The 72,089-nt window shown below is 37.0% G+C and overlaps 1 non-coding gene across 1 annotated transcript; it reads left to right on the forward strand.

Annotated features, from left to right (window-relative positions):
* Positions 1–36,988: 36,988 nt before the first annotated feature.
* On the forward strand, positions 36,989–37,095 carry LOC145038010 (small nucleolar RNA R71). The gene has a single exon (XR_013679114.1). It is a non-coding gene; the product is annotated as a small nucleolar RNA R71 (small nucleolar RNA).
* The last annotated feature ends 34,994 nt before the right edge of the window (positions 37,096–72,089 follow it).

A 72,089-nucleotide genomic window follows, 5' to 3' on the forward strand; every position in this document is an offset into this window, starting at 1 on the left:
CTTGAGAATGTTCTTTACCGCGGTCCAATGAGCCTTGCCAGGGTTCCCCTGAAACCTGCTGACCATGCTCAAAGAAAATGCCACATCAGGACGGGTACAAGTCATGGCATACATGATCGAGCCAACTGCGGAAGCAAATGGTAATTGGCTCATCTCAGCTATCTCTGCCTCTGTACTCGGACTCTGAGTCTTACTCAGTTTGGTATTGCTTTGGATCGGTAAATCTCCTTTCTTGGAATTCTCCATGTTGAACCTTTTCAACACCTTATCCAAGTAGATACTCTGACCAAGTCCAATTAGTCTTTTACTCCTTTCTCTTAATATCCTTATCCCTAGGATATAGGTAGCCTCCCCTAGGTCCTTCATAGCAAAGCACTTCCCAAGCCAGGACTTAACCTCCTGCAAGGTTGGGTTGTCATTTCCTATGAGTAGTATGTCATCCACATACAGTACCAAGAAGCTAACTATACTCCCACTAGCTCTGACATACACGCAAGACTCATCTTCGCTTCTCAAGAAGCCAAACTCTTTTACCTTCTCATCAAAACAAAGATTCCAGCTACGAGATGCTTGTTTTAATCCATAAATGGATTTCTCAAGCTTGCATACTCTATTAGGGTACTCTGCATTGACAAAACCCTCTGGCTGATTCATGTACACATCCTCAGCCAACTTTCCATTAAGGAAAGCGGTTTTGACATCCATTTGCCATATTTCATAATCATGAAATGCTGCAATGGCTAACATAACCCTAATAGACTTAATCTTTGCTACCGGCGAAAAGGTTTCATCATAATCAACACCTTGAGTTTGAGTAAAGCCCTTCGCAACCAGTCGAGCCTTATAAGTATGCACTTTTCCTTCCATGTTTGTCTTCTTCTTGAAGATCCATTTGCACCCGACTGTTTTACGGCCTGGTACATTGTCAACCAAGTTCCAAACTTGATTTTCATACATGGACTGTATCTCGCTGTCCATAGCCTCCTTCCATTTAGCAGACTCCGGGCCTGCCATGGCTTCCTTAACACTGCTGGGTTCATCCAAATTTACCAGTGTACTATCACTGATGAACGTATCACCTTCCGTAGTAATATGAAAACCATAATAAAATGAAGGTGTGTTCCTAACCCGTGTGGAATGCCTCGGAGGTACAGACTCGTCAGCTGGATCAACAGGAGTTTCCTCCTCAGGTTGATTGCTAGTGTCTGAGGTTCCTTCACCAATTGATTCTTGAATTTCTTCAAGATCAATCTACCTCCCACTGTCTCCTTGGCTTATAAATTCTTTCTCGCGAAAGATCCCTCTTCGTGCTACAAAGACCACATTCTCACTGGGTCTGTAGAAGAGGTAACCGAAGGATTTATGTGGGTAGTCGATGAAAATACACCTTTCACTTCGGGGTTCAAGCTTATCATGAGTTTCACGCCTCACGAAAGCAACCCCAAATTTTGATGTGGTCCAAATTGGGAACCTTCCCAGTCCACATCTCATGAGGTGTTTTGGTAACCTTCTTTGTAGGGACTAGATTAAGGATATGGGCGGCAGTCTCTAAGGCATACCCCCAAAAAGAGATTGGTAACGAAACTCGACTCATCATAGAGCGAACCATGTCCAACAAAGTTCGATTACGCCTCTCAGCTACACCATTGAGCTGTGGTGTCCTGGGAGGAGTCAATTGCGAGACAATCCCACACTCCTTAAGATAGTCAAGGAACTCGGTACTAAGATACTCACCACCTCGATCGGATTGAAGCATCTTAATGTTCCTGCCCAATTGATTTTCTACTTCCTGCTTGAATTCCTTAAACCTTTCAAAGGTTTCTGACTTATCTTTGATTAAGTAGACATACCCATATCTACTAAAATCATCAATAAAAGTCACATAATACCGATTAGCATCCCTTGTGGCGGTTTTGAATGGCCCACATACATCAGTATGTATTAGGTCTAACAAACCCTCACCCCTCTCACAAGTTCCAGTGAAGGGTGATTTTGTCATTTTTCCAAGTAGACAAGATTCACAATTATCATCCGATTTAAGGTCAAATGATTCCAAGACTCCACTCTTTTGGAGTTGGCCTATGCGTTTCTTGTTTACATGTCCAAGACGACAATGCCACAATGATGCTTTATCTAGGCTAGTAGAAGAATCAATATACAACACATTATTTCGTAAGTTGTCTACAATCGACACAGTTTCATACACACCATCACAAGGTAATGCTTTAAAATAAAACACATTATTAAAGAAAGCACTAATACCACCACATTCATTATCAAACGAAAAGGTAAAACCTTGTTTGTACAAAGCATGAAAAGAAATAATATTCCTCGCCATTTCAGACGAGTACACACATTTATTCAAATCTAATTTTAACCCATTATTAAGCAACAAAGTATAAACTCCAATTTTGGAAACAGGTGAAGCCTTCCTATTCCCCATGATTAAGTTTATCTTTCCGTGCTCCACATCCTCACTTCTTCTTAGGCCCTGCAAATCAGAACATATGTGAATACCACATCCTGTATCAAGCACCCAAGAGTTAGAATATGTTGAGTAATTAGACAATATAGTGTAAATACCTGCATGGGTGGGTTTCACTTTCCCATCCTTTAGATCCTGCAAGTACTTAGGGCAGTTTCGCTTCCAGTGTGCCTTTTCATGGCAATAAAAGCATTCAGCATCCTTGGGAATGGCAGAAGGAGTGGCAGAACCGCTCTTGGTCTTTGATAAGGAGCCTTCAAGAGACTTTCCCTTGGTACCCTTCGAAGGGTGCTTCCTCTTCTTCCCTTTGCCTTGCCCAATAGCTAAAACAGGGGTAGAAGTTGGAGTAGGAGTAGTAGAGGTAACAACCGCTTTACCCTTAAGACCGGTTTCAGCGGTCTTCAAGAGTCCTTGAAGCTTGTTGAGGGTAACTTCCTCCTTGTTCATATGATATGTCATTCGAAAATGATCATAACAAGAAGGCAAGGAGTGCAAAATGATGTCAATTGCTAACTCCTCGGGGATGTTAACATTCAGCTTCAGCAAACGGTCCACATACCTTTGCATCTTTTGCATGTGGCCCGTGACGGATTCACCATCCTTCATGCGGGTAGTTATTATGGAGGAGATTATTTCATACCGCTCCTGACGAGCACTCTGATGGTACCTTTCCATCAGGTCTTGGTGCATCTCAAAAGGGTAGAAATCTTCATACAACTTTTAGAGCTCGGCTGTCATCGTGGCCATCATGATACATACCACCTTAGTAGCATCTCTCTCATGAGTCCTGAATTCAGTAATCTCCTCAGGAGTAGCAGTAGACTCATCAAGTTCTTTTAACTCCTTATCGAGGACATATTCCTTGTCCTCATAACGAGTAACCATCCTGATGTTCCTAATCCAATCCATGAAGTTGGAACCATCAAAGATGACCCTCCCACAAAGATTCATGAGAGAGAAAGAACCAGTTGGGTTAGAGCCTGAAGCATTAGTGTTGGAAGACATCTGAAAGAAGAAAGTAAGTTTAGATTAGATATTTGTAGGATCCTTAATAAGACACCCAAATGTAATATTAAGGCAAGGATCCAATCACAATATATTACACTTAGAAGAGGGATGCCGTAATCTAAGTAATAATATATTTGAAAGGTAGGTGAATGACGATTCACCAATTTCCACCATGAAAACGAAATGATTTATTCGGTTTAATTGGATTTGAAATTCCTAGATTCTTTTGAGATTCATTGAACTTTTCAATGGCATGTTTCAATCTCGATTGTTCCCTTCATGTTTTGTGACTGGGATGCCGAGGATCACAAAACAAGGTGTGAATAACCTTGCTAATTCACTTGGTACTCTTAATATTATCACCTAATCAATGTGCCGGTTAACCACACATGCTCCATTGATCTATGACAAACATTAAGTCACCCTTCGTGATCCTTACTAGTCCTAGTTAGTGTGCCAGTTAACCACACACGCTCCACCAACGACTTGGTAAGGTACAAAGTGTGAATTCCATGGACTAGCACCATGTTCACATTTTCCTAAAATAACTAAGATTGGGAATTAAAAGAGTTTAGTTATTTTATAATATTCATTATACTTTTAATGAGGATTTAAAGTCATTGTTCTACCCGTTCGGCTAACGACCCTCCACCGATCAAGCAAGCGGTGGGTCAGAGTATACACCCATTAAGTCGCCATTTTATAGGCAACAACCTTATACCCACCTTATAGACCGGCTTCGTGAATGAGGCCTACTAACGGTATAACGACTTGTTCTTATACATATATATAATAATTAACCATTAATGTTATAAATAGTATAAGGGTTGAATTTTAACTATTAAAACTCTAAGGTTTGGAATTAAAGTTTATTAAAGTGTGTGAAACTTTACAAATTCCAAAACTTGAGGGCAAGTTTTGTAACTTTGCAAAACTCTTCATTTCATAACTTATGAATAAAGGTTCATAAAAAATGAAGACTCTTCATTTTCATGTAACTTATGTGTTTTAAGTGTGTGTTAAATGAAAGTGACCTTTGGTAATCCATAACTTGAGGACAAATTATGGACTCCATTAAAACACATAAATGATAAAGAATTAATCCTAAACAATTCAGCAAATAATTCCTATCATTTTCTAAATTCATAAGAACATGAACATGATCATCAAAATTTCAAGAATTATATGAACACATAAAATCATGGAATTTTGATATATGCTATTGTAAATGGATTAGAACAACCATTACACCAACTAAAATAAGTTTTATAACACCAAAACAATTTAGGATAATGTTTCTAGTCCATTTCTAGCAGCAAAAGTTGAGAGTCTGCACTCTTTCGATCCTACTCGTCGAGTGCATGAACTGACTCGTCGAGTAGGTTGAAGTTTGCCTTGGACTCGTCAAGTCCCCCAAATGGACTCGGCGAGTCCACCATGCAGACAGCAACGATTTTGACCTTTTTCACTATTTTGCATCAAGTATCAAACAAGCAAGCCTAGGCTCTGATACCACTGTTGGGTTTTGAGCAATCTAACACTTCCTAAGTGTGCATGCAACCCTAATAAACCTTGGATCTATGTTTGTCTAAATACATGCAAAATAATAATTTTCCAAGGTTTATAACCTATCTAACATGGCATGGGGAACATTTCAACATAAAAGAGTTAGAAGAGATTACATACCTTTTGGTGAGTTTGGTTCTAAGGAGTTTGAGGGCCAAGCACCAATAGTGTGAATGCCTCAAATGGAATCACAAACACCACAAACTCTTGGAAAACTTTGAGAGAGTATACACCTTGTATAAAATCGGCCACACACATGCACACACACACTAGTTCACTAGTTTTCTCTTAGGCTACATTTCATGCTCCATAAGCATGCTTATATAGTGTGCATGGTTAGGGTGAAACCCTAATAACCCATGTCTTTTCCTTTCCAAGGATCCATGGGTTAAAAGCTCCATGGATCATCCATGGACTTCCACATAAGCCTAGCCCATTAGCAAATGAGTATTAGCCCACACTATATAAAACAAATAGCCCATAATCTAATTAGTCTTCCTTTTAATCTCTAAATTAATTCATAATTAATTTAAGACTAAAACTAATTAAATAATGTAATTTCATATTAATATATTATAACCCATAATAATATTAATAAACATATGTGTATAACTCTCATAAAATTATCCATAATAGTTTGGATGAGATGCAACCAAAATGGACCATGCCGGTCGGGTCAAGTATATACCAAATAAGTTATGGACTTAGACACCTTATCCAACAGTACTCCCATACAGTTTCACGCTCCTTTTGCTTACAGCCTATGATTGAGTAAGAGTCTCCCTTGTATTTGCTCAGTTGCATGAAGTTGGTAAGGAAAAGATACATAAGCTGGGCAAAATTGGAGATGTTGCCTAGTCGTAGAGTCCTGAACCACATGTCGGCATTGTCGTCGAGTGTAGTTGGGAAGTATGTGCACCAAAACCTCTCATCGAGCTTTAATGATGTCATGGTCCATTCATATGTGTCGATGTGGCTATCTAGGTCAGTGGTTCCGTTATATGCCTTAAGTGTCGGTAGTTTGGCTGTGTTTGGTATTTCGTAGTCCAACAGTTCTTTGACAAATGGAGACGTCACACTACGGGAAAGGCATTTGTGGCCTGGGATGGTGGACGCTCCACTTGCTCGTATTGTGTATTTAAGCCATATGGTGGCAGCGTGTGATAGCCAGGGCTTGGTCCGTAAAAGGGGTACGGCTTGAATGGTAGCTGGAGGGAGTAAATGGAGGGGAAAGGGTGTATAGGGGTCATAGGGCTAACCGTTGTTGTCTGCTGTAAGTTATTGTTAACGGCGATGGTTGGTCTGGTCCATGTGCCATCCAGTGAATAGACAGGTGGCGTATGAGCTATCATGGTTTGCGCTAACAGCGGCACCGAAGGCATTGAACTCTATCCGCTCGTCACCTGGTACGACGGTGTAGCTGTAAACGTCAGTGGGTTGTTGAAAACGTGGCCTGGTGGAAGCATTGTTGAGTGAACCGGTTGTGTTTGTTGCAATGGCGGCATGAAGAACGGTGGCATCTAAAAAGATGTTGTTGGAAATGGCCCCACCGGAGTTGTTCTTGGCTGGTGAACTGGCGGTTGCGGGGCACCTTCAGTGGTTACGGTTAAGCTTCCTTTGCCTGTAGCGGCCGTGCTGACTACTGTAGACGGCGGTGTTTCGTCCAACGCTGCCATGGGACGTATGGGACTAGCCTATTCGACCTCACTACCATTAGACGCCATTCACTTGTCACTTTCGTGCTTTTAGTTTCTGTTCTTAATCTCACAAACGGATGGTGCAAATGATGCGACCTTAGCTTGGCTCAATCGGTACGGTTCGCTTGGATTCTCGACTGCCTCTACAAGATCACAAAGAAAGAAGGTCGTCAGCCGCTTGCCGGGAGGAGCTTCTGGAAGAACGCTCCGACGGTCAAGGTAGAGAGTGTTTAGGATCTTTGGTGTATGCTCTTAGAGAGTCCAGAGAGCTTACCTCATAGGTCTGAGAGCGTATCCTTTTATACCTAGCTCCCTTGCCTGATCCATACCAGACAAGATCGCTTTTTTGGGGAGACAGGATCACGGGCGCTGATTGGAGAGTCATGCGCCTTTAACCGTTAAGGCGCTCTTATTGGCTCTGGCGGTAATAGTCTAATCATCTTTCTTGTCTCCTAACCGTATCTTTTGTTTTGGAGCTAAGAGCGTCTCTTGGCGGGCGCGAGCCTTTTGCTTATGTGTTTTGCTCCCGAGGGTGCCAGCCGACGCTAAGCCTGCTGGGCTAGGCCCGGTTGTCGTGCGAGAGCCTTTCATTTGTGCCTTCCACTCCTGGGGGTTCCAACGGACGCTAAGCCTACTGGGTTAGGCCCGGTTGCTGTGTCCGGCTCGTGCTTCAGTCGTGCTGCCCTACGCACGCATCAGTTATCATTGCCATCAGGTTGGTCACGTAAAGACTAACTGTCCACAGCTCGCAGCCAAGCCGGTGTAGGCTCCAGCGCTGGCTACATTGAGGATTGTTGATGGGAGGCCAGTTAAGGTCGAGCCTCCGAAGGCTTAGGGGCGTGTCTTCCAGCTTACGCCAAAGGAGGCCAGGGTAGCACCGGATGTGGTTGCTGGTATGTTTCTATACTTTATCTCCTTTATTATATCTGTGTTTAGGTATGTTTTTAGTGAACCTGGCCTTCTTTGGTTTTATTTGACTCGGGGGCGAATCGGTCTTTCGTATCTCAGTTGTTTAGTAGGAGTTTGGTGTGCCAGAGGACAAGTTGGAGTGTTCGTTGCAAGTCTCTATCGCCAACAAACATGGAGTTTCCGCTTCTTCGGTCTACTAAGGGTGCGAGTTGGAGATTTTCGGAGTGTTCTTTCCGATAGATTTGATTTTGATTCCCATGGGGGAGGTGTGTTGAATAGCGAGCATGGATTGGCTCAGTCGGTTCGGTGCTATGATTAATTGTGAGGGCCAACGAGTGGTAGTTCAAACCCCAAGTGGGGGAGAACTGGTTGTATATGGTGATGGGTTTTATACAAACAATCCTATGTGTACATGCAACCCTAGCATTGGATCTATGTTTTCACTATTAGATACACAACATTATGAGCATATAATAAAACCCTAAATATGATTTCTATTTTCGAAATTAACCGAGAAGGTTAGATTACATACCTCTTGTTGTTATATTGTAATAACAACTTAAATCTTCAAACCCTAAGTCTTGAAAGCAAGCACCACAAGTGTAGTGCCTCTAATGGCTCACAAACACCAAGAGCAATTGGAGAGGCTATAGAGAAAGAAGGAGAGGTATAAAATTTGTCCCTAAGAAGCCTTGGGAAGGTATGGATGAAATCATGAGCCAAAGGGGTGTTTATATAGGTGTAGAGATAGGGTTTCAGTCCTTATCCTTATCTAGTTGTTTGCCCACCAAGCAACCCACAAGATAAGCCTTGAATCCTTATCATGAACAAATTCTAAGGCCTTATCACCTTAAATTCGTCCAACCTATCCTTAGGATAATCCTTACCCTATTTTGTAACTATCACATAATTACAATTCAGCCCCTCTAGTTTAATTAATTACATTTGATCACAAAATTAATTCTTAATTAATTATTAACCAACATTAATTAAACAAATATGATTTCTACTTTAATATATTATTCTTATAACATATTAATAAATCATAATAACCTCTTTCTCTATTATTTCTCCAGTCAAGTTGCTTTGGTGAAGGCAACCCAAAAGGACCATGCACAATCGGGTCAAGTACTTACCAATTATGGTTATAGGCTTAGACATTAATCCAACAGTCTCCCACTTGAATAAGTCTAGTAACTACAAATGTAAGTACACCTCGATTTGCAATTGTAGCTCTCAAAGACACTGTCAAACTATGATCTTATCAGTAACTTGTCCTTCACATAAAGGATCGTATATTCCTCCATTCTATATATCGTATAGACACGAGACATGGATTAAAATCATTCTATCAGTCTATGTGTTGTTTCTCGATTTCTGATTTACGATGACCGACTAATTGAATAAATCAAATCAGCCCTAGCCCGACCGAGCATTTACGTTTGTCATCACTAAATCATCGAGGGGCCCACTTTGGGTAAAAGGAATGGATAAACTTTGACTCAATGTTTTTTTGCACTCACTCACCAAATCACACACAACAATAAGTTTTATAACACCGAGTTACCGGTGCGTTTACATATTATCAATGTGCAACCGATTCGCAAGATACAACTCACACATCTCGGTTTCAAGAATACAAGATATTATCGTCTCACCAATCGCTCGTGATAAAATCCATGAAGCGATCCAAGTGAACGCGGGTTTAATCCAATGCTCAAAATCATATTCATAAGCACTCATGAACGTTGTAGCAAACCTTTGCTATGTCTAATACGCTCTAAACAATCTACAAACCAATTCATGACAGTATTTATAAATACTTACTTCCAACGTATGACTAACTGTGGTATGTTTGAATAATTCGATTATTCTTAATAAACTCAATGATTCTGGATGTCAAAACATGCAAAGTGAAACACAAAGGTAATACTAATCTTATATGGTCCGAACCCTTGAGTATAAAAAAAACACCTTTATTTAATCACCATATTGATTACTCATTATCTATTGTTTAACGTTTCAGATAATCAACTTTATAACTTGAATTATAACCACAATTATCCGATGCTCCAAGCATGCACATTTTGGTTTTCAATGATCTATTACTTTGTCAAATAGATCAAGTGAACACATTTTCAATCATTCTCATTTCACAAATCCCAATTCTTTATCATAAGCACAAGAATATCAAATTCTTTTCACTTATAGAATATGTCAAATTCTAATATTTTATGCAATGATCCTCTTGTGAAGTTACAACACAAAATCACAAAGACTCGGCCATCGAAATCACAAGGTACTCTATCAAAATAGTTACAGAACTATTCTATAGATGTGATGTCTCTTACTCAAAGTACATTCCTTGAACATCCTTTTGCATAAAAATTTTCTAATATAGACATAAATTCTTAATTTCCAACTCCCAATTTTGGAAACATTTCCATATTTACTTTATGACAACTCATTCTTAATAGAATCTTATCTATTTATAATGATGTTGATATGTTCCATTCAATGCCATACTTCCAACTACTCACAAGCAACCAATCCTCAGCGAGCTTTGGATTGTTCTTTGATAGTTGTTTAATTATCTTAGTCAAAACCGATTCTTGTCCTTTTTCCCTCTTAATGCACTAGACATTTGGAAAAATTTAGAATGGTGAAATATTATAGCATTTGCAATCGATCCTATACCCGAAGCGTGTGGGACACGATGCATAATGTCTTTCATGAAGATACGATACTCTATCAATCTTCTTCCATAACATTTTATGTGTAACGTTCTTACAATTTGAACTATGAAGAGGGATACCGTAATCATAATCAAAATTTTAAGAACACACTATGTATCATTTGACTAAATTTATTAAAAATTTCTCAATCTAAGCTTTAGATCTTGAAACGAAGTACAATATTCTCTCCCTTAATTATAGCAAAACAATTTTTCAACCCTTATGACATTGCAAACTTCAACACATGTTTTTCTATAATTAATATTGCTAACTTGCAATACTTACCATAATAATCATGATCCCACTTACATGATGATTATTTCTTTGCCAGCATAACACTTACGCTCCCACTAGCTTTGACATGTGTTCAGAAATCAGTTGAACTTTAAGAAAACAATTTTTCAAGTTCATATTTCTAATACTAGATGCTTCGATAAGACTCTATCTAAGCTTCTTAAACTCATACACCTTTCCTTGGACAGCTCATATGTATATGTCTAAACGATTCTAAGACTCATATCAATAAGTCTAAGATGTTCACACCTATTTTCCATTTCTCACAATTTCGAACTATGAAGAGGTATGCCGTAATCAAAGTTGAATTTGAGAAAACCAAATCACATGATACCATCTTCAAAATCTCTCTTGATGAAAGCGTTTCTTTACAATCATTCTTATGAATGAAAGAAACCTTATGACACTTAGATTTTTGTGGTGTGTTCATTCTCATCCATGTGAATTTTTCATAACCATAATCATAAGATAATGTCAGTGACAAATCCAAACTCTTATGGATAGAACTTGCTCTTCTTAATTTCTTGCCATCACGGGTCCCACCATTGCTTCCAAGTTATTTAGCAGCTCGCCCCTTCGTTTCAATGTACTTTCCATTGAACAAGGTGCCTTGCCCCTATACAATCCATTGAGAACTCGTAGAACTCACATGTATAATTAACTTTATTTGGAATGGCATAGAAACAAAACAATCCCAACACGATAGGTTGTGAACCTCAAGTCGTGTGCTAGTGTTGACCGATAAGGTTTATTCTTGATTTCTTCTTGAAACCTTTCAAGACAATTGAGACTCCCACTGACTCCTTGACATATAAGATTCCCTTGTTAAGAAACAAATATTCAAGAGTTAGTGCAGCCTTTATCAAGACAAAACTTTTCACATAATTGGTCCTAGTTGGTCTTTGTCTTATCCAAGACATCACAACTTACCAATTTCAAATGTGCGAGAACAAGAAAAACCTTTTCCAAGTTCCACATTTGATGAAAGTTATAAACCTTCTTAAGACTTGTCACCTAATTCACAATCTTGGAGTATAACTCTAACATTTGACATTGGAACGAAGTACGATTGACTTCTTGATTTAACCATTTTCACAATTCTCATTTTCTCTTCCTAGACATACAAATTGCACTAAGAATCACTAAGAGGATCAATTTGAGATATGTTTCTTAATCATTAAGTCATATCATAAAGCACAATAAAAGTTACTCTCCCTTCTTCTTAGAACAGAGAAACTTTTATCTTTCTGCCTACCTGATTCTTCTAATTCGTTCTGCTATTGATTGAAACTCTTTTAATCAATTATACTTAATCTTATAAGTGTAACCATATTTACTACACCTTTAGTAAATCATAATGAATATCTTGTCACTCTTGTGGTGGACTTGATCAACACACAACTTTGTGTACTTGATCTCATAGTCCTTCACTTGACACTTTGTCAATGACTAGTCTAAATTTCCCAAATGTGGTAGTTTTCATTCATCATGCAATACTTGTTGCACGATTCCAAGTTCCTATCCACTTGAACCTTGGGCGATGAGAAACTCTCACTATTTGGTAAACTTTTGACACTTCCACAAGTAACCTAATTAAGAATCAAATCCATATTGCTAATAGTAGAAGTACACAAACATCAATTTTTCATATATGTCATTGCAAGGGTAATCAAATAAGAAAAAATCCAAAATTTATTTTATTCATCAAAGTAGCGGAAAACATGTCCTTACAATTTAAAATTCAAATGAAAAACTATGTATTCAAATACTCTTAACAAATCTATCATGACTTCCTAAGCTCAAAATCTGATCTTCGAATCGATGCGATCGTAATCCATTTCTTCGTGATCAGACTCATCTTGCTATTCCATCAACCTTCCTTTATTTTCTTTGATCCTGCAAAACATGTAAATGTAATCTTATCACATCATATATAAAGAATAGGAATTTAATGGAGTTAGATAGTGGATTTTGTACCTGAAGTAGAGCCACACTTCTTGACTCTTCCATCTCTTAGATTCTTTAGTTCCTTTGGGCAGCTTCGTATCCATTTCCCTTTCCCTTGGAAGCAGAAACATGTGGCCTCTCCTAGAGCGTCCACGGAAGCATGGTTGTTTGAATTTCCCAACAAATATGCTTCGTTGCTTTGCCAAATCATTTCTGGTTCACCAGCAATGAGCATGTAAGTTAGGTCAATGAGGTTTTCGTCATGATCCATCATATAATACTTTCTTTTGAACTCATTATATGATTTAGGAAGTGACTGCAGAACCCAGTTCACAGCCAACTTATTCGGGAATGACAGACCCAACATTATCAACCTATCGATGTGTGATTTCATTCCTAGAACGTGAGCAAACATGGATTTAACATCTTCATGTTTCATTTCCAATATGGTTTAGTGACATTGAACCTTTCAATTCTTCGATCTTGTGGGTTAGGGAGAATAATTGGAGGAGGTGGAGGAAGTGAAGCATGATTTCTTGTTCCTCGATCGAATCGTGGAATATCTTCATGTAGAAAACTTGTTCCACGGGATTTGGGAAGACCATAGCTGTCGTACTTTGACATCTACAAAATGGGAGAAAACAAATTTAAGTTAGTTGATTGATTGAGTCCTTAATAAATCACCTAAATGAGATATTAAGGCTAGGACCCAACACAATACGCCACAACCTAGAAAAGGGATGCCGTAATCTAGTTGCAGAATATTTGAAGGTAAGTGAATGACGATTCACTAACTTTCCACCATGAAAAAAGAAATTTAAGTTTTAAATTTATGAAAACTCCTAGATTCTTTGAGATTCATTTAACATTTCAATGGCATGTTTAAATCTCGATATGCCCCTCTAGTTTGTGGCTGGGATGCCGAGGATCACAAAGCAGGTGTGAATAACCATGCAAACTTACATGGTGCCCCCCACATGTTACAGTCATCTATTCAATGTGCCGGTAAACCACACACGCTCCACCGAACTATGACAAACATTGAGTCACCCTTTGTTACCTTCGCTTAGAACTATTTAGTGTGGCGGTAAACCACACATGCTCCACTAACGTCTTCATAAGGGTACAAAGTGTAATTTCATGGAATGACATCAATTCACTTTTGCCTGAGTAACTAAGATTGGGAATTTGTAAAACATTTAGTTACTTTTGTACTTCGTTATACTTATAATGCAAGGTTTTTGTCCTATCCTACCCGTTCGGCTAATGACCCTCCACTAGTCAAGAGTGTCGTGGGTAAGAGTGGATACCTATTCAATCGCCATTTTATAGGCAGTTTCCTTAAACACCCCTTATATACGAGCTTCATGAATGAGGCCTACTAACGGTAAGACTGACTTTACTTATACATACATACATATATATATATATATATATATATATATATATATATATATATATATATATATATATATAATGTTAGACTTTTAATGTTACATATAGTATAGGGTGTGTTTTACACTTTAAAATTACTAGGTGGTCAAATATAACAATTATACTTTTAATTATAAACCAAAACATTTATGGATTTATTAAACTTCTTTTAATTATACACCTTAACTAATTAATAAAACCATAAGGGTGTGATTTGAATTTTTCAAGACAATACTAGGGTTTTAGAATTTAACATTCCTAAATTAAACTTTTAATCAACTTTTAAATTCCAAAACTTGAGGGCAAGTTTTGAAACATTTCAAAACATTAGGGTTTAGAATTTAAATATGCATCAAAATTAAACTTTTAATCAAAAATTGAAATTCCAAAACTTGAGGGTAAGTTTTGAAACTTTTCAGAACAATTTAGTTTTAATTTCTCTTAAATTTTTTCGAATTTATGACATGTAAATTAAAATTTTAAATATTAAAACTCTTGATTTAATAATTATCTTGAATTAGGCTATTAATTTAATTATTAAATCATAAGGGATAATCTAAATCATGACGATAATTACCATTTATACATTTAAGATATCCTAATCCCTTAATTATCTCTCTAGATTTTGAAATTAGGATTAGGATAATGCAAAATCTATAATTACCATATATAACAATTAGAAGATAATTATAAGATATGGGATAATCCAAATCCCTAAGATTTAGGATCTTATCTTGGGGAGGAGGCTAATTTCGAAAATCAAGGGATTAAAACAAACCGTAGATTTCGAAATTTAAGGGTTTAAGGAAAGGATTTGAAGATCTTATTCAAACTCTAGCAAATTAGGGTTTGCAAACCCTAATCTCGAAAACCCTATCCTCCTAAGGTTTATTGGCAATAAACCCTAAAATTTCAAGTTCATACAATTGAATGAACTAATTGAAAACAAGTTAACCAATGGCTCTGATACCACTGATGGGTTTTATACAAAAAATACTACGTGTACATGCAACCCTAGCGATGGATCTATGTTTTCCCTATTAGATACACAACATTATGAACACATAATAAAACCCTAAAGATGATTGCTATTTTCGAAATTAACCAAGAAGGTTAGATTACATACCTCTTGTTGTTATATTGTAATAACAACTTGAATCTTCAAACCCTAAGTCTTGAAAGCAAGCACCACAAGTGTAGTGCCTCTAATGGCTCACAAACACCAAGAGCAATTGGAGAGACTATAGAGAAAGAAGGAGAGGTATAAAATTCGTCCCTAAGAAGCCTTGGGAAGGTATGGACGAAATCATGAGCCAAAGGGGTGTTTATATAGGTGTAGAGATAAGGTTTCAGTCCTTATCCTTATCTAGTTGCTTGCCCACCAAGCAACCCACAAGATAAGCCTTGAATCCTTATCATGAACAAATTCTAAGGCCTTATCACCTTAAATTCGTCCAACCTATCCTTAGGATAATCCTTACCCTATTTTGTAACTATCACATAATTACAATTCAACCCCTCTAGTTTAATTAATTACATTTGATCAAAAAATTAATTCTTAATTAATTATTGACCAATATTAATTAAACAAATATGATTTCTACTTTAATATATTATTCTTATAACATATTAATAAATCATAATAACCTCTTTCTCTATTATTTCTCCAGTCAAGTTGCTTTGGTGAAGGCAACCCAAAATGACCATGCACAATCGGGTCAAGTAGTTACCAATTATGGTTACAGGCTTAAACACTAATCCAACATATGGTGAGGGCACAAGAATGGGCTCAAGGTTCTGTTCGTCCTCCATAGCTTGGCAGTATATTCAACATGGGTGTGCAGGCTACCTAGCGTACGTGGTGGATACATGGGTTGGAGACCAGACTTTATTTTCAGAGGTTCCAGTGGTTAGGGAGTTTGCCGACGTGTTTCCGGATGTGTTGCTAGGGATACCTCCGGAGTGACAGGTCGAGTTCTGGATTGACCTAGTTCCGGGTGCGGCTCCTATTGCCAAGGCATCATACCATTTGGCATCACCCAAGATGCAGGACTTGTGTTCATAGTTGCAGGATTTGTTGGGCAAGCAGTTCTCCATGGGGAGCACCGATCCTATTCGTTAGGAAGAAGGATGGATCGCACCGGATGTGAATTGACTATAGGGAGTTGAACAAGTTGATGGTGAAGAACCGCTATCCACTCCCAAGGATAGATGATCTCTTTGATCATTTGTAGGGTGCATCTTGGTTCTCCAAGATTGATTTGAGAGCGAGGTATCATTAGGTCCGGGTTAGAGAGGAGGACGTGGAGAAGACCGAGTTTCGGACTTGTTATGGTCACTACAAGTTCGTGCTGATGCCGTTTGGGTTCACCAATGTGCCGACAATATCCATGAACCTGATGAATTGGGTCTGCAGACCGATGCTTGATCGCTCGGTCATCGTGCTCATAGATGATATCTTGGTGTATTCCAAGACCTGAGAGCAGCACGAGGAGCACCTCAGGGAGCTGTTGGAAGTTATGAGATGAGAAAAACTATATGCCAAGTTCTCAAAGTGTGAGTTTTGGTTACGAGAGGTCCAGTTCCTCGGACATCACGTTAACCAAGAGGGGATTTTGGTCGATCCGACCAAAATCTAGGCAGTTATGCAGTGCGAGGTGTCGAGGTCTCCTTCGAATATCAGGAGTTTTCTAGGGCTAGCATGGTATTACCAAAGATTTATTTGAGACTTCTCCAAGATTGTAGTACACCTCACTCGTCTAACGAGGAAGGGGTTGATTTCCGGTGGGGCCCCAAGTAGCACAGGGCGTTTGAGACCCTCTGGCGAGGTTAGTGTGAGGCTCTAGTTTTGATACTCCCCGAGGGAGTAGAGGATTTTATAGTATTATGTGATGCATCCATCACAGGTTTGGGGGCGGTCCTCATGTAGAGAGGATGTGTGATAGCCTATGCATTGCGGTAGCTGAAGCCACATGAGACGAGATACCCTACACATGATATGGAGTTGGGAGAGGTGGTATTCGCTCTCAAGATTTGGAGGCATTACCTATATGGGGTCCGTTGTACCATATACACGGATCACAAAAGTTTGAGACACATCATGGATCAACCAAACCTGAATATGAGACAGCGCAAGTGGTTAGATGTGGTTGCGGACGCTTTGGGTCGCAAGTCAGCTGGGTTTTCCACCCCCAACAAGGTGTATGAGGATAGTGGTGGAATCTCAGCTGGAGAGTTTGATCAGAAATGCCCAGGTCGAAGGCGTACGACCAAATAACTGGAAGTTGGAAAGGATCAAGGGCGAAAGCGCTTGGTTGTTAAGGATAGTCGGGGGTTATTGACTCGATGCGGTCGAGTTTGGGTTCTAATGATTGGTGGAGTCAGACAGACAGTGATGGAGGAGGCTCATAAGTCTCATATTTTTCATACACCCGGGGCCACCAAGATGTACCAAGACTTGAGTTTGAGTTACTGATGGCCATGTATGAAGCGAGAAATCGTTTGGTATGTTGAGAGGTGCTTGAACTGTAGGATGGTCAAGGTCGAGCATCAGAGGTCGCATGGTAAGCTACAACCTCTGGAGATTCCCATGTGGAAATGGGAGTAGATCACGATGGACTTCATTATGAAGCTACCAAGGATGACGAAAGTGTTTGACGCTATATCGGTCACCGTGGATCGATTGACCAAGAGTGCTCATTTCTTAGCGGCACGGGAGTGTTCTTCACCCAAGAGGTTAACCGAAATATATGTCCATGAGATTGTTGCTTCCCACGGAATTCCGGTCTCCATTATCTCAGACCAAGATGTAAGGTTTACCTCCCGTTTCTGGCAGAAGTTCCACGAGGAACTGGGCACACGGTTGCATTTTAGTACAACGTTTCACCCTCGGACCGATGGTCAGAGCGAGCGAACCATTCAGACCCTCGAGGATATGTTGTGGGCATGCATTATTGATTTTGGTGGGAGTTGGGATTCCCACCTACCACTTGCAGAGTTTGCCTACAACAACAGCTATCATTCCAGCATCGGCGCTCCGCCTTTCGAGCTGTTTTATAGATGGAAATGTTGCACCCCGGTTTGTTAGGGAGAGATTGGACGGAAATGTTGCACCCCGGTTTGTTACCGAGAAAATTCTTTAGATTAGGCAGCGATTGCAGACCGCTCAGAGTTGACATAAGAGTTACGTCGACAGACGTCGATCTGAGTTAGAGTTTCAGGTGGATGATATGGTACTCCTAAAGGTCTCGCCCTGGAAGGGTGTGATTCGCTTCAGGAAGAGGGGGAAATTGGGTCCCCGATACATTGGGTCGTTCAGGGTCATTGCCAGGGTTAACATGGTGGTGTACAGACTACAGCTCCAGGAGGATGTTGGTCAGATCCACAACACTTTCCATGTTTCTCAATTGAGAAAGTGAATTGTGTATCAGGAGGCAATGGTGCCATTAGATGATATTCAGGTTGATGGAAGACCGAATTACATGGAGAGGCCTGTGGCCATACTTGAAAGGAGGATGAAATTTTTGCGGAAGTGGGAACATCGGAGGGGATCCAAGTGGATGTTGGAGCCATATGCAGAGATGCGAGAGCATTACCCAACGTTGTTTACCCCAACAGACTTCAAGGACGAAGTCTAGTTAAAGTGGGGTAGAATTGTAACGCCCCGATTCTCAAGTATTGATTTATGTATGAATCCTTTTTGTTCTTTGGGTCTACTTGACGAGTTGGTCTCCCTACTCGTCGAGTAGTAGCGGGATGGTCCATGCGTTTTAGTGACCTACTCGCCGAGTCCAAGAAGGGACTCGGCGAGTAGGAGCTGGCAGATGAAACCCTTAATTTCGGGGGATTTCACCCTATTTAAAGGATCATTGGCCTCCCCTAGCCTCCCCTTTACAGCCTCTTGTCCCTCTTTAACCCTAATTCGAGTGTGTGTGTTCTTTTGGAGAGTTTAAGCTTGGATGAAGGATTTTGGTGAAGGAAACACTTGGGGAAAACAAGCTAGTTGAAGCAAGAATTCATGGGATTCAAGATCTGCATCAGTAACCACTCTCTTGAAGGTACTAGGCCGTTTTCCTTAGCTCATTTTCACCTAAACCCTCTTTTTCATGAGTTTTAATAAAGGTTTCTTGCGCTTAAGCCAAGATCTGAAGTTGTAACTTCAGGATCTGGACTCCCCTTGGCCTCTAGATTCATAAAGTCATTAGTTTTGCCTAGTATAAGCCTTTCCTCAAGTGTGTGACTTCATTGCAAGCTTCGTTTTGTCATTTTAGGGTCTTAAAAGCCTTACATGTACGTAAAGTTTGCAAATTTATGTGATAAGCATGCCTAAGGAAGTTGGATTATCAATTTGGAGCCTTGGCATGGCTTAAAAATTGTTTGTATGGTTAAAGGACTGAAGGGACTCGGCGAGTCGCATGGTCGACTCGGCGAGTTCTATGAAGATGGGCGTGAACCCGACGAGTTGGAAGAACAACTCGGCGAGTCGAATGAAGATTATGTTGGATAAGGTGTCTAAGTCCATAACTATTCCTGGTAAATACGTGACCCGACCCGGCATGGTCCATTTAGGTTGCATGGCATCATGCAATTGAATAAACTAAATGAGAGAAATAACACTTATGGTTATTAATATATTATAAGTTCTAATATATTAATAATATTATTTAATTAGTTTTGATCAAGAATTAATTTAGAATTAATTAAGTGATCAAAAGATAACTAATTAGATATGTGGGTAGATGAAGTAAATCTTCCATATCTTATATAGTTGGCTAAAAGGCTCCATGGATTGTCAAGTTGGGTTCCACCCATAGGATGATCCATGGAGGCTCCATGGATTTAACCTATGGATCAAGAAATCAAGAATCATGGAACATTAGGGTTTACCTAATGCAACACACTATATAAGCAATGTAACTCTCCCCAAAATCGGCTACACTAAGAAACAAGAGGGCTTGGCCGATTTTGCATGTGTTAGAGTATTCTCTCAAGTTTATTCTTTGCATTTGGTATTGTGTGAAGCATTTGAGGCATCATACTTGAGGTTCTAGGCTCACAAGGTTTAAAGGAACACTTTCAATATCAAGGTATGTAGTTCTATCTTTTATACTAAGAAAATTGTACAACTTTGCATGATTATTAGACAAACATAGATCCAAGGTTATTAGGGTTGCATGTACACTTAGGAAGTGTTAGAATTATCAATACCCATCAGTGGTATCAAAGCCTAGGCTTGTTTGTTGATTTTTGTGCAAACTGCATGAAAAAAATCGATTTTCTGTTTTCCGCTTGTATGAACTCGCGGAGTCCATGGGGGGACTCGACGAGCCCATGAACAAATGAAAGCTACTCGTCGAGTCTGTTCGTGCACTCGACGAGTAGAGGCTGCTGTGTTCAGAATTTCAATTTTAGTTGCTGGAAATGGACTAAAAACATTACCCTAAATTGTTTTGGTACTTGAAAACATGTTTTAGATGGTGTAATGTTTATGCTAAGCCATTTACAATGACAATTATCAAAATTACAAGTTTTAAGTGTAATTTTTGAGTCTTGAAAGTGTTCATATTCATGTTCTTGTTCTTATGATGTTAGATGATCATAGGAATTATTTGTAACCTATGTGGTAGATTAATTCATGATCATAATGTGTTTTAATGGAGTCCATAAATTGTCCTCAAGTTATGGAAAACCAAAAAGTCACTTTGTTTTAAAACCATTAAAATAACACATGAGTTATAAAAATGAAGAGTCTTCATTTTTAATACTCTATTAACTCATAAGTTACAAGAAATGAAAAGTTTTGAAAGTTTAAAAAACTTTCCCTCAAGTTTTGGAACAAGTAAAGTCTTCACTAAAAGTTTAGGTGCAACCCTTAGAATTTTTAAAGTTAAAATTCAACCCTTATACTGATAATATTATAAGTTTATATATATATATATATATATATATATATATATATATATATATATATATATATATATATATATATATATATATATATATATATATATATATATATATATATATATATATATAAGATCAAAGTCATCTTACCGCTAGTACGCCTCATTCACGAAGCCAATCTATAAGGTGGGTATAAGGTTGTTGCCTATAGAATGGCAACTTAGTGGCTGTACACTCTCACCCACCACTTGCTTGACTGGTGGAGGGTCGTTAGCCGAACGGGTAGGACAAGGACTTATAAATTCTCATTAAAAGTATAATGATAATTATAAAGTAACTAAATATTTTATTAAATTCCTAATCTTAGTTACTTCAGGAAAAATGTGAATAAGGTGCTAATCCATGAAATTACACTTTACACTTTGTCTAAGTCGTTAGTGGAGCATGTGTGGTTAACCGGCACACTAACTTGAACTTAACAAGGTACGTAAAGGGTGACTTAATGTTTATCATAGTATCGATGGACGTGTGTGGTTAACCGGCACATCGATTGAGGGGTAATACATTAAGGGTACCAAGTAATTTTGCATGGTTACTTCACACCTCGTTTGGTGATCCTCGGCATCCCAGTCACAAAACTTGGAAGGCACACTCGAGATTGAAACATGCCTTTGAAAAGTTCATTGAATCTCAAAAGAACCTAGGAGTTGCTAAGAACCAAATTAAATATTTTTAATATTTCGGCTTTGGTGGAAATTGGTGAATCATCATTCACCTACCTTTCAAATATGTTATTACTTAGATTACGGCATACCTTTTCTAAGTATAATAGATTGTGATTGGGTCCTAGCCTTAATACTACATTTGGGTGTTTTATTAAGGACTATCTCTATTTCTAAACTAAACTTTTCTTCTTTTCAGATGTCTGCAAACACTGCTGCTTCTGGCGCTAATCCTAATGGCTCCTTTTCTCTAATGAACTTGTGTGGGAAAGTCACTTTTGATGGATCCAACTTTAATGAATGGATCAGAAACATCCGAATGATTACCCGCTACGAGGACAAAGAATATGTCCTCGATAAGGAGCTTAAGGACATTGATGAGGCAGCTGCTACTCCTCAAGAGATCGCTGACTTTAGGGCACATGAAAGGGATGCCACCAAGGTGGCATGCATCATGATGGCCACTATGACAGCCAACCTCCAAAAGTCCTACGAGGACTTCTACCCTTTGGAAATGCACCAAGATTTGATGGAAAGATACCATCAAAGTGCAAGACAAGAGAGGTATGAAATCATCTCCTCCATGATAACAACCCGAATGAAGGATGGTGAACCCATCACGGGCCACATGTAGAAAATGCAAAGATTTGTGGACCGTTTGCTGAAGCTTAATGTGACCTTCCTCGAGGAGCTAGCAATAAATATCATTTTTCACTCCTTACCTTCATGTTATGATCAATTCCGCATGACATACCACATGAACAAGGAAGAGGTCACTCTCAGCAAACTTCAAGCAATCTTAAAGACCGCGGAAAGTGGTCTTAAAGGTAAGGCGGTTGTTACTACTCCTACTCCTATCAACTCCACTCCTGTCTTGGCAATCAGGAAAGGACGAGTGAAGAAGAGAAACAGTTCTTCGAAGGGTACCAAGGCTAGGACCCTTGATGGCTCTTCTTCAAGTGGAACCAAGAAAGGTTTCGTCACTCCTTCTGCTGACCCAAAAGAGGCTGAATGCTTCTATTACCATGAAAATGCACATTGGAAGTGGAACTGCCCAAAGTACCAGCAAGATGTGAAGGATGGGAAAGTCAAACCCAACCATGCAGGTATTTACACTATCTTATCTAATAACTCACCCCATTCTAACTCTTGGGTCCTTGATACCGGTTGTGGTATTCATATCTGTTCTGATCTGCAGGGACTAAGAAGAAGTGAGAATGTGGACCAAGGAAGAATAAACTTGATCATGGGAAACATGAAAGCTTCACCTGTCACCAAGATTGGAGTTTATACTTTATCGCTAAGTAGTAGGTTTAGTTTAGATTTGAATAGATTTTGTTATTCGCCAGAAATGGCAAGAAATATTATTTCCTTTCATGCATTGTATATAAACAAGGTTTTACCTTTTCATTTGATAATGAAGTTGGTTCGATTAATGCTTTCTTTAATAATATTCTTTATTTTAAAGCATTACCTCGTGATGGTGTGTATGAAATTGTATATGTGGTTGATAACTTAGGAAATAATGTTTTGTGTATTGATTCTCTTAATAATAATAACTTGGATAAAGCATCATTATGGCATTGTCGTCTTGGACATATAAGCAAGAAACGCATAGGCCAACTCCAAAAAGATGGAATCTTGGAGTCATTTGACCTAAAGTTAGATGATAGTTGCGAATCATGCTTACTTGGAAAAATGACAAAGTCGCCCTTCACAGGTTCTTGTGAGAGGGGTGAAGGTTTGTTAGATCTTGTACACACGGATGTGTGTGGACCATTCAAACATGCCACAAGGGATGTTAATCGTTATTATTTGACTTTTGCTGATGATTACAGAAGATATGGATATGTATACTTAATCAAGTATAAGACAGAGACTTTCGAGAGGTTTAAGGAATTTAAACAGGAGGTCGAGAATCAATTGGGCAGGAACATTAAGATGCTTCGATCCGATCGAGGTGTTGAGTATCTTAGCTCAGAGTTCCTCAAATATCTTAGGTAATGTGGGATTATCTCAAAATTGAAACCTCCGAGGACACCGCAGTTGAATGGTGTGGCTGAGAGGCGTAATCGAACCTTGCTGGATATGGTTCGTTCCATGATGAGTCGAGCCTTGCTACCAATCTCATTCTAGGGGTATGCCTTAAAGACTGCCGCCCATATTCTTAATCTAGTCCCTACAAAGAAAGTTGCCAAAACTCCTCACGAGATATGGACTGGTAAAGTACCCAAACTAGACCACATCAAGATTTGGGGTTGCGAGGCTTTTGTGAGGCGCGAGTCTCATGATAAGCTAGAACCCCGAAGCAAGAGGTGTATTTTCATCGGCTACCCACAAAGATCCTTTGGTTACCTCTTCTATGGACCTAGTGATAATGTGGTCTTTGTAGCAAGATGAGGAATCTTTCGAGAGAGAGAGTTTATAAGCCAAAGAAATAGTGGGAGACAAATTGACCTTGAAGAACTTCAAGAGTCAATTGGTGAAGGAACTTCAAACCCTAGCCCTCAACTTCAGAAGGAAACTACTGTTGAGCCAATTGACGAGTCTGTACCTATGAGGCATTCCACGAAATTTAGGAATGCACCTGAGCATTACTATGGTTTCCATATCACTGCGGAAGGTGAGATGCTTATTAGTGATAAGACACTAGTAGGTCTGGATGAACCTAACAGCTACACGGAAGCCATGGCAGGCCCTGAGTCTGCTAAATGTAAAGAGGCTATGGATAGCGAGATGCAATCCATGTGTGACAATCAAGTTTGGAACTTGGTTGAGAATGTACCAGGTCGTAAGACTGTAGGGTGCAAATGGATCTTCAAGAAGAAGACCGACATGGATGGTAATGTACACACTTGTAAGGCTCAATTAGTTGCAAAGGGCTTATCTCAAACTCCTGGTGTGGATTATGATGAGATTTTTTCTCCAGTAGCCAAGATTAAGTCTATTAGGGTTATGTTAGCCATAGCCGCATTTCATGACTATGAAATATGGAAAATGGATGTCAAAACCGCTTTCCTTAATGGAAAGTTGACTGAAGATGTTTACATGAATCAGCCAGAATTTTTTGTCGGTAACGAGTACCCTAATAGAGTGTGTAAGCTTGAGAAATCCATATATGGATTAAAGCAAGCACCTCGCATATGGAATCTTTGATTTGATGAGAAAGTCAAGGAATTTGGCTTTTCTAGGAGTGAAGATGAATCTTGTGTGTATGTTAAGGCTAGTGGGAGTATAGTTAGCTTTTTAGTATTGTATGTGGATGACATACTACTCATAGGAAATGACATCCCAACTCTGCAGGAAGTTAAGTCCTGGCTTGGGAAGTGTTTCTCTATGAAGGACCTAGGAGAAGCTGCCTATATTCTAGGGATAAGGATTTTGAGAAACCGTAGTAAAAGACTAATTGGACTTAGTCAAAGTACCTACTTGGACAAGTTGTTGAAGAGATTCAGCATGCAGAACTCCAAGAAAGGAGAGTTACCTATCCAGAGTAATTCCAGATTGAGTAAAGCTCAGAGCCCAAATACTGAAGCTGAGATAGCATAAATGAGTCAAGTACCTTATGCTTCGGCTGTAGGATTGATCATGTATGCTATGACGTGTACTCAACCTGATGTAGCCTTTGCCTTGAGCATGGTTAGTAGGTATCAGGGGAACCCTGGCAAGGCACACTGGACTGCAGTAAATAATATCCTCCAGTACCTACGAAGGACTAAGGACTGGGTCCTTACCCTCGGTGGGAGTGATGACTTGAGAGTTGTAGGGTATTGTGATGTTGGTTTCCAGACAGATAGGGATAATTTCTGCTCTCAGTCGGGCTGGGTCTTCACCCTAAACGAAGGAGCAATCACTTGGAAGAGTTCCAGGCAGGAGACAGTGGCTGATACCACTTGTGAATCAGAGTATATAGCAGCAAGCGAGGCAGCAAAGGAGGCTATATGGCTGAAGAACTTCATAGGAGACCATGGAGTAGTACCAGCTATAAAGGAGCCCATGGAAATTTTCTGTGATAGTGAAAGTGTTGTTGCCTTAGCCAAGGAACCAAGGGATCACATGAGATCTAGACACATCGAAAGAAAATATCATTTTATCAGACATCGCATAGAAGAAGGAATCATCGTGGCAAAGAGGGTATCATCGGATGAGAACCCAGCAGATCCCCTCACGAAGGGACTGAGTAGGGTTAAGCATCTCCAGCATGCTCGGAGCATAGGGCGGAAGGATGATATAAGTTTTAGTAGTTAGATAAATTATGAAATTTGTAAAGTGTAATTGACATTTGATGATGAATAAAAGTTGTGTATATTTATGAGTACAGTGTTACTATCTTTTGTCAATCATATACTATAATTTCTTTTGCATCTTTTGACTTCCAGAAAAGTATGTTGTGGTTTCACATATTATTCAAACTTTCCACAGACAGTAATATGTTGGAAGTAGATATGAAGTAAGACTATCATGAAGTTGGTTGTAGGTGTCACGATATAAGACAACACTTCATGAGTGCTCATAAGTTCTGAGTATTGGAATCAACCCACGCTTACTGGAATCACTTCATGAAATTTTATCTCGAGTGATCGTGAGACGGTAATATCATATAAGCCTTCAAACCTAGAGATATGATTTGTTGCCTATGAATTGATTATGCATTGATTGTACGAAAACGCATTGGTAAATCGATATTATAAAATGTGCTTTTGTGTATAATTCAACTAGTAGTAGAACAAACTGTTGGGTTTTGAGCAATCTAAAACTTCCTAAGTGTGCATGCAACCCTAATAAACCTTGGATCTATGTTTGTCTAAATACATGCAAAATAATAATTTTTCCAAGGTTCATAACCTATCTAACATGGCATGGGGTACTTTTAAACATAAAAGAATTAGATGAGATTACATACCTTTTGATGATGAGTTTGATTCCTAAGGAGTTTGAGGGCCAAGAACCAATAGTGTGAATGCCTCAAATGGAATCACAAATCACCACAAACTCTTGGAAAACTTTGACAGAGAGTATACACACTTATAAAATCGGCCACACATAAACACACACACTAGTTACACTAGTGGCTATTTCATGCAACATAAGCATGCTTATATAGTGTACATGATTAGAGTGAAACCCTAATAACCCATGACCTTTCCTTTTCCAAGGATCCATGGGTTAAAAGCTCCATGGATCATCCATGGACTTCCATACAAGCCTAGCCCATTAACAAATGAGTGTTAGCCCACACCATATAAAACCAATAGCCCACAATCTAATTAGTCTTCCTTTTAATCTCTAAATTAATTCATAATTAATTTAAGACTAAGACTAATTAAATAACATGACTTCATATTAATATATTATAACTTAAAATATATTAATAAACATATGTGTATAACTCTCATAAAATTATCCATAAATAGTTTGGATGAAATGCAACCCAAATCGACCATGCCGGGTCGGGTTAAGTATATACCAAATAAGTTATGGACTTAGACACCTTATCCAACAGACTCCCACTTGGATAAGTCTAATAACTATATTTGCGTATGTTACTTCAGGAACCAACCAGCAATCGTAGCTCTCTAAAACTCTATTGAACTATGAAGCGCCATTTTAGATAAGTGATCATATAATCCTCTGTTCTCATGATATCAGCCGGACAAATACATGGAACAACGTCGTACTTATTGTCCAGCAGTTTGTTTCCCGATTTTCAATTTGTTTGACAAAAAAATTAATCGAACACATCAATTTAGTTCTAACCGGCTGGTACATAGGTCACAACAAAATCATCGAGGGGCCCAGATATCGCTTCTATTTCTAGAAGGAACAGATAAACTTCGAATCATATACTTGTTCTACTACTTGTTGAATTGTACACAAAGGCACGTTTTATAACATCAAGTTACTGATGCATTTACGTGCAATCAATGCACAACCAACTCATAGGTAACAACTCATATCTCTAGGTTTGAAGATTTATATGATATTACCGTCTCACGATCACTCGAGATAAACTCCATGAAGTGATACAAGTGAGCGTGGGTTTATTACAATACTCATAACTTATGAGCACTCATGAATGTTGTAGCAACCATTGCTATGACTAAACCCATTTAGCCATCTACAAACTCGATTCATGACAGTCTTGATTCATACCTACTTCCAACATATGAACGACTGTGGAGTTTTTAAATAACTTAGTCATTCGGAAAGAATAACCTAGCTATTTTGGAAGTCAAAACATGCAAAGTGAAACACAATAATAATCGAATCTAATATGGTCTCAGAGCCCTTTTGAATATAAATAAAACCACCTTTTATTTATTACCATATTGATTACACATTATTCATTGTATAATGTTTCAAACAATCAACTTAAGACTTGAATAAAAACAACAATCGTCCCATGCTCCTAGCATGTACACTTTGTTTTTCTAAACAATAGTTATGCCATACTCCAAGTATGCACACAATGTTTGTCTATGATCCTTACATTGTGATGTAGATCAATTGAACATGATTCCAGTGATACTCATTTCACAATCCCAAATCCTTATTGTAAACGTGAGAATCCCCCATTCCAATCATTTACCAAAAAGAACTGTTAGATTTTAAACTTTTATGCAATGTTCCTCTTGTAATGATTATTCACAAAGTCACCAAAACCTCGTCGCCAGTCATTACAGAGTATTCCAAAGAAGGTCAACTTCTATGGAATGGAAGTCTCATATTCAAAGTACATTGCTTTGAACATCCTTCTTGCTTCGAATAACTTCCACCTATGGAGACATTTCCATAGTCCCATTTTGACTATCACTTCCGAATAAGAGTTACTTTTTTTCAGAACATGTCAATATGGTCCTTTCCGACAACTTACATCATACTTCCAACTTTCCCTGAGCAACCAATCTTTGGCGAACCTCAGATTGTCCTCGACAATTGCTTAATCACTTTAGTCATATCCAGTTCTAGACTTTTCCCTTCTCAATGCCTTAAGCATTTGGAAAATTTAGAAAAGATGAATATTATAGCACATGCAATCGATCCTATATCCGAAGCATATGGGACACGATTCATGATGTTTGACATAAAGACATGATACTAGACCAGTCTTTTGCTACAATATTTTTTTTATTTGCCAAGTTTTCAAAATTTGACTATGAAGAGGGATGCCGTAGTCATAATTGAATTTTGAGAACGCAATATATATATAATTTCCTTAAGTCGAACCATTCAGACATAAAATTCATATATATGTCCTTGACTAAAGATGATTAAAATCTCAATCTATGCTTCTAGAATAGAAATGAAGTATAATTTCCTCTCCCTTCATTATAGCAAAACAACTTTTCAACCCCTGAAACTTCACGAATTGAAACTTTTTTTTAATAATTAACATTGCTAACTTGCAACACTAAACATAATAATCATGCTCCCACTAAATGATGATTATCAGCATAACATTTATGCTCCCACTAGCTTTGACATGTATTCAGAAATCGGTTGGGCTTCTAAAATTTAGATTCATACACCTTTCTGTAGATAGCTCACCTGTGTGTCTAAACAATTTCAAGAACTATGAAAAGGGATGTCGTAATCATAGTCTCAATTTCTTAGACCTTTGCCATTTCTCACAAGTCCATGTTAGTTTGCCGGTTAACCACACACGCTCCACTAACGACTTTTGAAAATGCAAATAACACAATTGCTATCTACTTAAAATCTACTTAGTGAAAGCGTTTCCTCACCATCATTCTCATGAATCGGAGAGAAACCTTATGACACTTAGATTTTATAGTGTATGAGTTCCTATCCATGTGAATTTGTCAAAACCATAATCACAAGATAAGGTTAGTGACAAATTCAGCCTTACATGGATTAAACTTGTTCAATCTTAGTTTCTTGTAACCTTGGTAGCACAATGCCCACCAATGCTTCCAAGTTGAACTCTGATAACTCACATGCAAATTCAACTTACTTGAAGTAGGTACAGAAATAAGAATTATGTCAACACGATAGGTTGCAAACCTTAAGTCGTGTGCTAGTGATAAGTTACAGGTTTTACTCTTGATTAAATTTTGAAACTCTTTCAGTATCTTTAAGGATCCCACTGTCCCCTTGACATATAAGTTTCCCCAGTCAAGAACCATTCCTTGACAAAACAAATATTCAAGGGATAGTACGGATTCTTATCAAGACTAACACTTCACACAATTGGTCTTAGTTGGTCTTTGTCTCATCCAAGACATCATAACTTACCAATCTCAAATGTACAAGAGTAGAAAACATTTTACTCTTACATTTGACTAGTGTTAATAAATCTTCCTTTATGTCCCTCAAGGTTACAATCTTCGAGTATGACTTTAAGAATTGTTTTGGAACAAAGTATGACTCATCTTCTTGATTTTAACCAATGCAACAATTCATGATCTCTTTTCTTAGCCATAACAATGCGCTAAGACGTCCTTAGAGTATGAATTTGTGATATGGTTTCATAATCATTAAGATGATCATGAAATATGATACTAAAGTACTCTCCCATCCTTTCAGATTTGAGAAACTTTTATCTTTCTACCTAAGTTGATTCTTCTCATTTGTTTTGTCATACATTGTAATCTTTCCAATGTTACAGAATTATACTTAACCTTATAAGTATAATCATATTTACTAATCTTTAGTAAATCATGACAAATCAATCTTTGTGGTGGACCTTGACCAGCGCACACCCAGTGTACCTAATTCCTTTGTCGACTTCTAGGGTTCTTCTGGCTTCTTAATCGCAGCAAAACACTTCTAAATCGTCCCAGAACTCCCCCTAATCGATCTGTGGAGTTATCTTTAAATAAGTGAATCGACTCGTCAAGTCAAGTGCTGACTCGTCGAGTCCCTCTCACATTCCCCGTATTGCGATAACTATCTGGAATTCCAAGTCATTATCTTTCTGATTCCTCAACCGGACTCGTCAAGTAGGCTATCTGACTCGACGAGTAGGTGCCTTTTTTAGTGTTTTTCTTCTTCATTCCATTCTCGAGCTCCTAACCGCTTCTCCTGCTTCCTTTTGCTTCCGAGCTTCATCTTTGGACTGAAAAACATAATTTAACACTTTTAAGTACCTTTTGTCCATAATATGCGATAATTTAGCTAATATATGAATAAAAAACTATACTTAATACACACTAAATATGCACATATCAAAATACCCCACACTTGACTTTTGCTTGCCCCCAAGCAAAACTGAATTTTAACACATTAGAATTATGTATGACAACTCCAATCTAACCCAGCCATTATGCCAAGACCGCAACGCATGCATTTGTGTCTAAAATTTTTCCTAAAGAACCCCCATACTCCAAATACTCACAATCCTCATAAACACTCGCCCACTCATCCCGAACTATGCTCATTTTATGCAACCCTCTGAATCCATCCTCAGAAAACCTCTTTACCCTCAAGATATTTTTAATTGAGCAACCCTAGCATACATACTAGAATTACAACTCTTCGATACCACTATGGAGCTCTTTGAATTCTTCACTTCCTTGACATTTGATCTTTAATTTCTTTAAATTCACCACCTTCGTTGTTTGATTTTTGGTATCTTCAATTTTTTGAATTTCTTTGGAATTTTCAATCTTTAGATCTTCACTTCATTTGCTTCAAAATTCTTATAGCTTTTTCGTAATTCTCTCTTTTTTTTTTACATGTATACCTCACTTTTTTTTTCTTCACTCAAAACCTACATGCTTAAGCAGGGGCGCTCAATCTCAACCTTTATTGGCTAACGATAAAAATTTTCCTGGATACATTTCATGTTTAGGCTGCTAAACATATTGCATCCCTCAGGCTGAGCAAGGTTGTGTTTTTGTCGCATGATTTCACTGGAATAAGGAGGCCACAAATGCACTAGAACGTATATAGGCTCAACTAAACATTTGGGTCTTCATGCAATCATCAAATATAATACCAGCATGATCCCTAATTTTTTTTACCAAAATTTTCTAATTAAGTCCTAAATAATACTTTTGGTATGCAAAATTTTTTTAAATTGACTATTATGTAACCAACCCCCTACCCCACACTTATGTGATGCAATGCCCTCATTGCATATTATGCATAAAAAAAAATAAAAAAAATAAAAAAAATAAAAAGAGGGAATTGGAACAAACTCCCCTGGGATAGCAGCGGATAGGTTGATCACTTTCATTTAAGCTCCAACTTCAATTAACTTTAGACATGGTAACATCTCATCCATGCCTTGGGTGTCTCGTGTCGTGTGGGTCGCTCCAAATACGCGGAAATCAGTGTAAGATCTTCAAGAATGGATATGGAAGGATAAGTGAGCAAGTGGTACACTTAGCAGCATCAAATCAGCAGTCTGTCGGTATAAAAAATGAATGACTCGTCGAGTCATATGGTCGACTCGTCGAGTACCAGCGCGCCATCTCAGAATATGTGGAAATACAAGGCGACTCGTCGAGTCAGTTAAGTGCACTCGACGAGTTGGCCACTGAACGAAAAAATTGGCATTTTGCAACTGTCTCAGCCTCTAAGAACTTCTCTAACTCTTCCTCACGTATAGACTCAATTGCTCATACCCCTAGGGACCGGACTCGACACTTTGACGTTAACGTTCCGCTTCCTTGACTTGCTTTCACTTGTTATAACACCCGTTCGCTATAACTCTAAACGCTTCCTAAGCAAGCAATCCTAATCCAATCCTGAAAAATAACTAATGCATACAATCATTAAACACAATAAAGTCTTGAACAAGTCATACACACCAAATAAAAAAAAACAGAAAATAAAAATTGTTTGATTAAAACACAAATCAATCTTCTTCCTCATCATCATCATCGGCGGCTCCACTTCCCCCTGCACCACTTCTTCGCGTACCAATCACCTCATCCCATGACAGAATAAATGGGTAATTTCCACCATCAATATGTGGGATATTGAAGTGGTCAAAAAGTCGGATATGAGATTGGTTGCTAAAATTCAACCCCCGCGCCATTTGATCCTGTAGCCGCCTCATCTCCACATTGTACCAATCCATTGGTACGTCTTCATTCTCAACCGGAATCACCGGCGGCTCGTCCTCCACATCCCGCTCTCTTCTTGATCTTACCCTCCTTCCCGGTGCTTCGGGACCAACAACGGGGTCATCATTCGGGATGGCATAATGGCCACCTCCATAGTCTTCAATAATCCTCGCTCTTCGGAAAAGAATGGGATTGAACGGAGGTGTAGGGATCAATGTCATGAAGTTCCATGCACCGCGGTTCATCAACCCGAATGAGTTAGCCAACCGGGTGACAAACATCCCACTATTAATTTGGGAGGTTATGTGATCTTTGACCGCACCCTCCGAAAGATATGAAGCTAGACACCAAGGAATGTTGCAAAAGACGTCGGGTGTAATTATGCTCCATAAATAGAAGACGTCGAGGTTGGAAACCTTGTCATCATCTTTTCTTTGATTGATGGTGGATGAAATAAGGCGGTGTATGAGGCGGTGTGTTGGGGATCGGATGCTCCCTTCCTGTGCAGACTTTGGGATATAAACTTTGTTACCAATAGTATTCCACCATCCCGTACTAGTAACTCCCTCGGGAAACACCATATGGGTTTGTGCCAAAAAGGCCCGAAAGATGGGTGTTGAAACCAAGGGCTGATCGTAGATCCCTAATCGACAGGCAAGATCCACCACAGAGCATTAACGAAGACAAAAACTAAAGTTGGCCGGGTGATAAACATCCACTCCCCCGGTGAAAGATACCGTGGAGAAAAACTCCAAACGAAGCTCCAAATAAACCGGCTCTTGAATACGGAAGACCCGGCTCCACCCGTCACAGACCATTGTTTCGCCTTCATGGTGAAACTCCTTCAAAAGGCAAGGAGCTAATTCCTCCTCATATCGAACATTTTGCTGCCACTCCTAATCTATCCTGTTTGGCACATAAACCTCCTTCTTTTGGATATCAGCCAGCTTCTTCTTCCATTTCTGCATTGTCGAAGCGGACTCAATTTGTGGGAAGTTTAGCCATGGAAAATCCCCTTGGTTGCCCCTGGAACTTTGTCCCCTTCTGAACATGATTTCTGCAAAACAAAGACACAAAACCCAGAAAACACAGAATATAATTAAAAAAAATTTCTGCTATATGTCACTCGACTGGACTCGTCGAGTCCTGGTCCGACTCGGCGAGTCGCGCAAACTGCACGAGTCAGTCGACAGGTCGATGCAGATTAGAGCATAAAACCTGTAAATTATGTCAAGGGTTTTGTCTAAGCACTTAGTATTAATGTATTAAGGCCAAAATAAGCATTTAAAACAACATAATTCATGAAAACTCAAACCCTAGAAATTTAGTGCTTTTCAAAAACGGGTTTTTCATGCAATTGCTACCATAGATGGCCTTATAATCATGTTCTTAACAGAAAACAAGAAGAAATTTGTTACCTTTTGAGATTGGGCTTGAGAAATTTGAAAGAAACTTGAAGAAGAATGATGAATGCTTGAGAGAGAGAGAGAGAGAGAGAGAGAGAGAGAGAATGATGGCACCCGACGAGTATGGTTGTGAAAACTGATTCTTAGGGTTAAAACCCTAGTTACCCTTTGTAAAAGTAATTTCAAAATTATTATTTTTTCTGTAAATAATACCGACTCGTCGAGTCGTGGTCAGACTCGGCAAGTCTGGTCGCGAATTCATGTTTTTTTCTGAAATCCATATGGACTCGTCGAGTAGTGGTCAACTCGGCGAGTTGCTTAAAAAAATGCATAATTTTCAAAAAATTTGCTATTTATTGTAAATCATTTCACCCCACACTTAGCCTATGCACACTCTCAAGCAGACATGTCCGATGATTTGGAAGATTAAGATTCAAAAAACGAAGGGAAAATAAATAAATAAAAACTAAAAAGTAAAAGAAAGCAAACTCTATATAACGGGTTGCCTCCCGCCAAGCGCTTCTTTTTAAGGAGTCATTAGCTAGACTCCTTCCCATCTACGTTTCGTCATCTCCGAGCATCGGGAACGTACGCCTAATTTTTTTTGATTTGTACTTGGTCTTGTAAGCGTGGATCTTTTTTTTTTGTAAGCCCTTTTCAATGCATCTCTTTTCCTTTTCACAGCCTCATCCTTAGCTGCTTGGGCTTCCCTTTTCCTCTTTTTCTTCTTTACCCCCTTCTTTTTCACCTTCTCTTGAACCTCCTTCTCTTTAAATTTAATTACTTCACATTTCATGATGGTCCGTGCTTTAGGTTTAGTAGTGAATAGGTGATCAGCTTCCTCCCTCCTTTCCTTTATCTCTTCGTCCTTTCCAGTGCTTAATCCATCCTCGAAATGAACCGTATCAAGACATGCTACATCGGCGTATTGAAATTTCCTTCCCTTTCCTCCTTCTGCTGTTTGTTCTTCTAAAGAATCATGTATATTATCGAAATCCAAGGTATGTGAAGAACTAGTAACAAGCATATCTAAGTCGGGCAAGTTTTTGCCCAAGTCAACTGGACTCGTCGAGTCCATTAAAGTGACTCGGTGAGTCGGAACGAATTCCATAAATTCTTGGGTTTTTTCTGAGTGGGTTCCTTCCAGTAGCTTTTCTAATTCATCCAAGTCCTTGTTAACATCTCCTTCCTCTTCAGAGTGTATCACAAACTTGCTTGGATCCTCTTTTAGCAAACGTGCAAGCTCTTTTTCTAATATCTCATCATCCAATTGGATCATAGAGACTTCTTCAATCTTTTCCTCTTCTTGCTTGATTTCTGGAATAGCTTTAAACGTCACGGCCTCATCACCCACTCTTAATGTCAATGTAGACTCACATATATCAATTAAAGCACACGCGGTGTTCAAGAAGGATCTCCCCAAAATAATTGGAATTTCGGGGTCTTCTTCCATATCAACAACCACGAAGTCTACTGGGAAAATAAACTTGTCAACTTCTATAAGGAGATCTTCACAAACGCCTTGTGGATGAATTATTGTCTTGTCCACCAAATGGATCTTCATATTCACCGGTTTTGGTTCTGGTAAATTCAACTTCTTAAAGAATGAAAAAGGCATCATATTGATGCTTGCCCCCGAGTCAGCTAATGCTCGGGTGAAGACCTTATTACCAAATTGGCACGGAAGCACAATATTTCCTGGATCACCCTTCTTTTCAGGTAGCTCACTCATCAATACTTCTGCGACTTCATCCAAATCCTTCCTAGCAGCAAAAAGGCATTTAAGCAAGTTGAAGTATTTAGGTGTTTGAAGTATTGTTTCCACAAATGGCACATTAACTTGTAGAGTGTTAACATGATTCATGAAGGTTCCGTATGCTTCTACTTTTTCTGCAGGCATGGCTTTGATTAGGTATGGCAGCGGAGGCTTATAAGGTTTCGAAGAACTAATAGGTGTTTCAATTTCGCATGGACTCGTCGAGTCCAATGGAGTGACTCGGCGAGTCGGGTCGGGTTTTGCTGGCTCCAATTCTTCTACCTTTTCTTCCTTCTTCTTGGAGATCCTTAGTGCTTCTGTAAATTTTCCTTCACTGCTGGAGGTTATTACGTTTACGTTCTCCATTCTTGGATTGGGTTCGGTGTTGCTCGGAAGTTGGCCCGGTCTTCTTTCATTCACTTGATGTGCAACCTGTCCCAGTTGTTTCTCAATGTTGAGAATGGATGCTTGCTAATTCATCAACATGTTTCTGGTTTCTTGCATTGCTACATCATGATCATTGTGTCTTTTCTCGGATGCGGTTATGAATCTTGTGAGCATATCTTCTAAATTGGCCTTCTTTTCCGTCACAGGCTCTTCCTTTTGATAGAATCCCCTCTCCCTCTGCTTGTATTTCTCCTCCTTAGCCTTTTTATATTCTTCGTATGGGAGCCATTCCTTCTTCGGTTTCCTCCAGTCTTCATCGTATATATTGCCACTGGAATAGAATACTTGAGCCTTTTTATTTCCGTTTTCTTCTCGATCACAATCCTTGGTGAGGTGGGGGCCGCCACAATTTTCGCATCCTACCCTAATAGCATGGATTGTTTGATCCATTTTCGTCATTCTTCGGTCTAGGCTATCGAGTTTAGCTATTACCGCCGCCATGCTATCGTTCACCGAGTTCACTGCTCCACGACTCAATTCGTTCCTCGGATTGTGGTATTCTCTAGAATGCTTGGAGAATTCTTCAATTAATTCCTTTATTTCCGGAGGCGGCTTTCGAGTGAGTGAGCCTTGTGAATCGAGTAGTTGCCTTGTGGTGACATTAACTCCATCATAAAAGATGGAGACCTCTTGTTGGCTATTAAGGTCATGGTGTGGGCAATTTCTAAGTAGGCTCTTGTACCTTTCCCAAGCTTCATAAAGAGATTCCCCGGGTTGTTGCTCGAAGTTGGCAATGGCTTTCTTTAGCTTGGCTATCTTGGAGGGTGGGCAAAAATGGTCTATGAACTCTTCTTTCATCTTGGCCCATCTGGTGACTGATCTGGGAGGAAGTGACTTTAACCAATCTTTTGCAGCTCCTTTAAATGTGACAGGAAGCATGCGTAGTAGCTGGATCTCGCGAGGCACATTGGGTACATTGAAGTAATCTGCCACATCATTTACTTCATCCAAGTGCTTATAGGCATCTTCGTGATCTCTCCCATGAAAAGGATCTCCTTGAGTTGAGCGAGAATATGGCCCTTTAGCTCAAACGTAGCGGTTGCGGGAATTGCGGGTTGCACAAGTCCCGGGCCGGTGTCATCACGCATCCTCTTCTTCCATTTCCCCATGGGGATTTCGTCAATATTAGCCATAGCGGTGGCTAAATCGTCTTCAAACTCGGATGTGTGCTCGTATGTGGGCTCGTTTTCTTCCTCGATCTCGTACTCGGTGTCTTTTTGAATCGGGTCTTCGGTTGTCAACGATGCACTGGATGCTCCTGATTTGCTGCCCCTTTTCTTGCTAAAAACGGATTTGAGGTTTTTAAGTGGTGAGTTCTTTGAAGAAGCGGATTCTCCAACGGTTTTGCCTTTGTTTCTTCTTAATGCGGTTTTCGGATCTTCAAGAGGGGGAACCAGAGGCGTATCAGATCCTCAGGTCATGAAACAACTGCAAACAAAACAGAAAACGCGTAAAAAGAACAAAAAAATTAAATCTGATTCAGCGTCGTACTCGTCGAGTCTGGGCGAATGCATTCGGCGAGTCCAAGGTAAAATCAGGTTTTTTTTTTTTTACCTAAAAACTTAAACAGAAATAAACTTTTTGTAAGATGAATCTTACACAAAGGATCGATTGAATTAGAATTTTAATGCTAATTTTAGAACCGTTCCCCAGCAACGGCGCCAAAAACTTGATGTGTGTAAAACTCACTTAGTTTTAAACCTACTTTAATTATCAAATAACACACAAAAGGCAGTGAACCTATCAATTGTGGTATAGCTAAATAAGCAGGGTATCGAACACAGGGAACGGCAAATTAAATTAAAAACTAATTCTATCTAAATTAATTAAGAAATAGGGGTTTTTCTCTAGTTTTACAAGACTAGAAACTTACTAACTATAACTAATTTAAGACTAGAAAATAACGATTTAACTAGATTCAATAATTGGAAAGGAACTTCTGTTTAGCTCAACTTGGTTAACTTTATGGTTGATTTCAAGGTAATAGTGCAATGGATTAATTCTTTCGTTGGTTACCGATTCAAGTGATTAGGTTCATGTTCACTACCCTAATCCTTAGCAAATAAACTAACTCAAACAGTGGCCAATTGTTTAATTTAATTATATTTACTAGATTAATTATTCGGGTTAAGTTAGACTTGCAATAGCTAATTAATTTATTATTTTAATTAACCTCTTGTTTGATGGTCATCTTACAAGCTTGCACATGAATTTACTCAATTTTCTTATTAATTCTAGTTTCATATTCATTAATCCTAGACATATAGTATAGTGGTCACATATCATATGAGGTTGATAATCAATAGATGTTCATGCTAATCAATTATCTTCCTGTTAACAGAAAATTAATTATTATTCACACACAAGGTTCTTTAGCAAGCAAAAATAACAAAAATTCACCAACTTGGAATTAATCCTACCAATCAATCAAACCATATTGTCAACTTTGTATCCCCAAACAGAAGTCTAAAGATTTTAGTTCATAATTAAAGTAATTAACAACAAACAAACAAAGTCAAGTTGCTTAATCATACTAATAAAACAAAAGAATAAGTAGAATGATGAAATTGTGCCTTAATTACTCCCTGGAATTGAATTCTAGCTTTCTTTGTCGACTTCTAGGGTTCTTCTGATTTCTTAATCGCAGAAAAACACTTCTGAATCGTCCCAAAACTCCCCCTAATCGATTTGTGGAGTTATCTTTAAATAAGCGAATCGACTCGTCGAGTCAAGTGCTGACTCGTCGAGTCCCTCTCACATTCCCCGTATTGCGATAACTATCTAGAATTCCGAGTCATTATCTTTCTGATTCCTCGACCGGACTCGTCGAGTAGGCTATCTGACTCGACGAGTAGGTGCCTTTTTTAGTGTTTTTCTTCTTCATTCCATTCTCGAGCTCCTAACCGCTTCTCCTGCTATCTTTTGCTTCCGAGCTTCATCTTTGGACTGAAAAACATAATTTAACACTTTTAAGTACCTTTTGTCCATAATATGCGATAATTTAGCTAATATATGAATAAAAAGCTATACTTAATACACACTAAATATGCACATATCAACTCACATATACATGTGATCAAAGAAATAGTCTTAATTTTCAAAGATGAAAATTCTCATTCATCATAGAATACAACTTGTATGATTCCAAGTTTCTGTCCAATTGAAACTTGGGTGATGAAAAACTTTCTTCATTTGGTAAATTCAGACACTACCACAAATGAAAGAATCAAATCCACTTTCCAATATTGCTATTACTGGAAACATATAAGCAACAATTTTCCACAGATGCCATTGTAAGGATATTTTTAAAATAAATAAAATTAAAACCTTTTTTTCTTTTATTTTAAAACTTTGCGGAAAAACTTATCCTTACAATCCACATGAAAACCTTGTTGTTATCTATTCATAAGCAATATATTATAACTCTTAAGCAACAGCTCAAAATTCTGATTACCGAACCATGCGATCGAAACCCACCTTCGCAATCAGAATCAACATATACTTACTTTAAGCTTCCTATCTTTTCTTTTGATTCTTAAAAACATCAACATCTGACCCATTCACATTATGTAATAAGAATCTCCAAATAGGAACTTAATAGAGTTAGTCAGTGGACTTTAACTGAAGTAGAGTCAAACTTTTTGACTTGATCAATCTTATGATCTTTCAGGTAAATATGGCAGCTTCGCAATCAGTGTCCCTCCCTTTGGCAATAAAACATATGGACCCTTTGATAATGGCACATGAGACCATCTCAGACTTAGCCTTTCTCTTTACCATTTGGTCAACCGAGTTGACTATGGCCAACCCCTTTCCATTGGGAAGAGAAATGCTTTTCTAGATATCCAATGCTACCATTGCCAATGTCCATTTAAGGTTTGGGAAGTTGTTATTTAAATCAATTTTGCTTTACTGGTGTTCCAAATCATTGCTGATTCCACAACACCAAGCAAATAGATAACATCATTAAGGGTCATGTCATAGTCTGTCTCATAGTAGTCCCAAGGAAACTCACTATGTTACTAAGAAAGTGATTGAACATCCAACTTTCACGAGACTTTGACACCCAACTCTCCTTTCTTGTCAATATGTGACTTTATCTCAAAGATGTGAGCACACATAGACTATGCTTGCCAATAGGGATTGAGTGACTTTAAACTTTTCAAGAACTTGTGGGTGAGGGAGAATAATTGGAGGAGGTGGAGGAAGTGAAGCATGGTGTTGAGGGACACCATATTCAAGAGATTTGGGAAGATCATAGTTGTCTGAACCAGACATCTATAATGGGAGAAAATCAAGTTAGTTGATTCAAAGTCCTTAATATAACACCCAATATGAAATATTAAGGCTAGGACCTAACACAATATTTTATAACTTGGAAGAGGGATGCCGTAATCCAAGCTATAGAATATTTGAAGGTAGGCGAATGACGATTCACCAATTTCCACCATGAAAAACGAAATAATTTATTAGGTTTTAATTGGATTTGAAATTCCTATATCTTTTGAGATTCATTGAACTTTTCAATGGCATGTTTCAATCTCGAGTGTGCCCTCTCAAATTTTGTGACTGGGATGCCGAGGATCACAAAACAAGGTGTGAATAACCATACCAATTCACTTGGTACCCTTAATATTATCACCTAATCAATGTGCCGGTTAACCACACACTCTCCATTGATCTATGACAAACATTAAGTTACCCTTCGTGGTCCTTACTAGTCCAAGTTAGTGTGTCGGTTAACCACACACGCTCCACCAACGACTTGGTAAGGTACAAAGTGTGAATTCCATAGGCTAGCACCAAATTCACATTTTTCCTAAAGTAACTAAGATTGGGAATTAAATAAAAATATTTAGTTACTTTATAATAATCATTATACTTTTAATGAGAATTTAAAGTCATTGTCCTACCCGTTCGGCTAACGACCCTCCAACGACCAAGCAAGCGGTGGGTGAGAGTGGACACCCATTAAGTCGCCATTTTATAGGCAACAACCTTATACCCACCTTATAGACCGGCTTCGTGAATGAGGCCTACTAACAGTAAAACGACTTGTTCTTATACATATATATAATAATTAACCATTAATGTTATAAATAGTATAAGTGTTGAATTTTAACTTTTAAAATTCTAAGTGTTTGAATTAAAGTTTATTAAAGTGTGTGAAACTTTTCCAAATTCCAAAACTTGAGGGCAAGTTTTGTAACTCTTCAAAACTTTTCATTTCATAACTTATGAATTAAAGGTTCATAAAATGAAGACTCTTCATTTTATGTAACTTATGTGTTTTTAATGTGTGTTAAAGAAAAGTGACCTTTGGATATCCATAACTTGAGGAAAAATTATGGACTCCATTAAAACACATAAATGATCAAGAATTAATGCTAAACCATTCAGCAAATAATTCTTATCATCTTCTAAATTCATAAGAACATGAACATGATTATCAAAGTTTCAAGAATTATATGAACACATACAAAGCATGAAATTTTGATATATGCTATTGTAAATGGATTAGAACAACCATTACACCAATTAAAATAAGTTTTAAAGCATCAAAATAGTTTAGGGTAAAGTTTCTAGTCCATTTCCAGCAGCAAAAGTCGAAAATCTGCATTCTGAACCTTCTACTCACCGAGTACACGAACCTACTCGGCGAGTAGGTTGAATTTTGCCTTGGACTCGGCGAGTCCATCATGCAGACAACAAAGATTTCGACTTTTTTCACTATTTTGCATCAAGTATCAAACAAGCAAGCCTAGGCTCTGATACCACTGTTGGGTTTTGAGCAATCTAACACTTCCTAAGTGTGCATGCAACCCTAATAAACCTTGGATCTATGTTTGTCTAAATACATGCAAAATAATAATTATTCCAAGGTCCATAACCTATCTAACATGGCATGGGGTACTTTTAAACATAAAAGAATTAGATGAGATTACATACCTTTTGATGATGAGTTTGATTCCTAAGGAGTTTGAGGGTCAAGCACCAATAGTGTGAATGCCTCAAATGGAATCACAAATCACCACAAACTCTTGGAAAACTTTGACAGGGAGTATACACACTTATAAAATCGGCCACACACAAACATACACACTAGTTACACTAGTGGCTATTTCATGCAACATAAGCATGCTTATATAGTGTACATGATTAGGGTGAAACCCTAATAACCCATGACCTTTCCTTTTCCAAGGATCCATGGGTTAAAAGCTCCATAAATCATCCATGGACTTCCATACAAGCCTAGCCCATTAACAAATGAGTGTTAGCACGCACCATATAAAACCAATAGCCCACAATCTAATTAGTCTTCCTTTTAATCTCTAAATTAATTCATAATTAATTTAAGACTAAGACTAATTAAATAACATGACTTCATATTAATATATTATAACTTACAATATATTAATAAACATATGTGTATAACTCTCATAAAATTATCCATAAATAGTTTGGATGAAATGCAACCCAAATGGACCATGCCGGGTCGGGTCAAGTATATACCAAATAAGTTATGGACTTAGACACCTTATCCAACACAAACATATGAGTCGAAGTTTATCTGTTCCTTCTTGAATTAGAAGCTGATATTTGGGCCCCTCGATGATTTTGTTTTGACCTATGTACCCGGACCAGTCAGAACTAAGTTGATGTGTTCAATTAAGTTCTTTGTCAAACAAATCGGGAATCGGGAAACAAACTGTTGGACAATAAGTAAGACATTGTTCCATGTAATTGTCCGGATGATATCTAGAACAAAGGATTATATGATCACTTATCCTAAATGGCGTATCAACATCTTCTCAGTTCCGAGAGACCTTGAAAGATCTACGATTGCCGATCGGTTCCTGAAGTATTACAATGATAGTTATTAGACTTATCGAAGTGGGACACTGTTGGATAAGGTGTCTAAGTCCATAACTATTTCTGGTAAATACTTGACCCGACCTGGCATGGTCTATTTGGGTTGCATGGCATCATGCAATTGAATAAACTAAATGAGAGAAATAACACTTATGGTTATTAATATATAAGTTCTAATATACTAATAATATTATTTAATTAGTTTTGATCAAGAATTAATTTAGAATTAATTAAGTGATCAAAAGATAACTAATTAGATATATGGGTAGATTAAGTAAATCTTCTGTAACGCCTGTGTTTCTGGGCTTGCCATTTTTAGCAATGTGATAGTCTAGGTTAACCTTTGTAACCCGTTTTGAAATAATAGAAATGTATTATTTGAGTATTATGTGTTTTGTGCTTAATTGCTTAATTATGTGGTTTGATTAATTAAGAATAAAAATAAGCGTCAAAATTTAAGTGTAAAATAAACTTGATATCTTTAGATAATGTTGTAGTAGTTGACACAAGGTTTCCGAAGATATAAAGAATGCCGGAATCCGAGTTATAACAAGGAAGTTATGACCTGTCGAAGTTTCGCGACAGAACCGGCAACGCTGAATGACGTAAAAAGTGAAATTTACGTTAGAGCGATAGTTAGCCTTAGTGATCTAAACGAGAATCGAAGATCTCGTTGTTAGTATCAAAGCGATAAAAAGTTAGGCGAGAACGGACGTCAAACGAAGAAGTTATGAATTTATAACAAAATTTTCTGTACCGGCCTATTAAAATAAATAATAAAAATAAAGCCAAAATTAGCCGACGGAGTCTAAACGAAAGTTGTAGAGCGTAGTCTCACCTTCGCGTGGATATAAAGAACGTTGAAAACGGAATTCGTATGAAAAAGAAATGAATTTCCGAAGTTTATTAAATAATTTGTATTTAATTTTAATTGGAAAATCCGGCCTTATCCGAAGGCGAGTCACCGGACTCATCCGGAGTACGCCCTGCGTACAGCAAAGATGTCGACACTCGCACTCGAGGACTTCGGATGACGAACGCAGTGACGATTTCGGACCAGTACGCCCCGCGTACTCCGAGGCTCCAGCCTCCTATAAATAAGATGCGAGGTTGCCGAGTTTCTTTGCTATTTTTCTCCATTCTCTCTCCCGTTTTGCCTCGATTTGCATGCCAGAAATACCACGAAGCCCCGGTAATATTCCCGAGCCCCGAAGCAAGTCCCGAGATCCCGAAGATCCCGAGAAGTGCGGTTTCCGAGCCGAAGCTCTGCCCGCGAGAAGTTCTATTTTTGCAGAGATCTTTCAGATCTGTTGAGGATTACTACTTCTACAAGCCGTAGTGTTGTCTGATCATCTTCTGATCAAGTGATTGTGTAGTTAATTTCTTCTAACGCATAATTATGAAGTATTTTATACGAAATACGTGTTATGTGTATAATTTTGTTGTTATGTGTGTGAATGTATATTCACTCTTTTCAATCTCATAGATCTGAATTGTTTTCTATGAAATACGTGTTATGTGGGTATGCCTCATCTGTTATGTGAAATATGTATCGGATGAAAATGCTATACAGGTTTTAAACTATGTATAAAAATATATACTTTTATCTACTAATATGTTGGGTAGAACATGGGTAGATAGTTGGTGTGTAATAAACAGATGAGAGGCCTCGATGTTGTTGTTGTTGACCTAGTTATTCAGCGGAGTATGGATAACGACCACAGACTCCTTCTAGACAGTCTCGTGGGACGCTAGCAGGTTCATAACCTGTAGGTGTTGTGAACGATGTGTTCACCGGTGTACTCTATCCCCCTCATGGTTGCCTTTAGGATATCTATTGTTGAGGAAACCCCTTAGCAGTAATGTTCGTCCCGATGAAAATCCTAGATTATGTCCCTTGAGATAGATGTTGTTTTAGGGACGTAAAGTGAGGATAACGGGAATGGGTAATCGGGATAGTGATTGGTTGGTGAAATTAAATATAATTTATTTATTGTGGGTTGAAAACCCTATATGCTCACCAGGCTCCCAAGCCTGACCCACTCAGTTTTATTTGTATTACAGGAAGTGGCGCAAGGGCATAAGATGGATGAACCATCAAGTTGTTTTGTTTACAAGTCTGCATATGTATATATTTGTTGAACGACTTGTAATGTTATCGTTTGTGCTTATTGGTCTGTATCGGAACATGACACCCAGAGTTTTGATTATATAATGAAAAATACATTTCTTTTATGAAATGCTTTGGTAAACATTGTTTTATCATGTTTTGTTTTTGGGAACAAATTTCGCAACTCTTTCAAATCAAAAGGATTTACTATGAAATTATTTTAAAAGCATAAATGAAAATCGGTCTTTTCTGGCCGTGATTTTGGGGATGTCACATCTTCCATATCTTATATAGTGGGCTAAGAGGCTCCATGGTTTGTCAAGTTGGGTTCCACCCATAGGATGCTCCATGGAGTTAACCCATGGATCAAGAAATGAAGAGTCATGGAACATTAGGGTTTACCTAATGCAACACACTATATAAGCAATGTAACTCTCCCCAAAATCGGCTACACTAAGAAACAAGAGGGCTTGGCCGATTTTGCATGTGTTAGAGTATTCTCTCAAGTTTATTCTTTGCATTTGGTGTTGTGTGAAGCATTTGAGGCATCACACTTGAGGTGCTAGGCTCACAAGGCTTCAAGGAACACTTTCAATATCAAGGTATGTAGTTCTATCTTTTATACTAAGAAAATTGTACCCCATGTATGCTAGATAGGTTCATAACCTTGGAAAACAACTTTGCATGATTATTAGACAAACATAGATCCAAGGTTATTAGGGTTTCATGTACACTTAGGAAGTGTTAGAATGCTCAAAACCCATCAGATTGTCGTAGACTCGACGAGTTGGATGAACAACTCGGTGAGTCAGTTAATGTTTCCCAATTGATGGATACTTGTGAACTTGTCGCATTGCAAGAAGGAAAACTCGATGAGTGGCCTTAGAGCTTCGATTGTGAGCCTTAGGAACTCAACGAGTCACTCTGGTGACTCGGCGAGGGGTCGAGTATCCCAAGGAACTTAGTGAGTAGCTGAGGATACTCGACGAGTTAGGGTCAACATGGACTGTTGACTTTGACTTTGACCAGGGGTTGACTAGTTGACTTATGAGGTACCTTGGAAGCTTGGGAACTTACGAGTATGGTTCTATTATGATAATAGGTGGTCGATTTTGTGGCAGTGATCCGAGAGTTGGAGTTTATCTACTGAGCCAAATTTTGCGAGGTGAGTTATCCTCACTATATTAACAAGGTCTAAGGCACCAAAGCCGACCCTTTATGGATTTTATTTGATTATGGCTTGATATGTTTATTAACTACATCCTGGTAGTTAGGATGGTGATATGCTTATGTGTAGTGACCTAGTTTGGTCAATGTGATGGTTATAGGATGATGCTATGTTAGTGACCAGTTAGGTCTATACCCTGGTTAGTGGGGTGTTGCTATGATTAGTGATCTGATAGGTCGATTTAACTGTTATGTGATATGAGCTAGCGTATGAAATTTATGTGCACATGTTTGTTTGTTGATTGGGGTTGGGTTGAGGCGGTCCTACGTTGTGATGTAGGCCAATATACCCGGTGAGCGGTCCAGATAGGTTGTAGGCCCTACAAGGCGGTCCAGTCATGCCGAAGGCTCGAGAGCGGTCCAGATAGGCTGTAGCCCTTACAAATATGTATTTTTCAAAATATAACACTAACGTTGTTGTTAATTTGATATAATAATTTGATATAATATATTGATTATTTTGAATTATATGATAATATATAAATATATTATAACGTCATAATCTTAATCGTTAATGACTTCTACTCGCAAGTTACACATCAATAAAATAAATATTATATATGGTTTAATATTATTTATAGTTATTTTTAACTAATTTTTTAAAATTTATTTGCTTAATGTTTTAATTTCTATCGTTATAATTATTTAAAATATCAAACATTATTTTTTGATTTTAAAGGTAACAATATAATAATTTATATAGAGCTATTTTTAACTATTGTCATTATAAGTTATTTAAAGCTACTTATTTGAAAATTTTTAACGATTATATAAATATATTTAGGTAATATTTTAGTTAAACTGATATTACAATTTAGTTTTTGCATTTATTACTATAATTTAACACTTTTAACTATTTACAAAATATTATTTGGTTTTTTTAGTGGAACTGAAATTTATATTTAAGTTGACACTGTAATGTTATATTTAAATTAACAATTTAAGTATTTTGTCCAAACTGTTCAAAAATTATAGTTTTAAACTGATAATGGTTTACATACAACTACATTTTAAATCTAATAAATTAAGTATAATATGTTAAAATTTAAAGACATAAATTTATAAATAGAAGTAAATATATTATTTTAAAATTGAAATTTAGTCTATTTATGATTACACTTTATGTTTGATATTTATTTTACCTTATTAACTAACTTACAATCATTATTAGAAAGACACTACAATTTATCACTTTTAATTATTTATAAAATAATCTTTAGGTTGTTTAAGTTAGGGAAAATGACTTATTAAGGTAACTAACTATTTCAATTGTCCATATATAGGTAATGTTCTTTTTTTTGTACACATTAAGGTAACTAACTTGTTTTGTTTGTTCACATTTAGGTAATATGACCGGCTATCACCTGTTTTTGCTTATGTGGCATCCACCTGGCATTACGTGGCATGGTGCATATATGGGAAAATGACTTATTAAGGTAACTAACTATTTAAATTGTCCATATATAGGTAATGTTCTTTTTTTTATACACATTAAGGTAACTAACTTGTTTTGTTTGTTCACATTTAGGTAATATGACCGACTATCACATGTTTTTGCTTATGTGACATCCACCTGGCATATGACTTGAATACGTTACACCTACATGGCATGGTGCATATTTTGTCTTCATTCGATTACACTATAACTGTGTCATACGATTCCACCCCTAATTCTAAACCCTAGATCGATCGATGATGGCTTCTTCTTCCTCATCTTATTCTTCAAAATGACAAGATGAATTTCAAGCTGATTATCGATTGCGGTTTACCATCTCGTGTGAAGATTTCAAGAACTCCTGCAACATATTCAACAATATTGATTTACCATCGAGTTTTAACGAACTCTAAATTTTCTTCCATGGTTGTCAGGAGTTCTTGAAATCTTCACACGAGATGGTAAACCGCAATCACATGGATGATCAGCTTGAAATTCATCTTGTTGTTTTGAAGAATAAGATGAGGAAGAAGAAACAAAACAAGTCATATGTCAGGTGGATGCCACGTAGGTGTAACGTATTCAAGTCATATGCCAGGTGGATGTCACATAAGCAAAAACATGTGATAGTCGGTCATATTACCTAAATGTGAACAAACAAAACAAGTTACTTACCTTAATGTGTATAAAAAAAAGAACATTACCTATATATGGACAATTGAAATAGTTAGTTACCTTAATAAGTCATTTTCCCATATATGCACCATGCCACGTAATGCCAGGTGGATGCCATATAAGCAAAAACAGGTGATAGCCGATCATATTACCTAAATGTGAACAAACAAAACAAGTTAGTTACCTTAATATGTACAAAAAAAAGAACATTACCTATATATGGACAATTGAAATAGTTAGTTACCTTAATAAGTCATTTTCCCTTTAAGTTAAATAAAATTTATATTTAAGTTGAGTCTATAATGTTATATTTTAATTAATAAATTAAGTATTTTATACAAATTGTTCAAAAATTATACCTTTAAAATGATAATGGTTTACATCCAATAATATATTAAAACTAATAAATTAAGTATAATATGTTAAAAGTCAAATAACATAATTTTATAAATAGAATTAAAGATATTATTTTAATATTGAAATTTAGTTTATATATGAATACACTTTAGATTTGATATTTCTTTAAACTAATTACCAAATTATCATTATTATTATAAAGAAATTGAAAAGTCATGAGAGTTTCAAATGAATGTGGTGAAAGGAAAAAAGAATGGAGGTTTCAAATGCATGAGATTCAAGAAAAAAATGTTAGCTTTATAAGTATGTATGAAGATAAAATATATTTAATAATTATTTATTAGATAATATGTACATTAAAAATTATAAAACTTATATTAAAATTTATGGTTTTTAATTTTTAATAAATATAATATTGATATACTCTTATATAAAATGTGTTATTGATTATTTTAAATAACTGATAAAAGTTAAATTTAATTGGTTGTAATGTGGATAAAAGAGAAATTATGTTTTTAATAAGGAATGAATGATGATCGGTTGCTAAGGCTAAGGTGAGTGGTAACACTCCTGGTCCCTTGTCACATCAGCTTTTTGGATGTCACCTCATTTTTTTTTTCATTTAACACCTAAGGTTAGCATTTGGTAAGGAGTGGTAACACTTCAAATACTTTATTTTTTATTTTCTTTTTCTAATTTAATTAAATTACTTTATTTTAATACACAAACATTTTATCTAACATCACATTCAACTATATTTATCTAACATCACATTCAACTACATTTAGAATCCTATACTAACTCAAAACCTTAAATTAGGAAAGTTTTCCCAAAATACTCATGGGCCCAAATTCAACTACATTTATCTAACATCACATGTTCCACGACCATTTAAGCTGCAACCTTCAAAAAAATGGCAATACCCTCATGACTTTGTAGACTGATGGCACACTTTCTGCAAGCAATGATATTTTGAACTTTGTTAGATCATGGAAATTGAGTCATTTAAATCCATATTTCAGATTCCTAACGATCAAAATCCACAATATTTATATGAAAAATGAAACTACTACAATTTAGGACACAATATTTATAACCTCTTGAAGTTCATTTGGCTTCTTACCATGCCAGGAGCATCAACAAGTGCCAAGTAATCAAATCAAAATAGAGGTAATTAAGACATGAGCATATATAGCAGATTAAATGTTTCTTTGAATCCATATAATAAAAGCCACCAGACATGATCACATGGAGCATCTCTAATTCCTAATCTTAGTATTTTGTTACAACTTATTTCAGGCATTTTTAATAGCTTTAATTTGTATTACACGGTGGTATTCTCACAGAGGCAAATGATCGAACACCTGGTGTGCACAAGAAAATAACAGCAGATAGCCATAGCCATGGAAACAAATCTAAAGCTTAATGATCTGAACAATTTTTTTTTTAACTAGAAAACAGAAGAGTCTATGAACAAGACTGAAAAACATAATAAAACTCTAAAGATTGAGAATGGTTCTCAAGATCAAAACCAGAAAGATCTTTAAGATTAACAAAGGTGAAAGACTTACTCTCAGCATATTATCCAAATTCAGGGAATTTGAATTCGTTCCTGCACATCAAATCAAATTCGATTAATTTCGGACACTAAGGCTTTTTCAAAACGAAACTATAAAACTGAATTTGATCAAACCCCACTCCCACCAATCAAATTCGTCCCTCGCCATCTCTCTCTTCGCGCTAAAGGTTTAGCACGTCTCCGGTGGCGATCCCCTTAGCGAGGGCTAGGGGCGGTGTTCTAGCAAGGTTGGCGACGCTAGTGAGGCAAGTGGCGAGTGCCACTCCGCTTTGTCTAATAAACATACGAAAGGCCTTGACGACATTACTGACGTCAAGTTATCGTCATTCAAGACAACTAATAGTTTGTGCTAACTACAGGCAAGCAGACACGGTCGTGTCACCCAGCCCATATGAAGTTGGTTGTATCTTAGTGCTCTACTCGTTTTGCGACAAAAACATATTTAGAACGACAAAGACCATATTCACAACAAGAATTGACCCCAATGGCCTCTACCGACGACTTTTACAACCGCTATGCCGACCAACAAATCAATCATTCTAAATTATAAAATATACGTTAAAAAATATTACAAATAAAATATTGGTATTTTATTAAAAAAACTATGTAGATTACAAAATATTGATTTTTAAAATGTTGGCAACTTTAAAAGAAAAAAATACTATTACATTAGTTACACCAAACCTATGTCGATACAAAATATAGATTTTTTAAGGAAACATTGCTTTAGCAAGTCTACCACGCAACCCTTCAAGAAGAGCCGAAATCCAACCGCATACACTTGGTGCGTTCACCACTCACTCGTCAACATTTTCTATTCCCATACGTTCCATATGTCATTTACCAGTTCAATAGTTCAACCACCGACACGTGTTCATCACTCAACTCCACCCCCATTTCTCACACTATATATACACACACATATCATATCATCGTTCCTTACAGATCATCATCTTCTTATTACCTTCAGCTTCCTTACCTCGTCTCTAGATTCACTTTCCCTTGCTATAATCGCCATGACTGCAATGAAGCAATCATCTACAGTTACCGGAGATAGGACAACGCCGACGACGTTGAAGGTGTTTGCAGAGTTTGAAACCGATCGTGAGAGCTACGGATCATCGTCGGAGGAAACTGAAACCTACTCTCCGAAATCGGTGGTCACAAAGGGTAGGAAGTCGCCGGCGACGGTGAAGGACGGCAGCGTTGATGTTTTCGGCCGGCGTGTTCGTAACCAGATAGAGAGGATTAGAGCGGAGGATTCGCATCTAGGAGAGGATATCGGTGAATGTTTAATCGCTAGGGTTACTGGTGCTAGTCATGATATGGTGGATGTTTTGATTTTTTCCAGGCCTGCTTCGCCTTTAAGCGGCAAGGCTCCGGCGAGGAGCAATAGTTTTACGATTAGTTGTGTAAATTCTAGTTTTTGATTTCTGTTTGTGGATAGTAGAGAGTTTTATAAATATTTGAGGAGTTGTCATAAATTGCGTAGTTATCTTTTGATATTTTCATCCTTTATCTAGATACTTAACAAATTAATTATTTTATTACTAATAAAAAATATATCACCCGTAGTCATTTGTTAAAATTCGACAAAATTACTTGATAGTTATAAACTACTAATCGGTAGTTGGTGCCAATATGAGAAAATAATTTATTAAGTTAATTAATTTTTCGGTATATATACACGTAAATATTTTTTTTATACATCTAGATAATAAATTTATTGAAAATTTTCATATGATTATTATAACTTCCTATAACAGATTAAATTTTAGATGTGAACATTTTAAACATGTTCCTTACTTAGATTTATACAAAATAAAAAATAATAATAATTATCCAAATATGAAAAAACGAAAAATGAAAATAAATTACACAAATGTTCCTTATGGTTTGGGAGAATTTGTGTTTTTGTTCTGTAACTTATTTTTTTTAACTCGAATGGTCACACTGTTTATTTTTGTTACGCGTTTGATCTCTGTCAAAGATTATTGTGCTCTTATTAATTTATTTTTAATTAAATTTTTTATTTAAGTATCTATTTTTCATATATTTAAAAAAAATTAATAGACATCACATATCTGTATCTCCTCACCATAAATCTCAAACCACATTTGATAAATTTAATTCGAATGATCTATACTGTTTATTTTTGTTGTACGTTTGGTCTCTGTCTTACCTAAAAAAACTATCATGCCCTTATTAATTTATTTATTATTTATTTATTTATTTATTTATTTATTTATTTATTATATATTTAAAAATATGAATAGACCCTACATATTTCTATTTCTTCACCGTAAGCCTGAAACCACATTTGAGAAATTTAATTTGGGTCTTATCGGTCACCATCCCGTCTCTCATCCTTCCCAACTTCTATTTCTTTTCCCATATTTCGTAACAATGACGTCTTCATCATCCTTCTTTTTTTGGTACTTCAACTCTGGCGAACCAACACCATAACCTATTGTCTCTTCATCTTTAGTGGGTTGTGGTGTTGATTCGACGGAGTTGAACGACCGAAAAAAAACGGATTATGAAGACGTCGATGTTATTAAAAATGGAAAATAAATAAAAGTTGAGGAGTATGAGATGCGATGGTGAGGAGATACAGATATGTGTGGTTTACTAATTTTTCTTAAATATATAAAGAATAAATACATAAATAAGAAATTTAATTAAAAAAATAAATTAGTACAAAATTAAACGGTAGGGATCATTAGAGTTAAAAAAATAAATTAATTAAAAAATAAACAGTAGGGATCATCCGAAGAGATACAAATATGTGGGGTTTATTAATATTTTCAAATATGTAAAAAATAAATACATAAATAAGAAAATTAATTAAAAAATAAATTAATAAGGGCACAATAGTTTTTTTTTATAAGACAGAGACCAAACACGCAACAAAAATAAATAGTAGGGACCATCCAAGTTAAAAAAAAATAATAAGTTATGAACCAAAAACACAAATTCCCCCAAACCATAGGGACCATTCGTGTAATTTACTTTTACTTTTCGTTTTATTCATATTTGGGTAACTATTTTTTTTGTACGCATCTAGATAACGAACTTATTGAAAGCGTTCACATCTAGTATTTAACCTACTATATCAGGTCATAATGGTCATATGTGAACACTTCCAACAAATTTTTTATCTAAATGTATACAAAAAAATCCAGATGTAAACATATCGAAAAGTTAATTACCTTAATAAGTCATTTTTCCCAAAAAAAAATTCATTAAAAGTAGCCTTTAGTCTTTAAAGATGTAAAATTAGAAAAAAACTTAAAATTACATAAAAAAAACATCAAAAGCTAAAATTTAGAAAAACTAAAAGTTTCTGAAAGTTATTTCAATTAACTTCCATATTATGACTTTTTGTTAAAAGTGCTTAGCTTCTAAAAGTTATTTTATATATATATATATATATATATATATATATATATATATATATATATATATATATATATATATATATATATATATATATATATATATTAAAGCTCTCAAGAAAATGAATAGTAAACTTATCATTTTTTTGGCAGAAGTGACCTCTGTACTATTGTTGGGTTTCAAAGTTAGGTATAGTAATTATGGATGTTTTTTTTGGCAACTTTGCTCCTCATTCTTTATCCATTTTGATACTTTTGGTCCTTGCAATCAATGTTTTTACACTTTTTAAGAACCTTTTAATATTTAAAGTTTGGCCACAAAACTTTAATGGTTCGACAACTTTGATCCATTCTCTAAAAAGTTGCTAATTCCCACCCCTTTAATTCTTTAGCCATTTTGACACTTTTGGTCCTTGCAATCAAAACTTTTATATTTTTTCATAAAACATGAAAAAAAAAAAAAAAAAAAAAAAAAAAACAGTCCGGGGCAAACCCCGGCTTTTCATCCTTGCACATTATACATCTGTCATATTTATCGATTCGGATACAAAAGTGAAAGCTTTTGGCCCCCGCGTAGCGGGGGTAACCTTTCTAGTTTATATTAAAGATATGAAAGTTAGGAATAGTAAACTTCCTAAGTGTTTGGCAAGATTGATCCCTAAGGTTATGTATGTTTGCTCCTTTTTTTGTCAATTTTTTTTGTCACTTTTGGTCCTCTAACTTATGTTGCTTTTAAAAAACTACTTACAACATTGACCATTCACCTTTATGCTTTTGTTCACAAACAACCCTTTCACTTTCGTTTGAATTTTTCATAACCCTCGCCTTTTATTACATATTACATATGGCAAGATTGGTCCCGGTTATGTATGTTTGCTCCTCTTTTTTTGTCAATTTTTTTGTCACTTTTGGTCCTCCAACTTATGTTGGTTTTAAAAAACTACTTACATCATTGACCCTTCATATTTATGCTTTTGTTCACAAACAACTCTTTCACTTTCGTTTGAATTTTTCATAACCCTCGCCTTTTACTACATATTATTATTATTAGACAAAATTACACGATTGGTCCATGTGGTTTACTGGATTTAACACATTAAGGACAACGATGAAAACCGAAATCACTATTTTACTCCTATTCCGATTTTTTTATTAATTTATATTTCTCTTTTTGGTTTTAAATTAATGTTTTATTTATTAGAAAATACTCACCTAATACCATAAAACCACCCACCATCTGTCATCACCACTGCCGCCAAAATTACATAAATGGTCCATATAGTTTACCCGTCGTCACAAATTCAGTCCCTACTACCTTAAAATACCAAATTACCCTTACATTAACAGACAAAAAACAATGGTCTATATTTTTCGGATTGATTTTCCGGACGCTGCCATACATGGCAATTAAGTTCAATTTGTGAGACCATTTCTTTATTTTCCTTATTTATTGCAAGAAATAATGATTTAGATTTCTTTAGATATGTAATTAGATGATATTGTTTATCTTCCTTTACTATATTATCTCAATGCAATCCAAGATGCTACTTTACTTTACAAAGCAATACCTTCTGACCCTGGCAACACTGGAGAATCTTTTCTAGTTTGAATTAAGTTTTTGTTAAAATAAAAGGTAAAAGTTGATATAGTCGACCTAAATTTTTAACATTTCAGTATATATTTAAAAGTAAAAAACAATCGAAGGCCGTCAAAGTCAAGAGTAATCACCATCACAAACGAAAATTTATATATATATATATATATATATATATATATATATATATATATATATATATATATATATGAGAACATATACTAATAGACAAAGAAAAATTTCTGCATATCATACATACATACTTATAAAGCTAATATTTTTTCTTGAATCTCATGCATTTGAAACCTCCTTTTATAATTTCCTCATATCATATTCATTTGAAACCCCATTTTCTAACTAATGCAACTCAAAAGTTTTCTTAATTATGATTTACACTCAAAAGTTTTATAAGTTATATTATGTTATATTATGTTTAATTAAAATTTATTGAAAAGTTTATTATAAAAATATCAATCTTATGGGAAGACATGCATACAAATCATATACAAATTTCAAAAAGAAAACAAACTTAAAGGTTTTTGTGTTGAGTTGAGATCTTATGACCACTTTTAGATATATGCTATTATATTAGAGCTTTTAATTTGTAAATTTGTTATAATAATTTGTTTTTATATTTTCTTCTTTTTTGGATTATTATAATATACTTTTGGAGATATGTTATTATATTAGAGCTTTTAATTTGTAAGTTGGTTATATTAATTCGTTTTTGGGTTATTGTAATACATTCGATGTATATTGTGGTTTAATCGTTAATATTTTGATCATATGTTATATAGGGTGATGTAAAAAATATCTAATTAAATATTTTAAATATATTTTTTTTTGTTTTGTAACTATATCGTTTCAAAAAAATAATTAATTAAAACTCATCCTTATGTTATACTTTCCATCTCTCTTTCTCTCTCTCTCTCTCTCTCTCTCTCTCTCTATATATATATATATATATATATATATATATATATATATATATATATATATATATATATATATATTTCAACATGTGTTACTTAATTCATTGATTAATAAAAATATTAATGTTTGAAACTCCTAACTCTTAAACTTATATTATTTAATTTGTTAGTTAACTAAAATACTTTTCCTACATAAAGATAACATTTTTATGTTCGGTTACTCCTATTTGTTTATGTAATTAGAAAACAATATGTACTTAGAATGACTACTTCAATTTCACATAGAAATCAATATCATTAGAGAGGTATGTTGTCTTTAACCGGTGATAGGAAATACACATACCCTTTTTAATTATTTGTATTAATTCTTAGTAATATCTATTTTATATTTGTATTCACCTTAATTTTTTAGGTACAAATTAAGGAAGAGGATTCTCGGCGAACCAACATAAAGTCAAACGTACGCCTTGCAAAATACGTAATTAAAATTAAATATCATATTTACCAATCGGCTTATTTTAAAACTTTTGATGACATTTATGTATAATGATATATTTTGTATAACTTCATTCTAAATTTCAATGCTTAATATTTGAAAGTTTATATATGAAACCATGGATGTTTTGGTGTAATATAACGACAAAATTGCAAGAATGGTCCTTGTGGTATGTCAAAACTAGTACCTTTGGTCCAAAATGGGTTTGGCTCGCAAGGATGGTCCAATAGTTTCGTTTTATTGCGAGTTTGGTCCAATTTCCTATGAACTTTTTTATAATGACGGATTTGCCCTTATATTCTAATTTTCCATTTTTATTTTATTATTAGTAATTAAAAAACAATTAAAAATAAAACAAAAATAAAATACTCTCTCTCTCGCTTTCTCTTTCTCTTTCTCTCTCTATCTCTCTCTCTCTACAAACAAAATTAATACCGATTTGGTAGTGGATTTGTAAAATGAAGAACCCTAACTTTTATCAATTTGTTTCAATTCATTGTATGAAGTCGAATAGACTAAACACATATACTCTCATATGAATCTCAAGAACACTCGGTTTTTCCTGAGTTCAAGAACAAGAACATCATATTCACGAACTAAGAAATCGATTTCTGATGAACTGCAATCACCACCATTGGAATCAATTTCTTTTATAAATTGCCCAACTCAAACCCACAAGCACACAAACAACTCAATAAACATAAAGATGAAGGTAAACTGCACCCCTTTTATCCCTCTCCCTGAATTGCAGACACTGTATACCCTAAATCAGTACAGGTTAAAGAGATTACGATTTACAGATGAAATGGATTAAGATTTACAACCTAGAAATTTTTGCATCCTTTCGAATTATTGAATCAAATGCCAATCATGTCCCTCTCTCTTGTTCTTCTCTAAATCGGTGTGTGTATCGATTTCAGGCGTAGAAGATGACTCTTGTAGAAGAACAACGATAACAGTGGCATTGTAGCTCTAAATGACAATGAGAGAAAATCCAGGTATAGTGGTTTGACCTAGGAGGCGATGGTGTTGTTGGTATTCATCGGAGATGTTACCTGGTTTAGGTGATGGGCGAGGTATGATGGATGATGGCCAGATATACTAGGTGATGTTGAGGGTCAAGCGGGTAGGTCAGGTAAGAGAAAATATGTGCTTTCCAGCGATTGTATTCTCACATAGGTCACTGAGAGATTGCAACATGTTTGATTTTGAAATTGTTTTGAATTGATTTCTTTGAACTTGTCGAAGAATACATGTCGGATAGGCAGGGGAGGGATGAAGAAGATGAACTGTTCTTGGGTAAAAAGAAAAAAAATATGGGGGGAATACGGTGGAGAGAGAGAGAGAGAGAGAGGGTATTTTATTTTTCTTTTATTTTTTAATTACTGATAATAACATAAACATGGAAAATTAAAATATAATGGCAAATTTATCATTATAAAAAAGTTCATAGGGAATTGGATCAAACTCGCAACAAAACGAAACTATTGGATCATCATTGCAAGCCAAACCCATTTTGGACCAAAGGTGCTAGTTTTTACATACCACAGGGACCATTCTTGCAATTTTGTCTAATATAAATAGTGTAATACAAAGTTTATTAGTTCAATATTATTTATTAATAACTCACTCAAAACAACTTATTTCTTATTTTATCCAAAAAAAATATTATAGACATAAGAAAAGTAGATTATATTTATGTTATAAAAAAACTAAAAATATATATTGGATATTATAAAAGTAAAAGTTTATAAGGTATGGACTATATTAGATGGTATCAAAATATAAGTTGATGAGTTTTTATGCTATTTGATAATTTGATTAATGCCCAAAACATGACTAAAAACGTAAATTTCAACATATTTCTATTTTTTCCAATAATTATTTAAACCACTTAAATGCATTATTACGAAACGCGCGAGGTTACACCTAGTAGTACTTATAAAGAAGACGTTTTACTTTCATCACATTCATTTGAAACTTCCTTGTATTTTTCCTTTCATCAAATTCATTTGAAACTCTTATGACTTTTCATTTTCTTTCTTATAATAATTATAAGTTGATTAATAAGGTTAAATAAATATTAAACTTAAAGTGTAATCATATATAAACTAAATTTCAATATTAAAATAATATCTTACTTCTACTTATAACTTTATGTTTTTTAATTTTTCACATATTATACTTAATATATTAGTTTTCATATATTTTTAGACGTAAACCATTATCATTTTAAAGATACAACTTTGAAACAATTTGTATAAAATACTTAAATTATTAATTTAAATATAATATTACATGGTCAACTTAAATATAAATTTTATTTTAACTTAAACAACCAAAAAAATATTTTATAAATAGTTAAAAGTCATAAATTGTAGTGTCATTATAATAATGATTATAAGTTGGTTAATAAGATTAAATAAATATCAACCTAAAGTGTAATCATAAATAAACTGAATTTTAATTTTAAAATAATATATTTACTTCTACTTATAGAGTTATATATTTAACTTTTAACATATTATATATACTTAATTTATTAGATTTAAAATGTTGTTGTATGTAAACCATTATAGTTTAAAGCTACGACTTTTAAATAGTTTGGAAAAAATACTTATATTGTTAATTTAAATACAACATTACAGTATTAAGTTAAATATAAATTTCAGTTCCACTTTAAAAACTAAAAAATATTTTGTAAATAATTAAAAGTGATAAATTGTAGTAATAAATGCAAAAACTAAATTATAATCTCAATTTAACAAAATATTTCCTAAAGATATTTTTATAATCGTTAAAAGTTTTCAAATAAATAGTTTAAAATAACTTATAATAATAATAGTTAAAAATAACTTTATATAAATGATTATATTGTTAACTTTAAAATCAAAAAACAATGTTTGGTGTTTTAAATAATTATAATGATAGATATTAAAACATTAAACAAATAAATTTAAAAAAATTAATTAACAATAACAACAACTATAAATAACATTAAACCACATATTATATTTAATATTAACCATGTGTAACTCGCGTGTAGAAGTCATTCAAACGATTGAGATTATGCAGTTATAATATCAATTTAGTAGACGAATTATTATATCAAATTTAACAACAACGTTATTGTTATATTTAAAAAATCATATATTTATAAAAACTTCAACTATATAAGTGTTTCTGCATTCACTTAGTTCTTCATAAAGATGATCATTTTTGAACACTCCAGACCGTTTAGCAAGTGATTCCGATACACTTCAATATATTTTCTCTATGAAATGCTTGATCATTATGATCTATTTTTCGAATTATATGTCTATTTTTAGACTTCATTCCGTAAACTGAAATGTTTTGTTTACGTAGGGTTTTATTGATTTCACACCAAAATTTTTAATCATTTCCACAGGAGAAATTAAATTGCCTCCTACCTTTTATTCCTACAATTATTCCTACCCACTAAAATTATGACAAATCACCATTCAATTTAATTGTATTTGATATATTCCTAATATAGTCTTAATAATTTAGTTTAAAAAATATGGAAAGATGACACTTGTCATAATTTTATTGGGTAGGAACATTTGTAGGTATAAAAAGTAAGAATCAATTTAATTTCTCTTTCCACAGTGTAGTTAGATATCAGATTAGGGCAATCTTCTAGATCTAGTTTAAGTTCAATTAATATATCCGGGAAATCCTTACATACAAGATATTTGTAATTTTCCCCTTATGTTTTACAATATTAAAATATAAAATCAAGGATAAAATAATAAATTATAAATTATATACTAGCTTTTAATTTTAACAAGTATGTCATGCATATCTCATTATCAGTATGATTGATACGCCACTTTATTGTCTAATTAAGCAATTAGGTATGGTCAAGATTGGTTATAAAGTCTCTATCCACCTTAATAATCTGAGGACCAAAATTTTCCTTCTCACTTTACGCCTAATTACCATGTTTTTATCTAAACTTAGTGGTGGCCAAAGTGCCGAGACTGTTTCTTTGTGCCACATGAACTTAAACCACCAAAACAAATGTGTAAATTTGATTGGCTAAGCATTGCCTTTTTATATTCTACAAGATTTGCAGTTCTAAACTCCATCATTAGTTTTGTCATTTAATAATTCTTTTTTGTATTTCTCGTTTGTAAAGCTTTGTTAATGGTTAGGGAAGTGATTCGTACACAAAATGCATCATAGAGTTGTACAGTATAATATTTTAAAACATCAATTGTTGTATACGGAGAAAAATTGTTATGTACAAATCATCTCCCTAGCTGTTATGATGCAAAACTAAGATGATAAAAGAATCTAACAAGGTTTGTTAATTTGTTAATATTTGTTTTCAAGTTAACCAAACAAAAAAGTGAGCGTAATATATAAGAAGACATATTTTTCTTTATGTTTTTTTTTGAACCGACAAATCTAATCTACAACTAAATTAATACCACCTAATTCCACCTATGTCCACGATGAGACTTGAACCCTCGACTTCAAAGAAGGAAGGCACCACCTGATACCGCAGTGCTAGAAGCCCTTTAGTTTTCTTTATGTTTATTCATTCAATAAATTGCTTTGTTCGCTTTCTTGTTTATTAATGTTTGTTAACGTGCTAAACGGACATAAATAATTATAGTCGTATAAACATATAAAACATAAATGAATATATATATATATATATATATATATATATATATATATATATATATATATATATATATATATATATATATATAAAGAGAGAGAACTAGGTTCAAATGTGGATTGACATCTATTGTGCAGACGTGTGGACAATGTTATTCTGTAAACATAACAAAGAAAATATGTTGTTTAATAATATGAATACATTCAATCTTATATAATTATTGTAATTATTAAGCATTTTCACTCATTAAATCGTCTATAAGGTTATTATAGACTTTTTTTAATTATTCTTATTCTGTCATAATGTTATCATGATGTTTATTGAATCGTATTATGTAAGAATGGAAAATAAATGAAAAATGATGCATGAAAACAAAAATGAATTAGAATCGATGAGAATCCATTGAAATAACAATAGTTATGTGAGATTGAATGTATTCACAATACTAAACAACATATTCTCTTAGTGATTTTCATAAAATATCATTATCCACACGTCCGTACAATAGTTGTTTATCCACATTATAACCTGGCCATATATATATATATATATATATATATATATATATATATATATATATATATATATATATATATATAATGTGTATGAGAACGTAAAAACACTATCTTTATGTTATTATTCTATAATGAATTTTGTATTCACATCTTTGTGTCATTATTCAGCAATGAATAAATGAATAATCACAAGTTAAAACTAAAATTAGAATTTACTACAAAAATACACATACATAAATTTATAATAGAATAATAACATTCTAATGAATATATGAATAATCAAACGTTAATATTCATATTAGAATTACTTCAACAATAGAAATATAAATATATATTAAAGATTAATAACATAAAAATAGTGTTTTTATGTTCTCACACTATTTACTGTTTTTATTTGAAATTATATATATATATATATATATATATATATATATATATATATATATATATATATATATATATATATATATATATATATATATATATATGGGGATAGGGAATATACATTACAGCCCCACCTAAGCTTAGGTACGAAACTTCTAAAATATATCGTTTTAACATGCTAGATATACCCGGTTTGGTTTCACTTGGTAAATATATCATCCTCCACAGCATTTCTTTCTTTCATTATCGTTTTACCATCCCTGTTTTCTTTCCTTAATTACCGTTTATTACTTTACCCAAGTGAGCATTCCTAAACCCTAAACCCTAAATTTAAACCCTAAACCCTAAACCCTAAATCTAAACCCTAAACCCTAAACCTTAAACCCTAAACCCTAAACCTAAACACTAAACCCAAAATGTAAACCCGAAACCCTAAACTTAAACCCTAAATCTAAACCCTAAACCCTATTGTGTCGATCTTGATATTACATCTTGAAGTATTAATCATGAATCCATTAACCGTAATCTTTATATAGTAAAACAATGTATTTTCAAGAGGTTTAATACCTAAGCTTAGGTGGGGCTGTAATGTATATTTCCTTTTCCCTATATATATATATATATATATATATATATATATATATATATATATATATATATATATATATATATATATATATATATATATATAGCCGTCTACCTGCACCAAGCGCCGGGTGCGGTTTTTTTTTTCCAGAAATTACTTTGTATATAGGATTTTTGTTTTTGCTTAAATAGTTTACTACACATAAACAATTATCAATAAGAGTCATGGTAGTAGAAACGAAATAAAAAAGAATCAAAAATGAAAATTTTAGATTCTTTAAAAATGAATACGAACACATGATTGGCTTATCATTATTGATCGTGCAACACTTCTTTATACACGACATTTGATGTATAGACTTCACTATCGTTGGATTGTTCATCGGACTTCACCAATACTTTTGTAGTGGCACGTGATATCCCTCTAGATAATGCCACATAAAGTTGGTCATGCGAGAAAACCGGTTTTGGAAGATAAATTCCTACATTTGGAATTGTTTGTCCCTGAGCTTTATTTATTATCATTGCAAAACATAATCGAATTGGAAATTTCTTTCTCTTAAGCTTGAACGGGAACATGTCATCCTCAGACGGACTTAGAGGAATCCTTGGCAAAAATACCCTCTTTCTAGCATGTTGACCAACAACTATTTCAGCATCAATGGCATTGTGTGCTGAAAACTTTTACATATCAATCGGGTTTTGTAACATAATCCATTTGACGGGTCGAGATTTCGTAACAGTATTATCGGGCATCCAACTTTCAGTCTTAAGTAATGAGGGGGCAAACCACTAACACTGAGCATGTTCAAGAATTCTACGACATAGAAGTTGTTTATATCATCCACGGCTTCATCAAAACTATAGTAAATTCTCTATTTTCCATGGAATCGGCCTATCAAATAATCATTAATCTTATCGACACTATCATTTCTTGTGGATAGTATTGCACACGAAATAATATAATCTGGTTAAGATCTATTAATTTCAAAGGATGGAAAGATTGCATCAATCAAAGCATAAAATGACTTTTCTTTTTCAGTGAAGGGAATTACCATATCATCAGGGATGCGAATAAAGTTTTCGTGCACTGTTTCTTCAACTCCATCACCAACACGTAATAGAAAGTCTGAGAACCATGGATCAGATAGTGCTCTCATATTTATAGTTAACCGGAACTTGATAATCGAAGACCAAAGAGGTGACATTTGTATGCTAGAATCCACAATTTATGCATGTGTTCCACGTCTAACCACAGGCAACACTTGACTGAAATCACCTCCAAAAATCATTACCTTCCACCAAACGGGAGCATCACCCCAGTGATATCTTTCATTGTATGGTCAACTGCCTCCAATGCATGTCTTTTAGCCATAGATTGTAATGCCCCGAACCTTGCAGGTATATCTTGAAAATGCTTCTTCCTTTTATTAGTTGTCATTATTGGTCCTTAGATTTGGTTGTGTTGGGTCGCGAGAAGTATAAGCACTAAATTTGCAACTGTGGGACTAGAAGGAGTACGCTGAGCATACATAAGGGTACGCTAAGCGTACTAAGCGCAACCTAGTATGTTGGGTGTACACTCATGTACGTTGGGCGTACTTATGTCCGATGAAAACCCTGATATTCAGGGTTGGGGACTATATAAGCATCGTTATGGCTCATTCTTTTGCTCACCCTCAACCTCCATTCCTCAGAAAAACATCCCAAACCCTAGTGTGTGTGAGAAGTGTGAGTTGGTGTGCATTTTGAACCTTGGGAAGTGAAGACATTACACTAAGGAGCTAGAGGGGGAAAGCAAGGCTATAGATCCGAGGTTGTATTGTGCCATTGAAGATCCAGAAGGTAAAAAGCTTGAAACTTTGTGATTACTAGTTACAAATCTTGACATCTAACTTTATGAAAGTCTTATTGTCCCAAGAATCCCCAAGATGGTGCATGTGATGTCTTAGACGAAATGAGTTGTCCTTTTAGACCTTAGGAGAGGCCTTAAGTGATAAAAATCAGTTCCCAACAGTTAGGCTTGTCTTATACATGAAGTGAGAAGGTCTTAATGAGTTAAGACCATGAGTAAGGACTTTCTAGACGTCCAAAGTGATACATTCTGGAACTTTATGGCCCCATGGCATATTTGGTCGATAGATATGTAATTTGGGCTTAAGAGCTTAAGTCGTTAAGCACTTATTAAGGTTTTTGGTAAACCCCGCATACACTCAGCGTAAATTATGTACGCCCAACGTACGGGGTCAACTATCCCGATGGCAGTCAGCATAGAACGGCCATACGCCCAGCGTCACCAGAGAGGTACGCCTCGCGTACACTCTCTGTTGGCCTCATGTTAAATGGGCTTAGGGTTTATGGGCTAAATGGATTTGGGCCTTTGTTGGACGTAGCAAATAGGATATTTTGGGCTAGGTTATGATAGTGGATCATGGGGTTAGGCCTAAAATGGAGGTTAGGCCCAATTTGGTTAATTGGGCCAATAATGGACTTTAGAGTATGGACCTTCAAGATAAGGACTTGGTGTTGGGCATTGGCCGACAAAAAGAAATGGACTTTATGAATTATATGGACACTTAGCCAGGGGAGTGATGTTGGGTAATAACCTAGTATTTATTATGTGTGTCAGCTCGGATTTGTCACACCCCAAAACCGAGAATGGCGGAAACGTTCTGGGGCGGAGGATGTCATGTAAAGTATCACAACACAGTATAATAGTAAACAAGTAAAAAACATCATCCATTGCATTAAATAAATAATTTTAATACAAGTGTGATCCGTAGTATATAAGACACCAAAACATAAATCAAAATATAAGATGAGTCTTGAATGTGCTCCATCTTCTCAAAAGCTGGCATCGGTACCTGTCTACTGATGACCTGAGAATACAAGTTATTTTGAAAGACTTTATCGGCATTAAATCCGGTGAGTTCATAAGTATTTAGTGTCTAAGTTTGTATCGAAATGTTTGAACCATTGTTTGAAGTACGAGTGCAACGACCCAATTTTCACATCAAAATTTTTTTTGTTTAAAAACGTTACTTTAGAAAATATTAATAGCTAAAACATCATTCGATCATCCATAATATAAACTGAACCATGTCTGAAAACCAAAACATACAACTAATCAGAATATCAGAGTATCAATCCCAGAAAAGCTCGTAAATGCGGAAACCGAAGAGTGTGTGTGTGACATGCTACTACCGCGCCGGCTCCTTTCCCCTAGTTGAGGAGGTACCTGAAACCAAAACTGAAACCGTAAGCACAAAGCTTAGTGAGCTCCCCCATAATACCCCATACCATGCAATCATATAACAAACAACATTCAATTAGGAGATATGGGCCACACCCACACTCGTGAAGATACGGGCCCCGCCCCCACTTCGCTTTCTGAGAGATACGGGCCCCGCCCACACTTCGCTATCTGGGAGATACGGGCCTAGCCCACACTCCACTCTCGGAGAGATACGGGCCTCGCCCACACTCAACCGCCAACTCATAATATACAAGTATCGCACAGACAACAAGTGTAAATAATTCTACCATACTGACATATATCATAATCAACTCAACTAAGAGATACGGGCTCGGCCCACACTCTAATACTAACATCTCGTCTATACGGGCCGGCCTTGGTGCCTTAGACCCGTTACTACTGGAAGGAAACTCACCTCGAAATAGTTGCTGGTCTGTGTGGGAATTGATCACCTACTACTGCTGCTGCTGCTCCGGAAACTCCCCGGCTGTAATTCCCACAATATACTTAATCATACACTGCTAACTACCCTTTGGGTAAAAAGACCATTTTACCCCTAGTCTAGCCCTAAGTCAATTCGAAGTCAACTTTTAGTTGACCCGACTCGCCGAGTGGATCTCCACTCGCCGAGTCCCTGTCCAGACAATTGTCCTGGGTCCCTGATTCTACTCGTCGAGTTGGGCTATGACTCGACGAGTTCATCTTCTAAACTGACATTCAACTCCTTCATCCTACTCGCCGAGTTGTATGAACAACTCGTCGAGTTCATCTTCATCCGAAGAACACATATGCTAAGACTGGCCGAGTTGTATGAACAACTCGCCGAGTCAGGGCATTGACTCGCCGAGTCCTAACATGGGTGAGTTCAGCTCCCAACTCACAGAGTCACTCCCTGTGACTCACGGCTCAACTTGATACATCATAAAGGGACCAATTCAGTGACTCGTGACCAGACTCGCCGAGTCACCTATACGACTCGCCGAGTCGCCGCCATGCATCCATCAAATACACCGATTTGCTCGATTTCAGTCCATGCCATTCATAGATCTGGACTTCTAGGACACAAATCACACGTAAAGTTTCCAACTTTACGTGTGGATATACACCAATATGGATTTTAGGGCTCAAAGTGCCTTAAAAGGGTAGATCTAGGGCTAACAAGCAACATGGGGCCATAAAGCTAACAGATCTGAGCTCCTGGAGCTCAATCTTGCCTATATCCAGAGGCCAAACGTCTTAATATGACATATAATGCACATACAAGCTTGGGGACCTGACCAAGAAAGACCCAAATGAAGTTTTAAGCTGAGAATCATGGGGAAAATGGGTTATACCTCAAAGGAACTGCTGGAAGAACACAATAGTTGCTTGGTTGGCTTTCCTTCTTCTGGATCTACTTCTTTCCTCCTTCAAAACCTTCAAAAACACCCACAAAAGTCTCAAACTCTCAAGGAATGGCTTAGGACGAGGTATACAGGGCTCTAAGGGTGAATGGGGGCTGGCTTGGGGCAGTTAAGTCGTTTAAATAGGGTGCAAACCCCTGAAACTTAGGGTTTCATCCAACAACGGCGACTTGCCGAGTCTAGGATATGGACTCGCCGAGTCGCCAACTTAAAACGTGACCTGGGTCGCATCTCTACTCGGCGAGTCGGACCCATGACTCGCCGAGTCCAAGGCTAAAATGGGAAATGTTCGAATAAGATTTACATACCAGAAACCAGGTGCTACAAGTCTCCCCCACTTATTTTAGACTTCGTCCTCGAAGTCTACTGCTCGATCCTGAAACAGCTCGGGGTAATGCTCCATCATCTCGTCCATAGGCTCCCAAGTCCATTCTGAACCCTTGCGGTGCTGCCACTGCACCTTCACTAATTCCACTCTCTTGTTCCTCAAATCCCTCGACTTCCTGTCGAGGATTGCGACTGGGCGCTCAATGTAATTCAAGCTATCATCAACCTGAATATCCTCCAAAGGCACTACTGCTGAATCGTCCACTAAGCCCTTCTGCAACTGAGAAACATGGAAAGTGTTGTGGATTTGGCTGAGCTCGGCTGGCAGATCCAACCTGTACGCCACCCTGCCCACCCGGGCTACGACCCTAAATGGTCCGATGAATCGCGGGCCCAACTTTCCCCGCTTCCTGAATCGAATGATGCCTTTCCAAGGTGACACCTTCAGGAGAACCATATCCCCGACTTGGAACTCCAAATCGGATCGACACTTGTCAGCATAACTTTTCTGCCGACTCTGAGCAGTCTGAAGCCTGCTCCGGACCTGTTGGATCCTCTCGGTCGTCTTGAGCACCACTTCGGTGCTCCCCATGACCCTCTAGCCAACTTCACCCCAACATATCGGGGTCCTACACCTCCGTCCATACAGCATCTCGAAGGGAGGGCAGTCGATACTCGCATGGTAGCTGTTGTTGTAGGAGAACTCGGCCAGGGGAAGATAGGTATCCCAGCTACCACCGAAGTCTAGCACGCACGCCCGCAACATATCCTCCAGAGTCTGGATGGTCCGCTCGCTCTGGCCATCCGTCTGTGGGTGAAAGGCGGTGCTAAAATGCAGACGAGTGCCCAACTCGTCATGGAATTTCTTCCAAAATCTGGAAGTAAAACGCACATCCCTGTCCGAGATCACCGATACTGGCACCCCATGTCGTGCCACAATCTCCCTGATATAGATGTCGGCCAATTTTTCGGCCGATATGCTCTCCTGAATTGGAATAAAGTGAGCACTCTTGGTCAATCTATCCACGATGACCCAAATCGAATCCACTCCACGTGCGGTCTTGGGAAGCTTCGTGATAAAATCCATCGTGATATCTTCCCATTTCCACAGTGGAATGTCCAACGGCTGCATCTTGCCATGCGGTCTCTGATGTTTGGCCTTGACCTTCCTGCAGGTCAAACATCGCTCGACGTACCATGCCACATCCCGCTTCATGCAGGGCCACCAGTAATCCGGACGAAGATCCCTATACATCTTTGTCGCCCCGGGATGAATAGAGAATCGGGACTTGTGCGCCTCCTCCATCAAAATCCGGTGCACGCCTCCGTGATACGGCACCCACACCCTACGGTGTAGTGTCAAAAGTCCTCGGCCATCATAATTAAAGGAGGAAACCTGACCCACCACACGCTCGCTCTTTTGATGCTCCTCCTTGATAGCCTCCTGTTGAGCCTCCCGAATCTGCTCCAATAGGGGAGTCACCACGGTCATCCTCAAGCAGACGTCCCTGATCGGCACCGCCTTGCGGCTAAGCGCATCGGCCACCACATTGGCCTTCCCCGGGTGGTAAAGGATCTCGCAGTCATAATCCTTCACCACGTCCAACCACCGACGCTGCCTCATGTTCAGATTCGGCTGGTCCATGAGGTACCTCAAACTCTTGTGGTCCGTGTAGATAGTACACCGAACCCCGTAGAGGTAATGTCGCCAAATCTTGAGGGCAAAGACCACCGCCCCCAACTCCAAATCGTGCGTCGGGTAGTTCGCCTCGTGAGGCTTGAGCTACCTTGAAGCGTAGGCAATGACATGCCCCCCTCTGCATCAGTACTGCGCCCAACCCAGAAACGAACGCATCACAATAGACCACAAAATCCTCTACGCCCTCTGGCAGGGCTAAGATCGGCGCCTCACACAGTCTCCGTCTCAGCGTCTCAAATGCAGTCTGCTGCTCGGGTCCCCACCGAAAGACCACGGCTTTCTTCGTCAGCCGTGTCAGGGGTACGGCTATCTTGGAAAAATCCTGGATAAATCTCCGATAGTAGCCCGCCAATCCCAGGAAGCTCCGAATCTCAGATGGAGACTTCAGGACCTCCCATCTCATCACGGCCTCGACCTTGGCCGGATCAACCAGAATCCCGTTCTGGTTGACGAGGTGTCCAAGAAATTGCACCTCGCGCAACCAAAACTCACACTTGGAGAACTTGGCATACAAGCTCTCCCTCCTCAGGGTCTCCAATACCTCCCTCAGATGCTCCTCGTGTTCCTCCCGCGTCTTGGAATAAACCAAGATATCATCGATAAAGACTATCACAGACCGATCCAGCATCGGTCTGCATACGCGGTTCATGAGGTCCATGAACGCGGCAGGAGCATTGGTGAGCCCAAAAGGCATCACCACGAACTCGTAATGACCATAGCGCGTCCGAAACGTGGTCTTCTGCATATCCTCCTCCCTGACCCTCATCTGATGATAACCCAAACACAAATCAATCTTGGAGAACCAAGATGCCCCCTGAAGCTGGTCAAATAGGTCATCAATCCTCGGAAGCGGGTAACGGTTCCTCACCGTTACCTTGTTCAGCTCCCGATAATCTATACACATCCGATGCGACCCGTCCTTCTTCCTTACAAACAGAATCGGGGCTCCCCAGGGTGAACTGCTCGGACGAATAAATCCCTTGTCTAGCAGCTCCTGCAGCTGCGTAGACAACTCCTGCATCTCGGGAGGGGCCAACCGATACGGCCCCTTGGCTATCGGAGCCGCACCAGGGACAAGGTCAATCCTAAACTCCACCTGTCGCTCCGGAGGTATCCCAGGAAGCTCCTCTGGGAAAACATCTGCAAAGTCTCGAACCACCAGAACCTCGCTCACTATCGCCTTACCCGCCTCCCGGGTATCCATCACATATGCGACATATCCTGCGCATCCCTGCTGGAGGTAGCGCCTAGCCCTCGCAGCTGAACATAGAGTGGGTCCACGCTAAGGCCTCTCACTATGAATCACTAGCTCTCCCCCGCTTGGGGTCCTGACCCGTACTAGCTGTTGCGCGCAATCTATCACCGCCCCATTGGGGCTCAGCCAATCCATGCCTATAATCACCTTGTTCCCACGCAACGGAATGGGAACCAAATCTACCAAATAGCGCTCCTCGAACAAACGCAGCACACAATCTCGGAATATCATCAATGCTCGCACCGATCGATCGTCAGTGATCTCCACTTCCAAAGGGCAATCTAACTCGCCCGATGGCTCATGAAACTTCTTGCTAAGTGCAAGGGAAACGAATGATCGGGATGCTCCTGAATCAAATAACACTTGAACTGGGAGGCCGTTCACATGGAACGATCCTAATGCATACATATACATATAGAGCACATATCAATAACATAACATCATCATAAAAAAAATAGAGGGGAAGAATCATACCCATCACCACATCGGGTGCGGCGCGTGCCTCCTCGGTAGTCAACTGAAATGCCCGACTCCTCACCACTGGAGCCTCTGCCTTGCCCTGCCGACCATCTGTGATCCGCAGGGTCGCTAGAGCTGGCGCCTTCACTGGCGCTGCAACTGTCAACTGGGGGCAATTGGCCTTCTTGTGGCCCCTCTAGTTGCAGTGAAAACACAGCAACTCGGATGTCTGAATAGCTGAAACTGGATCAGTACAATCCCTGCTAAAGTGCCCTGTCTTGCCGCACTTGTAGCAGCCTCCTGATCCCATACTACATACCCCCACGTGCGTCCTGCCGCATTTCCCGCAGCGGCTCGATCCTGACTGACCTTTCGGCCTACCGTCTGATCCCTTGGGCTTCTTCCCCGAAGCCCCTCCTGCCTGACCGTCCTCTAGTTTCCGTTTCCGGATGTGCTCCAAATCTATCTCCCTCTCCCTAGCCCTGGCAATCATAGAGTCCAGGGTAGGGCAAGCCGAAAAGCTAACATGCT

The sequence above is a fragment of the Lactuca saligna genome, chromosome 3 (genome assembly GCF_052625555.1).
Source record: "Lactuca saligna cultivar CGN05327 chromosome 3, ASM5262555v1, whole genome shotgun sequence".
Classification (NCBI taxonomy): Eukaryota; Viridiplantae; Streptophyta; class Magnoliopsida; order Asterales; family Asteraceae; genus Lactuca; species Lactuca saligna.